Raw genomic sequence first — 62,002 nt, forward strand, 5'->3', positions numbered from 1 at the left:
GTGACGGGGCTGGAAGATTAAATGATGACGTAGCAATAGGAAAATAAAGATGGATGGATTTTTAGAGCATCCAAATAGTGGACTAGCCGACGCCCTAGCCGCCGGCGTGTGGCTAGGGCACTCGGTTAGTCCACTATTGCAAGCGGCTATAGGGAGGACGGAAATAAAACGCCCTAGAGGTCGAGCGTGGACGAGCTCGGCTAGCCGATTGTTCTCCGCCTATCGCGCGAGGAGTGATTAGCTAGCCGAATTTATTATATAGGGTTGCACATTGAATTTTTCTATAAAATACCCTATTATCCTATTATCTCGTTTTTCATTTTTCGACTCCAGCACGATATAATTGAAGAGTTATGGACATATAGGATTGCACATTGATATTGATATCGTTTGTATTTTATTTGAATGGTTGTTTATTTGATGTACTCCCTCCGTCCGCGAATAGGAGTCCTGTTTTTTCATTTTAGTCCGTCCGTAAATAGGTGTCTCGGTTCACTTTTACCATAAATGGTAATAAGATCTCACCTTCCACTAACTCATTTCACTCGCATTTCATTTAAAACATTAATATACAAGTGTGATCTTTATTCCACTAACATTTTTCCACCAATTTATTTTAATATTTCTTAAAACTCGTGTCGCGAAGGGGTGAGACTCTTAGTGGCTGAAGGAGGGAGTATTTATTTTGCCAAAATTGTATACAATGAAGTTTTTCGAATTAGTTAAAACTTACGTTTAAGGGCATTTTCGTCAACCCTGATCTGGGGGGCTCAGATTGCATCTCTCTCAGTTCTCATTTTCGCATTCAAAAGGGTGAGAGATGAAAGATACAGAAACCAGAGAGAGATAGAGAAACGCCTTTCTCTCTCAAAAATAAAAAATCAAATAAAAAAAAAACAGTATTTGCTATATTCGCGTATACATCTTTGTTGATACCGGATCCTGTTAAGCTATAGCGCCATGGCTACCGACACCTTCACCGACAGAAACGCCATTTTCCGCAAGCTCAGAGCCAAGTCCGATAATAAGGTTCATTTTCGTTTTCCTATGCAATTTTGCTTTGAGATCTGATTCGGATCTAATCACCTCTTTTTTATTTGTTTAGAGAGTTTGTTATTTGTCAATTTGAGCCATGATTTGGATATTTAAATTCGAATTTCAGATGTGTTTCGATTGCAACGCGAAGAATCCGACTTGGGCGTCGGTTACGTATGGGATCTTCCTCTGCATTGATTGTTCGGGGGTTCATCGAAGCCTTGGCGTGCACATCAGCTTCGTAAGGTAATTCCTATCTCCGGCTTAACTTATCGTGTTTCTGTTTCTCTCCCCGAGGCTTGCTTTTAGATTGCAGATTGAATCATATTTTGATTTTGATTTTGAAGTATCTTAAAGTAATTTGCAATTGATCGTCTGTTTTATTTCATCACACCGTAAATTCATTGATAGCCTTTTAATATGAAAAACTATTAGTATTTCCTAAGTTTTTGTTTGCGTCAAATCAATGCTATCAATTTATGAACCATTGATTCGAATTTGATTCTTTTATCATTTTTAAGAGTCCCTCCCTGAGATTGCATCAACCATTTCTATACTCTTCTTTGGGATGGGAAAGCTGATCGGAAGAGATGCAATAAATTGGATGGTATCATAATAATAATTCGGTATATATTTATTTATTGATGAAACTGAGTTCGTATATTTATTTGTTGTTTTTTCATGCAGTATAGCAATGCTCAATTCAAATTCACGTAAATGTATTCAATTTTCAAAATATGACCAACAGAATAACTTAGTGGGAAACTGGAAATGAAATCTGATTGAGGATGAGCTGAATGTCTTTGAATATCTTTCTTCCATTCTGATTTTGCTTGACTTAATGGATTCCAGTCTAAAAGATACATCAAGTTGCTAAATTTGAATTTTCTGTGGAATGGCCAAGTACTTGCAGACCCATCTTACAGGCGTATGTGTTTCTGTTTCATGGGTACTTCTATCACATTTGTTTCTGAGGGAGGAATGGCCTAGCAAAATTAAAAAGAACAGCATCATTTAGTGGCTAGGGTCATGGATATTTAGTTGAGGCAACTGATCTCTGTTTTATCTTGCTTTCTTTAGATTTTGTAGTTTCATGCAAATACTCGATTGCAGGTCAACAAATATGGATTCTTGGACACCTGAGCAGTTGAAGATGATGTTATTTGGCGGAAATAACCGTGCTCAAGTTTTTTTCAAGCAGCATGGATGGAGTGATGGAGGCAAGATTGAGGCCAAATATACCTCAAGAGCTGCTGAGTTATACAAGCAATTACTTGCTAAAGAAGTTGCAAAAAACAATGCAGAAGAGTCAGGCTTACCTTCCTCACCCGTTGCTTCCCAGTCATCCCAACCTTCTAATGGATTTTCTGATGTAAAAGTTGCTGAAGAGTCCAATGGAAATTCTTCAAATGACACATTGAAAGAAAGACAATCTCTAAAAAATGGAACACCAGAGTCTTCTTCTTCTTCACCCAGGGCCTCTCAAGCAGTTGCAACAATTTATGTCAAGAAGACTCTCGGTGCAAAGAAAGCTGGGAAGACTGGTGGACTAGGGGCGAAGAAACTTACTAGCAAGGTTTGCATGAGCCTTCTTTACTAAACTTCTTGCAATGTATCATTGAGGTGCTTCTATATTTAGGCAATTCTATTGTTTTCATAATGCAGCCTAGTGAAAGCCTTTACGATCAGAAGCCTGAAGAACCTCCTGTACAAGTTTCTTCTACCAAATCTGCAACCAGCAGCACTCCTGCAGTTGGTGCATCATTTACATCTCGATTTGAGTATACTGAAAATAGCCAACCTACTGAGCTGAGTTCTGGAGGCACTCGTATTATTAACCATGTATCAGCCCCAAAGTCATCCAATTTCTTTGCTGAATACGGCATGGACAACGGCTTCCCTAAGAAAAGTGGGTCAAATTCATTAAAAGTCCAAGTAAGAGAAATCTCATTCACCAACTTAAAAGTAGAATATAAACTTGCTAATTTTTTGTGGACACTGGGGCAACTGGTTAATCGTTTCCTACTATCACTTTTGGTATAATGGACATCGTCATTACTTTTGCTAGAAGAGATGTAGTAGCTACTCCATGTATAACTTGAGCATAATCCGTCTATTATCTCCCATCTTCAGGTTGAAGAGACCGACGAAGCGAGGAAGAAATTTTCTAATGCAAAATCTATATCATCTGCCCAGTACTTTGGTAATCAAACCAAGGCTAATGATTTAGAGGCATCAGCTACATTGGAGAAATTCTCAGTATGTCATATACCCTATATATATCTTACCGTTTCTGCTCCATTTATTTTGTCCAATCCGTAAAACATAGGGTGATATCAGATTCTTGTTCCAAAATTTTGTTTGTCCTACTTTCACAGCTCTATTTATTTTGTCTGATTTGTAAAACAGAGGGCATGGACCATCGTTCCAAATTTATCTCCATCCTACTTTCCTAGCCTTCTTAGATGCATAGTTTCAAATTTATTCTTATCTTTGATTCCATTATGTGCCAGGGGTCATCGTCAATTTCTAGTGCTGATCTGTTTGGTCAGGAGTCAGGCTCTCCTGTTGACGTTTCTGCGAGTGAGCTTATTAATAAGCTGTCTTTCCAGGTAACATTACTGATCTTGGGAGTGTGTTGCTCTACTCTGTCTTTGGCCTTGAATGATTGGTTGTTTGTGTTGTCATCAGGCACAACAAGATATCTCCTCTCTAAAGAATATTGCAGGAGAAACCGGGAAGAAGATAAGCTCCCTTGCATCATCGTTACTAACGGATCTGCAAGACAGGGTCCTCTGATAGAGTACAATGTATGTACATGAAAAATGAGTTAGTTCCATATAATGGAGTATCTAGTTAAAATGTAAAGAGAGCATAATTTTGAAAAGCTGGGTCATGCCCTTGCTAGCTTGAGATAGGTTGGCTTCGACAATGCTAAATGCTATGTTGGGTTAATGTGGTTAAATTACTTTATTTTTTAATCTTCGTTTTCGATACAACTATTGTTTGAACTAGTTTAAACAAGACATCCAATGTTTTGTTTTTCTCTTTTCCATGTTGGAGCCCCACACTGAACGACACTATACTTATGAAAAATCGTCCAAACTTTAAACACAAATATAAATGTTGAGTTCAATAAACATCAGTCATGAAAATATAATTAGTCTAAAATTTGAGACTAATTTTCAGTTGTTTTAGAACAAAAACCAGAGGAATTCAATATAATTGACTAGACTGAAACTAATTTGTTTGTTTTGTAAAATTAATTGACTCTTCCAAATGCAAATTTTTGTTATCGCTTCTTGTGTTTGTGATGATCCATAGGGGCAGGAGCGAAAATTAAGGGTGAACAAGAAAATGTCATTGCGCAATTGAGTGTATAACAATTACTCCTAGTACAATATAGATTATAGAATGCGAAATTGAGTGTATATTTATTATTGCTTTTTTAATGCAGTATAGCAATATCCAATTCAAAATCAAGTAATGTAATCTCGGCAACATCGAATATATCTAGGCGCAATTTCTCTTTTACCTTTACAATTAAAAATAAAATTTGTACAAAAGATTGTGCTAGTTAATAAAAGATACACTTTTTATAAACCAATAAACATCTCATATTGTCATTTTTGGATATCTATCGTCAAATGTTTTATTTCATTTTTGCTAGTTTTGATAAATGAGCCTACGAACTCACTCATCAATTTATATTTTTATTTTAAATTAATAGATACACTTTTTATAGCAGTAAAATGTAGTAGTATGAGATTTAAAAGTGAGATTTATTTATGGACAGAGAATATATTACTCCTACATCGAAGGAGAGAAACATGTAATTTAAGGGGAAAGTGAGGTGATTGAGAGAATGAAATATTGAGTATTGAGCAGTAGTAACATAAATCAGCAGATATAGAGGCGAGTCACGTGGAGTTTTATTTTCCCTCCACTTATTTTATTATTTGAAAAATCCAATAAACTTTCCATGATCAACACCCAATTCCCATGTCAAATACCACCTTGGCTCCTTCATTTTGTGGGATGCTTCAATCCAAAACTACATGCCCCAATGGCCGACGACGATTTATACGTGTACTACATGCCGGATGATGTGAACGATACTCGTGCCTTATCTTCGCATAAGCCACCAGACAAATCTGCACATGACTTGTCTAATCATGCTATCTTAGTAACATCTCTTAAAATCTTTTACTATAAAGTGGTTTTCTTAGTTTTTACTTACTAACTTTGGCTTTTCCTGTGTAGGGAGTTGGCCTGGAAAATTTAGGCAACACTTGCTTTATGAATTCAGTTTTGCAGTGTTCACACTGTTCCACTTCTTCAACCAATTTTCTCAACTCAATCTACCAATAACTGTAAGTCAGTTCAAGCTGATTTACTTTTTTTTTCTTGATTTTTGATTTGGATTCTTAGTAATGTGTACAGATAATAAGAAGCAGTTTTGTTTGCTAAATGCACTGCGGGATTTGATTTTTCAATGTCTTGTTTCGAATGCCACTGTCTCTCCTGTAGATCTTGTCAACAATTTAACTTGTATCCTCTGTAGCAGTTCTGATGTGTATCATTATTGTTGTTTCTTTCGAATGTTTGGTTTTGTTTTGTTTCTTTGACTATGTTAAACTAGATACATCATCGAACTTCAAAAGATCACAGCAGGAAGATGCTCATGAATTCTTTCAGTGCTTTTTGGATAGGCTCGGTTCATGTCATGAACGGGGCTATAGCATAGTGCAACGAGTATTTGGCGGTTGTCTTGTCAGCAATGTATGAGCTTTATTAGTATTAGATTCCTCATTCTTTAGTTATTGATGCATGATTAAGTTTCCTTTTATTTCACTATTCTGTATTTATAATTGCAGTTAATGTGTTGTAACTGTGGTCACTGCTCGGACACTTATGAACCATCAATCGACCTGAGTTTGGAGATCGATGATGCGGACAATTTGTTTAATGCTCTCTACTCTTTCACAAAGGTTGAAAGGATAGGAGATCCGCAGACTAAGTTTAAATGTCAAAAATGTAAAGAGCGAGTGTACGTTGAGAAGAAACTTTCCTTCGCCCGGCATCCTCAAGTAGCGCTACTTCATTTGAAGAGGTTCATAAATCATGGCAGTTTTGTTCAAAAGATCGATAAACATGTCGCATTTCCCTTAGATTTGGATTTGCAGCCTTTCACTCGCCGCGCCAATCATAATCATGTGAGTGAAGATCTTGAATATGTGCTCTATGCTGTTGTGGTGCACGTCGGATTAAGTCCTACATCTGGCCACTACTACTGCTATATACGCTTATCTGCTGGCATATGGTTTTGTTTTGATGATTCAAAGGTAAATGTATCACACCATTTGCTGCTGCTTCTACTTGTCTATATATATATAAATCGCATTTTCCCATTGCGTAGGTTGAGCTGGTCGATGAAGAATATGTGCTATCACAAGAGGCTTATCTCCTCTTCTATGCAAAAAAAAGCACTCCCTGGTTTTCAAGTTTCATTGAAACACAGAAAGAATTTTTATATTCAACTACGTGGCACACATCGCCTGTATCCGTGTTAGACAACTCAATGTCTCCCTATTCGGACAACAGGTTTAGCATAAGTTGGAATACGGGAAGAGGACGCATCAAAGATATTGGTGTGAGGAATGAAACTAAGGGGATAGTAAGCATAGCACCACACCAAAAACTGTCTCCAGTTAAATTTGAAAAGGCTAACTATAAGAAGGAGGTTAGTGTTCCCCAAAAGACTCCAATTGATATTGAAGCAATTTTGAGATCTCCAAGTCCTGAGATAGACATAAAAGACTCTCCTGGTATATAATTTTATCTTCTAGTATAAAAATTGATGGCAGATGCTGATATTTGGTCTGAGATGCAGGTTTCAGCTTTTTCCGCAGACATCTGAGGAATGCAGACCGTCTCTCATGCAAAAGACGATTGGAGGAGGATATGGATGCACATCCAGAAATGGTCGCATAAATTCAAGGAGAAACACGGAATAGGGTGAGTTTAGAAAAAATTCAATGGTAAAGACAACCACAGTGCCAATCCTATTTGGTATGTCCTATCAATAGAATTTTGACAAATATAAATACAATACATAATTCCAACACTCTAAATTATATGAAAAGCTTCTGCGCATTCCATATATAATGCATACACTATGATGTATTTCAATATTTAATCAATTTTCATGATTATTGTCAAGGTCATCTTAAACATAAATACAGAAAACGATCACGCCACTCATTTTAGATTTTAGGTGATTAGTACTTTTTTTTTCTCTTTATTTATATATAAAAAATTTAGATAAATAAAACATGTAATTATAATTGCAAGTTTATTAGCGTTAAATACTTATAAATTAAATTAATTATATGAATAATTATATAGTGTAGTTTTTGTTTAATATTTTCATTGTACATTGATTATATAAATATTATATATGGGTGCTATGTTAAATTATAAAAGTAGTTAAATAATAATAAGATGATCTAAAAACTAATACTAGTACTTTTTTTTCCTTTTTAATATAACAAAAATTCCATGAATAACATTTGAATTTAAAATTATAAAAAACTAAAATAAAAGTGATAGTGATTGCCCAATTGAAAAATTAATCTTAAAGTTAATTGATACCGGTTAATACATGAAATATCTACGTAGTTTCATAATAAAATAAAACAAATAATAGTTCTAATAAAAAGAAAGCTATCATTTTTTATGTTTGCGTATAAAATGGCTGACAACAATTGTGGTGATGATTAAATATTTAAATAAATAGAATAATGAATATCTCTTTCGTATACAATGGGAGAGTGATCAATTGCTAACTAATTAGCAATCTCAAACTAAGACTAAATCTTAGTCATTAAATTAGAAGATGTAGTGGTTGAAATAATACCATATGAATTATATTTTTAATTAAAAAAATTAGTAAATAAAATTAGAGGGTATAAATGTCATTCCCTCTCATTAAAATCATCTTAAAACTTTAAATTTATGTAACTCTCTCGATTTAAATTATTTTTCCGCAAAAAATATATCAAATTATAGATAATTTTATAAGGATTCCAACGAGATCTCAATTGCATATGTTCCGACGATGTTCGGATGATGAAATTTGATATTTTTTATTTTAGTTTTCGTAAATGTTGATAATCAGATTTTTATCAACAAATACATAAAAAAATCTCAATAAAACCATATAAAAATCTCAATAAATATGTGTTGATATTTTCTTGTACTAGTATTGATATTCTTATGTCATATTGTTGATATTTGTAATACACTATGTTGATATAAAAAAACAATCACGAAAATTATCATATAATAACATAATGACGATGTTACCCTTTTGTTGATATTTTGTCTACTATTTATTGAGATTCGTAAGAATTAATCTCATCCACTCATTTTAAAATCTAAGGGTGGAGATTTGGTCTTGATTTTGTATTAGGGTGCTATAAGCATTTGAATATGACCCGTATATAGTGTATTTATATACATCAAATATGAAGAAACTTTCCATATAATTTAATGTTTCCATTGTTTATATATCTAGTTGGAAGCATGGTTATATATAATTCCACTTGTCAAATAGGGCATACCAAATAAGATTGACACCTTGGAGTGGATGGTCCATTGAATTTTTTTATGAGTTCTACTCCCTCCGTCCGCCATTAGGAGTCTCATTCCTTGGCGGCACGAGTTTTAAGAAATGTTAAGAAAAGTGGGTGGAAAAAGGTTAGTGGAATAGGAGTCTCATTTGTATATATTAGTTTTAAATGAAATGTGAGTGGAATGAGTTAGGTGAAGGCAGTGGCGAAACCAGAAAATCAAATAAGCCGGTGCTAAAAATAAATTAAAATAATAATAATAATATTTTTATTTTATTTTATTTTATTTTTCAAATAATTAATAGTAGTACTCCCTCCGTCCGGCTTTAGGAGTCCCGGTTAAGTCGGACACATGTTTTAAAAAAGTGTTTAAGTATGTAATAAATAAATGTTGTAGTGAATATTGAGACCCATTTTTAATTGAGTGTGTAATAAATAAATGTTGTAGTGGATGTCGTTGAGACCCATTTTTAACACTTTTTTACTTACTTTGTAGGCATTTTTTTTATTAGTTTATCCCAACCAAGATTCCTAAAGTGGAACACCCGAAATTAATCAATCGGAACTCCTAAAATGAAAGGAGGGAGCATTATTTAAAATTACGATGATAGTTAGATTTAAAAAAAGAGATGTGTATGTGTTGAGCAATTAAGCAATTGTACTTCCATTTCTATCACTTTACCATCAACTAAATAATTAATCGTCCAAAAATAAATAATTGGACAAAAGTAATATGCAAATTATATTTCAATTTTCAATACTGAGATGAGTAATACGGAGTATTTGATAATGCCTTCCTCGTCACTCTTTTTTTTATTGTTCAAAAAATTATATGTTACAAATTTGGTTGAGATATTTGCAATATGCTTTTTTATTATGAATACTATATTTCATAACTTATTAGGTAAATTATTAAATCCAATACTTTTAATCCGAGTAAAAGTCATGAAGTGGAGTACTCCCTGCTAATTAATTTAGGGATATTGGCATGTAATATCACGAAACTTTCAAAAAGTTGGATTTTTCCCAGAAACTTTAAAATTGACAAATAATATCACGAACTTTACCCCCGGTTTGTTTTTTCGCACGAATGAAAAAAATCATGTTATTTTAATAGATTGAAGAACAATTTTATAGGGTGTGCTTCAAGAAAAACTATCTTCAAAGATTGAAAAACTAGAAGCTCTCAAAATTTTTGTCGAGAAAGTACGAAAACAAATTCGTATCATAATATTATTTGTGGGAATTTTTTCAATGGTGGGAATAAACAAACCAGGGGTAAAGTTCGTGATATTATTTGCCAATTTTAAAGTTCGTGGGAAAAACCCAACGTTTTGAAAATTTCGTGATATTACATGCCAATATCCCATTAATTTAATATTGTTACTCCTTAAAAAGATAAAATATCTAGCTTACAGTGTGTCATCTCTATTTCACCTCTTCCTTTCTTCTCCCCCATCTCTCCAAATATCATAGAACAAGAACAACAGTACGTGCACTCTCTTCAATTTCCGCCCCAAGCATTCAATAATTATACAGTGTCCGGCACCGGCAAGCCCCCGCTGGAGCGGGGGCTTGTCCTTTACTAGTTCCGCCGCTGGGTGAAGATGAGATGATGAGATCCTATTATCATTTATGATAAAAGTGAACCGGGACTCTTATTTGCGGACGGACTAAAATGGAAAAACGGAACTCCTATTCGCGGACGAAGAGAGTATTAGTAAGAAATATAAAAATAGCATGAAAATGTTAGTCAGAGTGGGTCTTATAATCCAAAATAAGGCTATCAAACCATACTTTTAGAGCAAAGCAATGTGATTTGTGAATATTTAAACATAAAATGATAAAAAAAAAATGGAACGGTTAAACTAATTTCTTTCAAAACTTTCACAAATAAAAAATCTCACATTGCAATTCCAAATTACTGTTTGATTTAACATGATAAAAAATAGCCAATTATATCATAATTTTGACAATTTTTTCAATTGTCCCATATCAAAAAATTTCATCATGTCACGTTGTTGAATTTATCAACGTAATGCTTACATATGTAAAAATTAACGACATAATTTACTAAATGTATTAGTGATGTCATTTAAATAGTCAAATATGATATTTTTCGTTTGCCAAAAAGCATCCATAATTTCCCCCAAATTATATACTATGGGACAATTAAGAAAAATGTCAAAGTTATGATATAATTGGCTACTTTTAAGAGTTGTGGAATGAACCAGAATTTGACCAAACTTAATGATTTGTTTGGCCATTTACCCAAGAGATAAAAACCTGCATGTTTTGCAAAATCAATTTTGAGACTTTTATACAAGGATGGATCAAAATCGAATCCAATGCCAGACAATGACAACTGCCACTGGATAAAAGTATTTATCATGTGGAAAGCAAAGATTAAAAAGTGCCTCACATTCAATCAGCATAGTACAAGAACAGTTCACTAGAACTTTAAGGCGATGCAAAATATCTATGGAATCCTATGAATATTTAGTAACTCCAATCCAAAACTTGATTGAGTGATTTGCACAAACTGAACCTTGTCTACCAAAGTAAACTATGAAGATCCAAGCTTCGAAATGAGCTTCATATTGAATCAGCATAAGGAGTTGCAAACTTAATTCCATTATAGTAGTAATATATGATAAGTTGTAAAAAAAATAGAAGGAAAAGATGAAATAAGTAGCAAAATATTTCAACATAATTGAGCTAAAACAAAGCAAGTTTTGACAAGAATTAGAGCAAAGACCGAAACTAAACGTATGCTACTAGTATTTAGAGCAAGAATCCGAAAGCCCTTTCAATTTCAAAACTTTTTAAAACTTGAAATCACCAAGCAACACCTCAACTAACTCCCCATTCTCCTGCTCATACCTCTCTCTCAATCGAGCACACAGATCTAATCTAACATTGCTTCATTAAATTGATTCATTTTAGTAATTTACATACATTTAGTTATACTTTTCATTCATCAAAATTTATGCATTATTATTCATTTTATAATTTAAGAAGAGTATATTGACTTTAATATATGAAGTATTTCATAATTAGCTACATTATTTAATATACATAATAACTTCAATCAAATACTTATATACTAATTTTAAAAATTTATTCTTATATTTGAAATATTTTTTGTGAAAATGTATTGTTAATCGATTTTTGAAATTATTTATAAAATCATACAACTGTTGGCGTTGAATTATAATAAATCGTATAGTAATATCTTTTTAATCATTAAAGTTTTAGTGCTTATTGTATAGTAATACAAAATTTTGGCCAGACAACTAGCCTAACCGATCAGATATTAAAACATTGCATCAAACAAATACAGGGCATGTTTGGTATTTAGGTTGAAATTATCTAAAGTTAAAAATCATGTTAAATTATCCATTTTTAAATTGAGAAAATTAGTCAATATATTGGTATATTATATGCAAATAACTTAATTTCTTGTTTGATATATTAATTTTTATTTACGTTTAAATTACGAATGGACAATACTAACAGAAAATCATTAACAACTAAATTAAGAGAGAAGGTGATTTAAAGGGCTCGTTTGACTGTGCAGATAGGATAGAGCAAGAAAATTATCTATAGATAGGATTTTCGTGATGAAATTAAGATAATGTGAAGATAGTCTTTTTAAAAATGTTGGTTGATACACAAAATAATTTTTTAAGATACAAATTGTAAGGACAAAATTAGCCTTATGTATTTTTTTTCTTTTATGGATATAAAATATATAATAATTAATTATGTTAACTACTATATTATTGGTTAATTAAGTAAAGTGGATTACTTACTTTTGATTAGTATAAATATTAAACCTTCGGTCCCATTAAAAATGAAACATTTTTCTTTTTGGATTGTTCCACTAAAAATGAAACATTTTCTAAAATTAAAACATCATCTCTATTATTTCTTTTCTCTTACTTTTTTAACTTCTCATTAACACACAAAATCAAATGTTTCATATTTAATGGGACATGTGCAGTATTATTCATTACAACAAAATCGTTTTAATTATTATTCATTATGTCGCATAATTAAAGCTTAACTATATTTAATCTTCTTCTTCTTCTTCTTCTTCTCCTCCTCCTCCTTCTTCTCCTCTAAATCCTAAGTATCCCAACCTAGATCATATTCAAAATATCATAGCAAGATTTGTAAGACAACACAAACTAGAGGATTTTGTCAAGAGAACACACAACCGAGAGGCTTCCCCCCAACCACGAGAAATCAAAGAGTTTGAAAGATAAAAAAAGAGATTGTGGCTAGGAAAACCATCATCTACGATGAAGAAAAATCTTCTACGGTCGGATGAATAAATCTTTCTACAGGTGGAGAAACCACAGTCAAACAGCGGCAAAGCTTCAGAATTATTCGGTTCTCGTCACTTGCCCCAAAGAGGCTCAAATCAGCACAATAGGTCGCAGGGCGGCGGACGTGGTTCGACAACAGCTCACAAAAGCAACACCACTACTACCCCTAAGAGAGAAGATGAAGTCATTGTGGTCTAGTTGGTAGAGCAAAGAGAGGCTGAGAGAAAGAGGGAATTACATAAGATTTTTAATGGTATAGTGTATTCTCAAATTTCTGGTTAGTCCACCGGACCTAGGCGGGCTTTTTACATTTTTTCGGGGTTAGAGATAGGAGTAACAAGACAACCAAATAATAGAACAACATGAATAAGAGAGATTATCAAGGCCTAACATGGCAATCAAATCAGTCCTAAATGATATGAAAAATAATTGAGGTAAGCTTACCAATTTTATTACTATTAAATTGAGCGTAACTAATTGAATTCAATTATTTGGCCATGTATGCTATACATTTTCATTTGGCAAGATATTATTATAGGAGTATACAAAATAAAATTGTCATGTGGTATATATAAACTAGGGAATTTTTTCTCCATCAAAAGCCACTTTGGATAAAAAAATAACTCCGGACTTGTACATAATTTACTTTATAAATCAAACAATATCTATTATTTGGATGAAGATATTAGCATACCAAACCATTGCTACCAAACTAACCCTAAGGGCGTGTTCACCTAATAAGATTTGGGCAATTCTTGGTCCATTTCTGAGAAATCTGGGTATTCATCTTCTACTTTTTAATTATTGGAAGCCTATGCTAAAATGGTCGGCCCACAATGTTCATGCGAATTGAACAAGAATTCAAATCTTTGAAGTTTGAAAGTTGCTTAGATTTATTTTTGCATTGATTTCAAGAATTGGTGTTGATTTTCCTCATTTGCCCTTATTTTCCACCCCATCATCTTCTCGCTCACATAGAATTAGTGTTAATTTTGTCATTCAACTTTTTTTATTAGGTAAAAGTTAGAAATTAGGACTACTATTTAGCCCATATTTGAGTTCAAAACATGTAAATTGAATTAAGTGGCAGAGAATTATACATATTTTATTCTAATTATAAATTCTTATTGTAAATAAATAATTTAATCAAAAAATACATAAATTTGTAATAAAGTACTTTCTTAACTACTCCATTATTTATGTATATTATATATCTATGCATACTGTGTTTGTCGTGTGTGCATGGAGTGTGCAGTATGATTGTATGAATATTGTGTGTATAGTTTCAAAGGTATTTGGATTTGAAATTTAATTAATTTGGTTATAAAATTTGAATAGTAGGAGTACTATCCAATTTGGCTATACTTTGTCTATTCATAGAATTATACATATTTCTTGAAAGAATTCAATTCTTAGAGTTTTTAGGGTGAACACGCCTCTATCTGAATCTCTTGGTCAAATATGTCGTCACAATTTCTATACAAGACTATCGGTGTGAACTGGTGAAACGATTGTCTTTATTCTCTGTCATTAAATCATTTTACACCTCCCTCATTTGACCATGTATTATTTATTGTTGAATTGATGTCATGTGTATTTTCTGTTTTTCTTTTCTTTTCGTAACTCATGCCCAACCTTTGTACTACGTGCTTCCTCCACTTGAAATTTTAAATATGGTGAAAGTTTTAATTCAAACAAATACTCACCTAAATATGGACTTTTATTTGATATAATTATCTATTTGAAAAACAAAAGTGGATATCGTTGTCGGCAGAAAATGAAAATTTTATAAATTTGTCAACCTATGCCTAATACTACCATATTTCTCTTTTCTAGAAAGTAAAGAGGAATAATGGAGCCAAAACCCACCCACCGACTGTATTGCATACAAACATAAACTTTGTAATGATGTTAAATCATTCACACAGCAGTGACGAGATCATTCGACTTATTAGTCGGAAATGAAACATTTATCAAGTACATCCATTACATACACCCCACGGGTCAAATTCTAATCTTTATAGCACTCTGATCCAAAATCAAAACCAAATCTTCATCCTTAGATTTTAAAATGAGTAGATGAGGTTAAATTTTACGAATTTCAATAAATAGTAGACAAAATATCAACAAAAAGGTAATATCGTCATTATTTTATCATATGATAATTTTCGTGAATGTTTTTTTATATCAACATAGTGTATCACAAATATCAACAATATGACATAAGAATATCAACACTAGTACTAGAAAATATCAACACATATTTATTGAGATTTTTACATAGTTTTATTGAGATTTTTTGATGTATTTGTTGATAAAAATCTGGTTATCAATATTTACAAAAACTAAAATAAAAAAATATCAAATTTCATCATCCGAACGTCGTCGGAACATATGCAATTGAGATCTCGTTGGAATCTTTATAAAATTATCTTTAATTTGATATATTTTTGGGAAAAAATAATTTAAATCGAGAGAGTTACGTAAATTTAAAGTTTTAAGATGATTTTAATGAGAAAGAATTGACATTAATACCCTCTAATTTTATTTATTAATTTTCTTAATTAAAAATATAATCTATGTGACATTATTTCAACCACTAGATCTTCTAATCTAATTGCTAAGATTTAGTCTTAGTTTGGAATTGCTAATTACTCCCTCAGTCCGGCAATAAGAGTCTCATTCACTAACGGCGCGGGTTTTAAGAAAAGGTTTGAGTGAGTAATAAATGGAGCGTGATAGTGGAATTTGGGACCCACTTAAAGTATTTGTTGATTACCAAGCTTATTCTTTTTATTTCTGGGACATATTTGAATTGTTTTTTTTTTTTTTAATTTTCAAATTTAATTATTTTTAGTTTTAGTTTTATTATTTCTAATTTAAATTTTTGAAAAACTGAAAATAAGATGGAAAAACACAGATTAATACAAAAAGCTGCCTTCCATTTCTCATATGTACTGAAACCTGTCCAGATTACAAGGAGGAATTACAAAAAATTTCAGATTCCCTCTTAAACATTTTAGAGGGAAATTTGAACTAAAATTTGGCCTAAATTTCAGAATTTGTAGCACCCCTATAAATACATTAATAAGGCTGCATTTAACACAACCTCCACCAACCTCCCAAAAAAACAAAAAACCCAAACATTTTACATTACCATTTCCCTCAGAAAAGCTTCATCATTGGGATGGAGGAGGGGTCAAGACAGAGTCTACACTTAAGCAGCAGTAGGAAGAACTTGGTGGTGCAATTCCTCCTTAAGCATAGCACTGATGGAGTGCTCATAAAAGGGGCAGTGACGGAGGCGGCAGAGGAGTTTGGCATCAACAGAAAGACTGTTTACAGGATATGGAAGGCAGCAAAAGAGCAGATGCAAAGGGGGGTGAGGAAGTGAATCGAGAATAGAGGATGAGTGAGAGAAAATTAATTGTTGAATTATGTTTGGGTATGCCATTTTTGTAATTTAAGTGAATGAGTAAGGGTATTTAATTTATCCAAATATGGAAAGGGCAACCAGGACTCCTATTCGCGGACGTCCGGAAATGGTAAAACGGGACTCTTATTGGCGGACTGAGGGAGTAGTTAGTAATTGATCACTCCCCAATACCATATAAGTAACACCTAGTCATTTAATTAAAACTTAATTATTCTATAAATTAGAGGTGCCCACGGTTCATGTACCGACGGTTCCGATTTTGGAAATTGTTGAACCAGAACTGAATCGCGAGGGTGTTTAATGGTTCCGGTTCCAAAACCGTCAGTTTCGGTTTCCATTCCGAACCGGCATTTTTTCGGTGATTTTTTACGTTTTTTCACGGTTCCAAACCGCCGGTTTTTTGCGGTTCCGGCTTGATTTCACGATTTACCGACTGTTTTTCGCGGTTTCGGCACGGTTTCAGTTCGAAATTTTTTGAACCTGAACTGAACCACGGTTCAAAAATCAACGGTCTCAGTTCGGGTAAATTCTCACGGTTTCGATTCGAAACCGTAACTGATGGTTACGGTTACGGTTTTAACCGCCGGTTCAATAAACCTTGGGTAGGTCTACTATAAATGGAAATGAGTTGGGACAACTTTCTATAAATGGAAATGTCCATATTATTTTGGGACGGATGAAAATAAAAAATACACATATTTTTATAGGGTAGTGATAAAATGTAAACTCATATACTTTTCAACAAAACGTCAATACAATGTTAACACAATGTAAATTTTTAAGATTTTAGTGTCAACACAATTTCAATACAGCATCAACCGTTGACACTGTGTTGACATTTTTTGTTGCTATTATTTTATCTACTTTTCAACACAACGTCAATACAATGTTAACACAATATAAACTTTTAAGATTTTAGTGTCAACACAATTTCAATATAGTATCAACCGTTGACATTGTGTTGACATTTTTTGTTGCTATTATTTTATCATCTGATGATATTTTTTAACGGTCTAGATCATAGTTTGAAGTTTGTACAATATTTAGAGTTTCGATTTAAGAAAAAATATGTTAAGTAAAAACAAATAACATATAAAATGAAAAAATAGAGAAATAAAAAAAAAACAAAGTAAAAATAGAATAAAATAAGTAAAAGTTAAATATATTAATTTTTACCAAAAAAATATAAAATTATTTCACTATTATTGAACGTACGAACAAAATTACTTTATTCTACATCTTCTTCTGTTAGCAATATTGCAATTCACTTTATGAGATTTGATGAAAAGAAACTTATACAGTACTATGACGCTGACACAGTGACACTGAAAAACTACCCCACGTGGTTGGGCATATGTCAAATTAGTACTCCCTTCATTCCAAGGAAGATGACCATTTTCTTAGACTGTACGAGATTTTAGGCAATTTATTTTGTGTGTTAAGTGAAGAGTGTGAATAAAGTAAAAATAAATAGATTTCTATTTTAAGTAATAAGTTATCTTGATTGAGACAAATAAAAAAAGAAAGTGAGTCAGTACTAAATGTCTACAATGAAAGCTAAATACTCTAAAATAGAGGAATTTGTATTTGGCAAAATTTTAATGTGTAATTAATTAAATAAGAGAGAGAACAAAATAAAATTAATTAAATAAGAGAGAAAAAAAAAGTAAAAATATTGTTAATGAATGGTGGAATTCATATTATTAACGGTGATTAAAAATATTCCATTTTAGATTTTGTATAATTGACATAAATGGTAAAATTAGTCTGTATTTATATTAATACCCCCATTGTTATAAACCCACACAAACACAGAGTGAGCAAACAAAACAATGGTCGGTCACGTGCTGGTCTTCCCTTACCCCGCCCAGGGTCACATGCTCCCTCTCCTAGATCTAACCGCCCACCTAGCCTCCCGCGGCCTCACCATCACCATCCTGGTTACCCCCAAAAACCTCCCTCTCCTCACCCCCCTCCTCTCCTCCCACCCTCACTCCATCTCCCCTCTCATCCTCCCCTTCCCCCCTCACCCCTCCATCCCCTCCGGCGTCGAGAACACCCTCGATCTCCCCGCCTCCTCCTTCCGCCACATGATGTGCGCCCTCTCCGCCCTCCGCGCCCCCCTCCTCCGCTGGTTCCACTCCCACCCCTCCCCTCCTTCCTCCCTCATCTTCGACATGTTCCTCGGCTGGTCCTCCCACCTCGCCTCCGCCCTCTCCATCCCCTCCTTCGCCTTCTTCCCCTCCGGCGCCTTCGCCATCTCCTTCCTCCACTCCCTCTGGCACCAAATGCCCCACGCCGATCCCGTGGGCTTTCCCCATATCCCCTATTCCCCTATTTACCCCTGGTGGCAGCTCTCCCCCGTTTTCCGCAGCTACGTCAAGGGAGACCCAGATTCGGAATTTATCAAGGATTCCTACTTGGCCAATTTCCTGGGCCAGGGCTTGATTTTCAATTCGTTTGAACAGATCGAGGGGGCCCACTTGGATTATTTGGCCCATAAAAAGTTTAACGTTTGGGCCGTTGGGCCTCTCTTGCCAACCGACCGCGTCACGGACCGGGGCGGGTCCAGCTCCGTCGTTGCCACCGAGGTCTGCTCCTGGCTCGCCACGTGTCAAGACGACAGCGTGGTGTATGTTTGTTTCGGTAGTCAGGCTGTGTTGACCAACGAGCAGATGTCAGAGTTGACCTCGGGTTTAGAGAAGAGCGGAGTCAGGTTCATTCTGTCGGTCAAGGGCGCCACGGTGGGGCACGGGGACGGGGCCGGGGCCTACGGCTCCGTCCCCGAGGGATTCGAGGCGCGGGTGGCAGGGAGGGGCCTCGTCATCAAGGGGTGGGCCCCGCAGGTGGTGATACTGGGGCATAGGGCTATTAGGGCGTTCCTGACGCACTGCGGATGGAACTCGACTCTCGAGAGTGTCGTGGCGGGAGTGCCCATGCTGGCGTGGCCGATGGGGGCTGATCAGTATTTGAACGCAACGTTGTTGGTGGAGCAGTTGGGGGTGGCGATCCGAGTGTGCGAGGGGCCGACGACCGTGCTCGGGTCGGACGAGCTGGTGCGGTTTTTAGGGGAAGTTGCGAGCGACGGGTGGTCGGAGAAGCGGGCTCGTGCCGTGGCGCTGAGCAAGGCTGCGAGGGATGCGATGAAGGTTGGTGGGAAGTCATACAAGAATTTGGATGATTTTGCTGGGTTATTAGCTAAAAATTAGTTGAGCCCTATCTAACAAATGTAGAGTGACATTGTTTCAAGTTTCAACAAAAAAAAAGGGGTGGAGCTCAATTTGTAGTATTTTCTTTTTGTGGTTACTGCTCTACTACTTGCTGCCTGTTTTCCGCTACCAAAACACAATAGTAGGCGTAATTCTCGGTTGATGCATTATTCCATCCAATGTCATAACAATAAATATAGTACAAATAATAGAAAATTAACAAACCAAGTTACGAATTAGAAGTGAAAAATAGAAAATAACTTGAACAATATAAATACTACACATTTAATTTTTTTTGCCAATTTTTTCTCAAATGTGCGGGATCAAATCTTTCAATTTGGACAAATTTCGAGGTTATTGAATATCTTGATTTAAATAAAATTGGGGTGATACGGTGCAAAATTTGGAATGTTTGGATAGGTAGGATATATCTGACTATTGTTAATAATTTTGGAAATTTTAATAATTTGGGAACCAATGGTGGTAATTTGAATTATGGATCAATGAAACCAAATTTACGAAAATAAGAATGAAAGAAAATTTAGTTTAACTGAATTGTGGGGTCGACATTATTAGTACTTCATCCGTTCCACTAAAGATAACACACTTTCTTTTTTGATTTGTTTTCACTAAGATGATTAATTACTAAAAATAAAACACATTTAATCTATTCTCATCTTTCTTACTTTTATTCTCTCTACTTCATACAAAATAAAGTTACATAAAATTCTTAAGAGGGAACATCTTTTTTGATCCACAAACTTTGCCAAAGTATCATTTTAGGTCCGTGAACTTTGAAAATATCATTTGAGGTCTGCCAACTATGAGTTAATATCAATTGAAGTACCTTTTTACTATTTTCAAGTTTTTCTGGACGAAAATACCCTCAATATCTTTAAGGGTATATATTTTTAATAAACTTATCATATACTCATATTTTTTTATAAATATCTTTACTATATATTTTTGATGAATTTTCTAAATATAATTTGACCTTTAATATTATCACTTAATTTTGTGACATGCAAGAAAAAATCTTTATTCAATTTTTTATTATTAAAAAAAATTCTTTATTCAATTTTAAAATTCTTTAATATAAAAAACGGAAGAAACAATTTTACTTACATGTCACAAAATTAAGGGATACTCCCTCCGTCCACGAAAAATAGGACACATAGTGAATGACACATGTTTTAATGTGGAATTGGTAAAATAAGAGAGAATGTGAAAAAGTAAGAGAAAAGTAGTGTTAGTAGAATGTGAGGTCCATATTATTAATAAGAGAGAAGGGAAAAAAAGCAAGAGAGAAGTTGCTGAAAACTTTCCTTTTTTAAACATGGTCTATTTTTTGTGGACAACCAAAAATAGCAAATGTTGTCTATTCTTCGTGGACGGACTGAGTAATATTGAAGGTCAAATTATATTTAGAAAATTCGTCAAAAAATATATTGTAAAGATATTTATAAAAAATATGAGTATATGATAAATTTATTAAAAATATGTAGCCTTTAAGGTATTGAGGGTATTTTCGTCCGAAAAAATTTGGAAATAGTAAAAAGTACTTCAAATGATATTAACCCATAGTTGATGGACCTCAAATGATATTTTCAAAGTTCACGGACCTAAAATGATACTTTGGCAAAGTTCGTGAACCAAAAAAGATGTTCCCTCAATTCTTAAATATAAAAAATTAAAAAAAAAGTTATTGAAATATTGATAGTAGATAATAACTCTCACGACATAAATTTTTTATTTAAATTTAGAAGTTCATAATTTTAATAGACTGATTAAAACGAAAATATTTGAAGAGAGAGAAGGTGAGTGTAAGTATTAAAGTAGTGAGATAAAGAAAGATGAATTTTTTAATAGGAGTGAGAAAAAGTGGTTGAGTGTATTAATTGGAGAGAGAAAGTTACCAAATAAGGAAATGTGTCATCTTAGTTGGGACAAACTAAAAAGGAAAATGTGTCATTTTAAGCGGGACGGAAGGAGTACCATATTGACATAGGCCGATTGACCCGTACTTTGCTAGGGCCAGTTGCCACGTCAAGATGGTGGTCATAAAATTTTTTCGATTTTATGCAATTAATTTAATATTGTTTGGTTTCTTAGTATGTCCTAAGCATTAAAAAATAGGAGTAATCAAGTTAACCAAACATGCAATCAGAATTTCTAATCAGTTAAAATTTTTAATTGGTCAAAACTTGCCATGGAAACCAAACACATCTTATATAAAAATATTTATGAATAAATTAAAAAATATATTTTATAATAAAATAAAATTAAAAACATATATTGTCTTTTCAATTTTTTTCTACGTCAGTCCGTAATGCCATGTGTTCTTAAATATCAATATTCCCTTTTATTATATTTTTGATTGAATTTTGATAATTTATTGTTGTCCAAATTTAAGTACATACATATGAACTCTAAATAATAGAGACATTAACTCTTGTATTTCTTTCCAGTTACATATTTAAAATAAAAAAAAAAGAAACAGGAGTGCCACATAAAATAAATTAGTGATGCATGGAGGAGCTAATAATCCGAAGAATTTGTGAAAGCTATTAATGCGCATTTTGCATTCTCTTCTCCCATTTTTCGGTACGGGAATCCTTTTCCTTCCCACGCTGTCACAATTTTTCACACCTCCACTTTATACTTTTTTTTTTAATTTTCTTTTTTTCCCCAACAGGGAATGCCACTTTTCTCCGTTTAAGTTTTAAGACCACTGTAAGTATCATGGAACTTTTTATAATTCATCGATAATTTTCTCTCTCCAATTAGTATCGAAGGTTGCTTTATTAGACATGCATCCGGAATGCTGCCCATATGTTGTAAACCGGTGATTCAATTCAAGCCTTTTAGTTCTTCTATATAGGCATCCTTCCTTAATCATGCAAATTATATACATCGTTAGATCAGTAATACATTTAATTCAATCACATTATTACTAATCGTGTTAAATTGTTGTTTTTTACAGAATTTGCATTCTTATATTGATGCCAATTTTATATGTGGCAATGCAGTTTTTAGGGAGAAATGGTTGGCCATTTGCTTTTGTGTATCTTACTGTTTCTAACAATAGAAGTTAAAGATGGCGCTAAGCTACCGGTTGTTGAAAAGCAAAAGAAATTCATGACTCTGAGTGGTAGGATGGCTCAATTCTCATATACTAGTTTTTAGTCGATTTCGGGTTTTGAAATGAGGCGAACGAAATGCAGGTGGTGAGCCGGAGGTTGTTGCACTAGGCGGATACTCGGGATTCTTCCCTAGTTCAACCCTGAGTGCTTATGACTTTTCTCTTGACATTAGCATGCCTGGAACAATCCAGTATTGCAATGTCCATTTCTCCAAGGACAACGTTGGCTACTGCGTTGCACAAATAAATCTTATGAACACAACAAATATTGAGGAATTTGACCTGAAAGGACTTAAGACGTACAAAATATACGGACAAGAAGTCCACGGATATTTTGGTCTGGACTACCCTGCCAATGTCTTATTTGAGAATGTCACAAGTAAGTCTACCACCAAACTTGCTAAAACATAGCTAGTTTTTTTTATCTTATCTTCTTGCTTCCTTTCCACAGCGCGCCAAAACATTTTCAGCAGGTCTGGTGTATACGACGGTGCTCCACTGGTTGCACCATTTCAACTGTTCGAAGACAGGAATAAGACACCGGCAAGAGTTTGGTTGCACATTGAGGTCCCTCTCTTCTCTTTGATTTCTCTGTTTGAGAGAATATGTTACTAACTAAATGTTGTTTGCAGAATGAAATGTTCTATAGTGACCACAAGATCAGTGCTGCATCATATCTCGAAACTGAATTGCCACGGTTGCCAGAGTTCCTTTCGTCTCCGGAGATAGGTTTCTTGAAGTCTATGGGAGCCAAGGCAGCCAAGTCTAAAACAAAGCTCATCTTGACATTCTTAGGACTAGATGACGTCGAGCCAACGACCAAAAAACCATATGGTTCCCTGATTAAAGATCTGGCCATGATCAAATCATTTGCATCAGGGATTGTTGTGCCAAAAGAATATATTTGGCCTGTTGACAAGAACAAGATGTTGCAGCCAGCAACAACCCTCGTGCAAGACGCTCATAAAGCAGGCCTTTCCGTGTACGCTTCTAGCTTTGCAAATGACAGATTATGGAGCTACAATTTCAGCTATGATCCTGTGCAAGAGTACCTAGAGTTCACTCAGAATCCTGAATTTTCTGTGGATGGTGTCTTGTCCGAGTTTCCTTCAACTGCTTCAGAAGCAATTGGTGAGACTATTTAACTCTTTTCTGCGTTTGCACTCATTTTCTCATATAATCTTCCTTTGCTCATCACAGCATGCATCAATCTGGATAAGAAGGCTCCCAGGGCAGTACCTAGTAAGAAGAAATATAGCTCGGATTCTTTCCTTTCATGAAGCTAATATGTATTAGTATGATGTATGTGTTCCTTTATACCACAGCGTTGATCATATCCCATAACGGTGCCAGTGGAGATTACCCCGGTTCGACTGATCTTGCCTACAATAAAGCAGTAGCGGATGGAGCTGATGTACTTGATTGCTCGGTTCAAATGTCTAAAGATGGAGTTGCCTTCTGCTCCGACAGAGCTGACCTTATGAAAACAACTACCGCAGCAGCTGTTTTCATTGACAGGTCTACGAACATTAAAGAGATTCAATCAGCAGATGGTGTTTTCTCCTTTGATCTAACGTGGAACGAAATTCAAACACTCAAGCGTAAGCAAGCGTATTGTTAAGGAGAGTGTTTGTTCTCCATCAACCTGTTTACAATGAGAATTTCCATATTTTTCAGCCACAATTGAGAGCTTCTTCCCCGAACTACCTAGAAATCCTGCAGTCAAGAACAACGGCAAGCTTATGACCCTCGCTGAGTTCTTGGAACTTGCCAAGGCAGCGACAGTAAAAGGCGTATTCATATCCATAAGGGTGAATTTTTTTAGCCTTACCCTCAAGAAAATCTTTTGCTTATCGCGTACATTTTTCTCACATATTTGTTCCCTCAGAATGCTGCATTTCTTGCTGGAAAGAAGAGTCTTGACATTGTGGGCACAGTCTCCTCAGCACTCAGCAACTCGAAGTTCGATAAGCAGACACTCCAAAAGGTTCTAGTCGAATCAGATGACACCTCGGTGCTGGATCATTTCAGAAACGTCCCAGCTTATGAAAGAGTGTTGTACATCAAGGACGCGATAGGTAGTGTAGCGGATCAAGCAGTGAAGGAGGTGAAGGAACACGCGGACGCAGTTCACTTGCGCAGAAATTCCATCATGGTAGCCGAAAACAGCTTCATTGCAAACTTCACCGAGACCATCCCAGCCTTCCATGCTGCTAACATCTCAGTGTATGTTGGGATTCTGAGGAACGAATATCAAAACTTGGCCCTCGATTATCTGTCTGATCCGTACGTTGAGCTCGCCACCATGACCGCGCTACAAGTTGATGGTTTCTTAACAGAGTATCCCTACACTGCAAGTCTGTTTTCCAGTAAGTAGTTGTTTATTCACTTCCCCTTTATGTTACTACTTACTAGTAGTGGAAACAACCAAAAATATGTGTTGTGGCAGGATCGACTTGTGTAAACGAAGGATCTGCATACGTTATAATGCCGGTCCAGCCAGGTATGATGTTCCCACAAGAAGCAGTGGCTGAACCACCTCAGCTCAGCCCCAAGGATGTGGTTGATCCACCACTGCCTGCGGTGGCAAAGACGGCCTCGCCGCCGGCTGCTGCTGTCTCCAATAAACAAACTTCTTCAGCTACTACTAATGCATTCAGAGTTAGTGCTCAGAGCCTATTTTTTGCTGCAGTGCTGATGCTTCAAGGTTAACAAAACACTCACAAATCTCAGATTGTTAAGTGAAATACTATTGATGATGGTCTTGAAACACAAAACAAATGTAATTATTAACATTCATGGTCTTAAACAAGAGAAAAGATGTGTACTTTATTCAACACTTCCTCTTGCCTTTAAATCTTTAAACTAACTTGCATTCCATACAATAGAATTGATTATTTGATTGAAATAATGTTTCCTTTCAAAATTTGTTTTGCAGCTTCTAAAAAGTGAAAATCACTGAAATTACAGCCGATAAATTATGTCGACAAAACTTGGGAAGAAATTGTATATGAATAATACTCCTACTAATTTGAACTTCAACAGTGAACTAAGTCCACACGATTTCGTTCCTCTGGCATTGCGTAACGTCCCATGCCGACTTGTTTATATTTTAACATAAAAAATACATAAAACTAAAATCCAGATTTAACTTATTCTTAAAAACTAGTTGCTCTCCGGAAAATGGTAGCGATCACTTACGGCAAACCTTAATCAAATTCCTAATACATACACACATACACACATACATGAGTGATGGACTCCACCATCATTTATTATGTATGTGTGTATCTATTAAAAGATGGATTAGGGTTTGCCGTAGGTGATCCTCTCCGATTTAAAAATTCTTAGTCCAAACAGTTGAACTTAATTTGATTAGTTAAAATACAGTTGTATAATTGTAACGCGCAACAATTGTAAAGCATGAATGTCCCGATAACGAATCCATTTCCGAACGTTTGACATAATATCGACTATAACTTGTTACTGAGTGCGGCTTCACTTGACAATATATATGGGGTTTGTTCAATTTGCAAGATTATAATATCCAGGGATTAAAAAGTACTTCCTCCGTTCCATAGTAGTAGAGTCATTTTGACATTTTGGTACATTCCATAGTAGTGGAGTCATTTCCCTAAAAGTCAACACATTTCTTCTCATTTACTTTTACTCTCTCTTTCTTTATTCTCTATTTATCTCTCTGCCTTTTTCATTTCCTACTTTATTCTTCCTTTGCTTAACCCACTTAACACATGTTTTCTTAATCTCTATACCGGAAAGAAATGCCTCCATTACTATGGAACGGAGGGAATAGTAGTAAGTAGTAGTATTATATTTGGTTCATAAGACTAGATGTCACAATTCAATATTGGATAATCAAGTGATAATTACTCATAATCACCTCCTGAACTAAAATAATTTTACAATCCAATCGTAGAATACATCTCGTGTAATTATTTTATCTAATAAACCGAACAGCCACATGGAATACACATGAAAAACATCTATTTTCTTTGTCTCACAGTAAATATTACACGGAGTACTTTTTTTTTTTAGTTTGTTTATTATTTTTTTTGAAAGAGTAAGTCATTTACTATTATCGATGGAATGAGTAATCGAGTATATTTTTATTTTTCGATATAAAATGAGGAAAAAAAGAAAAGAGCACGCTATATAAAAGGAGAAGAAAGAGGAAAATTTGGAGTATAAATAAGCGGGAGAGGTGAGTAGTAACCCTAAAATCTCATTAGTTTAAGTCCGAGGCTGCCGAATTTGCGCAGAGAGGTTGGGATTCTTAAGGGTGGTTGCCCCTTTCTGTGCTAATTATCAGCCGATGAAGTCCAATCGATCTATATTTCTAGAACAACCCTTTCCTTGATGATGATGATGATGATGATGTTGCTGGAATTCAAAACGAGGCTGTGATGATTCTTTAATATAAAAATCAGATTCCTAGCGAGCTCGTATCTTGGCGAGGCGGGATCGGTGTGTCTGTGAGATTCATTCTCAATTGGCCACTGGTTTTCGCAGCCATGCCGGGTTTTGCCCTTGTGTCTGATAAAAGGCGAATCTGAGTCTCAACATTTGCAAATTTTTCTCATTTCATTTTTTTTTTGTATATCTTCTATTGTTTTCTCTTATTTTGCTTTGTAAAACAGGAAGCAGAGCAAAGGATGGGTATGGATTCATTTGTTTAAACCACTTATTTTCCCTTTTCAAGATATAAATAATTTTAGAGCACTCCCAATGGAGTTCCCTAAAAACTCCCTTATTTCTCCCTAACTCCTGCCACATCAGCGCCACATCAGCACCAAAATTTATCCCCAGTTTTTAGCCAAGTGCTACATTGGTTTCTCCCTTATTTCTCCCTTATTTCTCCCTAACTCAACATTTCATTTTTACATCATTATTTTTTATATTATTTAATTTTCCCTACAAATGTATTTAATAAATAGACTAATAATGAACAATTCATCGTTGTATTAATCATTGGAAAATATAATACAACGAGAAAAAAAAAACTACAAATAAAAAACGCAAATAAACAAAGATTTAAAAAAAAAAAATCTAAGACGGAGGGGCCGGAGGGGCGTCGGGATCGAGCCCCAGCGTACTCTGCAGGTGTTGGATGCATTTCCAGAGGGCCGCCTTTTCTTCAGGGGTCCCGCCGCCGGTGAAGTACAGCGTGTACATCTGGGTCAGATTGGCGACATTGCTCGAATAAGTGGCTTTTTCTAAGTCGATGACGGATTCCGACGCGACTTCCGACGTTGCGCCCTTCCCCTTCCGCCTCCCCTTCGCCTTCTTCACTCCCTCCGGGCGCTCGTGCGGACCATCCCCACTCAAGTCGATGTGGGCCGCGCTCCCCTCGCTCTCCGAAACGCTAAGTCGCGAGCGCACCGATTTCCCGTGCAGCGCGTCGTGCATTCCCGTCCGGAATTTGGGGAGATCCTTCAGCTTATCGTAGATGTTCCAATACTTGAAGCCCTTCGTCGACAAGTACTGGCTACTATACATCCGGATGGCCTCATCTCGGACCATGTGCTCGTTCTGGCCACTCGTCATGTGAGTCATCAAGTTAGAATAAATACCGTTGAAGTGCCCGCAGTCCCTCATGAGGCGCTCCCAATGCCGACGGATCGCCTCGCTGCCATGGTCCTTCATTGAGGCAGTCTTGTGGCTCCTGTACTTCGCGGCAATCCGCTCCCAGAATATGATCTCAGTCTGGTAGTTGCTGCGCTCCGCGTCCTGTGACGTGTCCGCCCAGCAGTCGGCTATCAGCTCGGACTCTTGCAGAGTGTAAGTAGTCCTTACCCGCTTCGGCCTCTCATCGGAACCCGTATCAGTCGCAGCCGACGACGCCGGCGCCTTCCCCCTCCCGCTCCTAGAAGGCGGCTCGGTGGGCGTTTCTTCCACCTCGAAGTCCTCCGCGCTCAGTGTCGCGGCCTGAGATTCTTGGTCGCCTGGGGTTGATCCGGGGGTGTCGAACTGGGGCCGATACACATCGTCGGCTGGAAAGGGCATTCTGCCGGCAGAGTTGAAGTACGGAGAAAGTCTCCGCGCCGGAGGAGTCTGCAAAGGAGACGGACCCCCGTATGGAAGTTGGCCGGGAGGAGAACCCATCGCCAACAACGACTGCATCCACTGCTCGTTTGCTTCATCCGTGTTGGGAATTTGTGAACTCGACTCTTTCCCCTTACCCTTATCCTTACCCGATCGGGAACTTTTCTTCCAAAAGCTCATAATTTTGATGAAAATTGAAGATTGGGAGAAGAGATTGAAAATGGAGAGAATGAAGATTGTGGGTGATGAATGGAGGAAGTGGAGGAAATATTTATAGGGGTGGAATGTAAAATAGCCGTTGGGTTCAAAAAAAAAAAAAAAAAATTTTAATTATCGCCGATTATCGCCGAGCGTCGCCACAGTGGCCGGCGATCGCTCGGCGATAATCCGGCGTTAGAACGCCACTCGGCGAAGCAACGGCAACATTATCGCCGAATTATCGCCGACTTCGCCACAATGGCCGGCGATAATTCGGCGATAACCGGCGATTTATCGCCGAGAATTCGCCACCTCCATTGGGAATGCTCTTAGCTACGAAAATATGACCTAAATACATTAGTAGCAATGATTTCAAAGCTGAGTTTGAAACTTGAACTCAACAACACATCGGCACACCATTGCGGGGTTTCTGCTGGAACGAGCGTGCTCGCTGTTGGGAGCCCTTCCCTTGCTGATGGACCACACCCAGGCCTCATGGTGCGCTGTGGGCTGGGTGTGACAACGGGACGTCTTTTGTATCAATGTACATTTTTTTTGCAAGATATCGAAAAAAATTGGAAAAAATATTCCACTTCCCTAGAGGCTAGATATGGCCGTTTGATGGATTTATGGTACCTGACAAGACAAGGTTGCGTAACTGCACCACACCACATGGCACAAGCGGAAGGTGGTCTCCAAATGGACGCAAATGTTCCTTTCTATCCGAATGCACCCACATGATCAAGCAAGGGATTGGGAGGCTGATATGTGTATTGGGTGTGTGGAAAGCCAGTCAACAAGAACCCAAGTCATGTACCAATTTGTTGTCGGATTGTTCGGACTGTGGGGCTCCCAGGAACCATCTCCTATAGTTGCACCAAATTGCATGGGCAACATCACCTTGAATAAATAGGTTGTTGCAGCATCGACACTTCGAGGCCAAAGAAATATTCTTCCATTGTCTCCGAAGAAACACTGAAATTGTTGGTGTAAGGCCTTCATATTTGTTTACAGATATGCATTCAGGGTTGTTTATCTCGGATCAGCTCCACAGCTGAGGAAGTAGAGAAGTTTCCATGCCCCGTGAGCTCCCATTGCGCCACATCAAACAGCACTGTCGGAACAACTTCAATGATACTTAGGGATCCCGTGCTCGGACTGTATACACATATAACAATGCTTTCTAAATCATGTACAAGTATATATATAAGGGCAAAACCCTTGTGCAGACTAACCAAAATCCTCATTATGAAATAATAATGATAATACACTGTATATGGTGGTGTGTTAAAAAGATAAATAATGTTGAAAACTGTTACAGCCCATCTGATCTCTACATATATACAAAGTAATCTCGAGTGCTACAAAAACTACAACAGTTTATGGCCGCCGCAATTTAAATCATAGAATGCAAGATGCCTCAAATATCCGACAACATAATATATAGGGTTCTTCAACCACAAAACGACAGTATCCTTCACTACTAATTGCTGGTCCACCTTCTCTTTCGTGCTGGTCGCTCCGATTTGATCTCTGACTCGGCCCGTATCTCAGCTTGGCTCCGAGGCCCACTCTCCATCTCCTTCGCTGCAACTGCGTCTTTATCAATAGGCATGGGAAGCTTGAAACGCTCGCTTCGTTTCTTCAACTTGGCAACAGTATCCAAGTGTTTGTCCTCAACAGTCCCTGCTTTATTCATTTCTGGACCATCTTCTTTGTTCTCCACAGCAGGCGGATGTGGTTTGTCTTCTATCTTTCCGGGAGGGTCTTCAGGAGTCACACTACTGTTGTGTGTGTCTCGATCTCTTTTCTTCAAAGAAGATGCAGTGGGGGTTATGCCAAAATCCCTCTCCTTATGGCTAGTCCACCGTTCCAATTTGGATCGACCCCTCTTTGAGTCAGGTTGTTCTTCGTCGGTTGAAGCCTCTTCTTTCTGCTTTCGAGATGATTGGTGATTTGCAGGACCATGACCACTTTGCTGCTCAGTTCTGCCTCTCAAGTTTGCCTGCACGCATGAACCAATTGCAAAAACAGTAGTGCTATGTCAGACACGTTGGTACATATATATCGATTCCAATATTGGTAATAAGCCTTGCCACTGCCGACCATAACAATCAAAACCAGGCCATCGCTAGCTGATTTTTATTAGTTAGCATGAATCAAGTACAGATTATGAGTTTCCTACTTAACAATAGTAAAGGACGATGCTGAGTAAAGACCAGCAACGAGTCTGGGTTCATGAATCCTTATTAGATGGGATATCAGAAGAAAGCAAGAAAGGAAAGGATGGTGTCATAAGCATACAATGCGATATCTAATATCTAGGAGGATGGTAAACTGTTCTCTAACTGAGATTCCGAAAAGAATTCTTCTTCCAGAAAATATATCAACTTGATAGTAGCACATTCAGAACTTTTTTTATGGCCTCGGCAAGGGTGGATAGACACTCTACTCTAGCCTTTATTTAAGAAAGTTGATCTATTCCCTGAGAAAGGGTGATCTTTACACAATTTACAGAGGTTTTTAGTAATTAACACAGATGTTGTCAAACAATCAATTGTAGCATACAGAACTGGGTTTCGGGTTTCTCTAAATCATAGAAAGTTACATATGTACAAACAAAATAACAAAGTTTTGCAAATGGACACCAGCAATAGTAAACCAAGTCACTAATCACGAAACATTTTTGCTCTCCTTTTCCACCAGTCATCATGATCAGAGGAAAACAGCCAACATAAAATCTTGGTGTAAATTGACTTATGATCATATGATATTTCAATGAATTTTGACGTGGTTGGCTCAAAGAAACACATACCTTCTCATTTAGCCGGCCGCCATCTGCATCCTGATTCCTCTTCGAAGGTATGAAGGAGCTTTGATCTCCACTCTCTGATTCTCTACTCTTTCGACCAGCTTCTTTCCTTTTGTATTCATGTGCCCTAGAAGTATCAGAACCATAGGCAGCACGATCATCCCGATTGCTAGTCTTGTCGTACCTTGTTCTTTTCTCATCAACGCTTAGTTGATTTCCACGAGCATAAACATCGTCGTGGCTCCTACGCTGTGAAAAACTCTCATTTTCAATTCGATCCCTCTGCTTGAGTTGATCACTATGCCGACCTACATTCTTAGGATGGTAATCTCTGCTGGATAGTTTATAGTCATCATTCCCTCTTGAATGACTTGGCCATGTTTTATCTTCAGCAGCCCTCCCACTCCTTGTCACTGGCCGTGTTTCTTCTCTTTCTCTCTTCGACAAAAGGTCATCTTGCTTAGTTCTATGCCAATCATCACGCTCTCTTGGCCTTTCACTTCTCTCCCTTTGAGACGGTACCCCTTCTTTTTGACGAGCAAAATGCACCTCATCATCCTTTGATCTACCTTGCTCATCTCTTTTGAGCAGATCAGAGCCATCATCTCTCTCTCTTTTCCTCCGCGTACTACTACTCCTGTGATTTTGAGAAATATCATCTTTTTCAGCATTCGTCTGTCTGACATGTGACTCTTCTTTTCTTCTGGTGCTATGAAGGTCATGGTCATCTACTCTTTCACTCCGACCTTTAAGATGATCATCCCTATCTCTTTCTCTAGATCCTATGGAATCCAATTCATGATTAGTTCCCCTCCAACTGCCATTATCCAGCCGATTTCTTGGTAGGTGATGTTCGTCTTTCTCAGTCGTATCTTTTTCTCTAAGCTTATCGCGATCTCTGGAGCTGATTTCACGACCATGGTCCCTCTTTCTCTGGTCTTCAAGTCTTGTTCTTCTGCCACGATGATCCTCATCTCTCCGATTCCAGGTTCCTTCGGATATATCACTACCCTTCCTCCAGTCAGCACTGTCAGCTTTTGCATGCCGATGAAGTGATGAGTTAGCATCCCCACCACTTCTACGTGAAAAAGAATCTTCTCTCCCTTTACCCACCATGTTCTGCTTTCCAGCTTCGTCTCTATCATAGTGATCTTTCCTATGAGCATAGTCCTCGTCTCCTACTTCTCTCCTGATGTTACCTGGTCGAAGAGGGTGCCTATCCTGAAGGGCATCATCGTCAACATCATCTGAACTATGAAGATGTTCACTGCTTCCTGATCTTATTTTGCTGTCATTACTCCTTGCAGCCTTTGAGTCTTTCCCATCATCATACTCATGTGGTTGTCCTACGGGTAAACTTAGCTTTTGTTTCTTTGTGGAATTTAAAATACCTTCTTCACGTTTACCCCTCTCCGATGCATCTGAAGCCATTTCCTGTCCCTCCATATTAAAGCTTTTATCATCCACCACTGAAGCATCATTATCCCTGAAATCATTATAATTTATGGATTAAGTAAAAGACAACTGGTGCAAGTCATTTGATTTAGAATCAGGCATTGGCATCGTACATGCACTTTCTCAGGCTCATTCTTTTTGGATAAACTATAGTCTACAATCCGGGAGCATACTTTAACTTTTTTGCGATGGTCAATCTGGCTGGTCTAACTATTTGTTTTTTTGTAAATGAAACCCAGATAAGTAGCCACAATAAGTCTTATTGTATGCAAAACAGTTTTTCAGTATCCTCCTAAAATAAAGCAAACAGTGAATACTAGTGCTAACAATTTCAGGAACTCTTCATACTAAATCAATTGCAGGCAAGCTTAATACAAGAACCATAATCAGCCAGAGTTATGAGAAGCAACACAAATTACAAACCTATCTGAAATTGGTTATAGAAATATTTATGTACCTCTCCTCTCGCAGGACGATATTTTCCCGATCAGAATGCGAATTTTCTGAAGGAAGATGTGAAACATCCTCTTTTGCAATACCATCATTATTGACAGTGTTCTTCGGATGTGGTCTTCTTGATGCAAATTCTCTTTTATTATCAGTACATGCAGGTGAATAGCTATCCATATGGTCTGCATCATCCTGTTGAAGACTATCAGCTTCATCACCTCCACGAACATGATCCTTTCTTGCAGTATCACCACTATCCAGCTGCTCTGATGTATCATCACCATCCATGGGACTCTGGCAGGCGATCTGTTTTACAGGAGCTCAATCAGTTCTGTGGCACTGTTGACTTATGGTGTTGCACAGACACAGTAGTAGCAAGATAATTGGCAGCTATGTGTAGAGGATAACAACTGCTCACCTCAATAATAGTATCAATATCATGCATTCTTGGGCGCCTTGTATCAATTGATGGAAGACGATCACCAGAACCAGTTTCTACTGGAATAGGTCTGCCAACAGGCTGATTAAGAAAAAAAGCTAATGAGATGTGTATCTGTAGTTGGATTTAATGATGATATACCACAAAGTGTAAGGACCCAAACCAATTAAACAAAATGGTAGTTTGAGAACACAATAAATAAAAGGAACCAATAGAATCACCGAGTAAATATAAGGATCCAATTACAGAAATAACAAGAAAGATCAAGGTTCTATTGCTAGTATAAACTACTCCCTCCGTCCCACTCTAAGTGGAGCATTTCTAATTCGGCATGAGATTTTATGTAGTGTTGTTTTGTGAGTAAAGTAGAGAGAATAAAGTAAGAGAGGGAAAAAGTAGAGAGAGTGGTGTTTACATATTTAGAAATGTGTCATTTAGAGTGGGACATCCCAAAAAGGAAAATGTGTAACTTAGAGTGAGCATAAAGCAAAAACCACATACAAGAGAAGGCCGTTCACGTGCAGCTGCTCTTGCTAAGTCAGTCGGACCATCATCAACCTTTCCATGACTTGCTTTTAGAGATGATGTATTATCTTGGATACCAACTGCAGCTGCAAGCTCTGGCGGAAGATCTGGATCATAATCCTAGATTTTGAACACCGAACAGGACTTGTTACAGATACACTCAAGAACATATAACATCACAGAATCCACAACATTATTTTGAACTATAGCCAAAATCTTACTACACACACCTGTATCAGACAAAAAAACTACTTCAAAATGAAAAAATTACACCATTACCTGTTCTGCCCTTCCACTTTCATAAACACGAATTTTGCTTTGCATAGTCATCTCAAGCCTTAGTTGTTCCTACAGATATCAAATTCACTTTAGCTGCAACTATCTTAAAATAACCAACAAACTTGAGAAGCTAATTACCAGTTGTTTGCAGTACTCTCTCCAACTATCCTCATTCAAACCAAAGTTGAAAAAGTCAGACACATCTACACCAGGAAGTTTCCATGGCTTTTCTTCAAAACTATCAATATCAACTTCGAAAATTGTCCTGAGAATATGAAGATATCCAGGAGGCATCATTATTACATATCCAGCATGAATCAACAGGAGATTGGTACTAATACTATCCATCTAAAGAGGACCTAATAAAGCATTCAGTTCCCTGTTACTATTTAAGATTAGGTTGAATTTCACCAAAGGCATTTTCGCACTTAGTGCGTCTTCTATGTTACACACCTTGCAACAGCCAAGGACTGCACCTTTTACAGCTATGATAGAATTGTCGCTTTCAAATTATGTAACTAAAATTAGGATTATCACATTATCTTCCATGTTTTCCCTTATCCCTGATCCGATATTATTGCATGATCAGCATTCAGTAATACTCCCTCCACGCCCTAAAATTAGGGACTTTGGTGACGGCACGGGTTTTATGCAAAATTGGTAAAGTATGAGAGAGAATGTGAAAAGTAGTTGAAGTAATGTTTGTGAATAGTGGGACCCACTCATTGATAGTGTAATGTGTGGTGAAAATGTTTCTAAAATAGAAAGTGGACTAATGTTGTGAGACAGACTGCAAAAGAAGAAATTTTTTGGGGACAGAGGGAGTATATTTATAGACTGGATATCTAATAGCGCTATTGACAGAAAGCTTCCAAGACTATAATCTTACTTGTGTGAAGGAAGAGTGAAATCCAATCCACTTCCATAACCACGACCTGCTGAATTAACTCCCCAAGCTGGAGGATGGAACCCTTTCTGAGGCAAGGTCCCTTTCATTCCTGCAGGTCTCCAATCACCTCTTCCACGTCCCGCTGGAGGCCCCATGTTGATGGGTGGACGAACGTGACCTGGGATTCCTCCAGGAGCTGCTGGAGGTAATGGTGCTGCACCAGGTCTCACATACTAAGCAGTTCCCATAGAGAGAAAGACATGTAAAATGGTTAATGGTTAATAATCCAACATTCCAGTAATGACAAGAATTACAATAGGAAGAGCAACAGAAATATTGATATAAAAAAACACAATTTAATAAATGCATGTCCAAATCATTCATGTTACTATGCCAACATCAACATGTAAGGCAGTATTTCCTAAGTAAACTAGGCAATCATATTGCATACACCTAGGAGCGAGCTAATTTAATTTACTAAGTGAATTTCTATATGAGCAGAGAATAATTGCTAGAATTGTTTTCCATTGTAGAACCTCTAACAAGCTTTGAGTTACAAGGTTCATTGATATGTTATTATATAAATATAAATTATATACTCCTTCTTCTCATGCTACTTGAGGCATTTCTTCCGGGCACGAGATTTAAGAAATTGATGTTTAAAGGTTAAGTGGAGAGAGAATAAATTATGAAAGAGAATAAAGTAGGTGAGAGAAGGAGAGAATCAAGTTTTTGCAAAAAAAAAAAAAAAGAAATGGAGCAAGTAGTTGGGACGGGCCAAAATCGAATATGGAGCAAGTAGCATGGGACGAAGGGAGCATATAGATAGAAAGATAGTTAGATATAGATATTTAAATTGATATACATTCACCAAGCTGAGATTTGAATTCGTTGAAGCAAAGATGAGGATGAACAAGATGCCACAGTAGCTTGCTTGTCTACCACAGAAGCTCGACAGCAATCAAAAAGAAAATCCAATTTGAGGTGCAAATGTGCAATCTCTTAATAGATAAATAACTACGCTATCATGAAATAACTACTTCTTTACTCAACCTTTTGCACATCACATAGTTAAACAGCTTGAACTTGAGATAAAGTACAGTTTTGTGCAAAGACATGGACCCAGCATGCTCTAGTAGCCAGATGTTATAATATTATTATTCAATAAGTATGAAGGAGTTGGGTATTGTGTCGGTCGAAACAGACTGCCTTTTTTCTTTTCTATCGCATGCTTTGTTGGATTCATGAGTAAAAGAGGCATAATCTTATGGGTCACAGTCCCGACTTTGTGTTGGCCTCTTTGGATAGAACAGAAAATGAGAATTTCCAGTATTCTCAGGACAGGTGCATAGAAGAAATGAAGTGTGAGATAGGGTAAATCTATGGTTGCATAGGATTCTAGACCATAGAGACTTCAAGGGTTTCTTTGTATCTAATACTAACAGACTCTGGAATAGTACCATTTTAATTCAATACTGATCTAACTTATGATTCATCATCCATTCATACTAAATTCCTTGTTAATTAATAAAGGCTAATTTGTTTCTTATGCAAATAAGACAGAAAATAAAGAATGCTTGCAATTGAGTTGTGTATATCTTTATTGGTTAAGAAGACAGGTTCTGGAAGAGCAAGCACCATCGTGCATGAAATGCCAAAATAGACTGGCTAGTTATCCTTAACGCAACCCTGTATATATATATATATATATATAGGTATATAAACATCACGTCCCTGCATTTTGCATGGTAACACTTTTTTTCAGTTCATCTTACAAGTCTATTTGGAAGGAGAAATGCGCTTATCTACTGATAGATTTGCCCAGAAAGAGAAGTGTCCAAGAGGTATTGTCCTCCATTAACATCTCCATCAATATGTGGATGCAGTCGAAAAGAGCAACCAAATAATATAGTCTCAACAACTGACATGTGTATGTCTCAATTAACAGCAGAAATCAGAGTCCCAACAGCATAATAAATGAGATAAAATTCAAAAAAAGAAAAAGATATATGAAGAAAATATGTAACTTTATTAATAAGCGAAAGTTTAAGATCAGTGTTGTTTAGTATCCCATCACTATGAGACAAGAGCTCATCCACAATATTGCTGATCATCTTCAGCATCACTAATATGTATAGATTCACTACAAAAGCACTACGGTTCCAACTAGAATGCAAATTACATTGTATGCGCTCATCAAACAAGATGCTGACCTTGAACTGTGAAGAGAATGGGTGATGGTATGCATGATTGCTGTACGCAACCTTTGGCTGTGCAGCTGCGGGAGCAGCCACACCTCCTCCTCCACTTGCCTTTGTGGCGTCTCCTAAATCCTTCTCCCTGTCGGCTCCAGATCCTCCTTCCTCACCGCCCCACTCTTGCTCGTCCACAGTCCTCGGCGCCTGGTGATGAGGGTCCCCATTATCCGCGACAATCACCAAAGGCTCTCCATCTTCATCATCCTCGTCAATCACTCCCGGCATCCTTTCCATCCCCATTGGCCCGTGGTGGGTGTCGTTGAGCACTATCTGCAGATCATCATCACTCTCTTCACTGTCCCACTCATCCTCAATATTCGTAGCCCCGGGATTCTGCAACCCTCCCGAAAGCCCTGGGATCATCTGCTGCGAACCGATTTCACCAGCATCATTCAACAAATTCATACTATTTCCCTCTTCAACTGCAGTAGCATACATCTTCACGTCATTGTTCGTTAAGTTAGGATCATTCTCCATCAAATCCCCGTCCTTATCCTCCCTTTCTTCCACAATTATATCAATATCATCATCATCATCATCCGAAACCTTGCCACGCCCCTTCTCCAAAACCCTAGCCTCAAACCCCGAACTATCACCCCCCTTTTCAACTAATCCATCAATCCTTTGGCACGAATCCGAATTCAAACCAATTTTCCTAGGTTGAAGAATGGTTTTTTCCAAATTCAAGGCGTCCGAATTCCTAGAGGGATTCAAATTAGGATTGAGCTTCGCCGTGGTCGAATCCGAAGCTCCGTAGAGAATCTCCTCATCGTCGCTGTCGATGTGGGGATCGATCGGGGGCGGCGCCTTCCCTGCGGCAGATTGTTGGAGGGGGCGGAGGACATCTGTGTAGAGATCTCCGAACTCGTCGTCGTCCTCCATGAACGCGCGCGCTTAGGTCACAAGGAGAAATACAAGGGTTTTGGGCAAATGGTTAAGCTAAAGGGAAAAGCCAAAGGGGGAACTTTGATTTTTATTTAGGCGTTGCGTTCACAAAAATCATCCCAATAAAACAAACCAAACTTATTCTATAATGTGATCTTCTCAAATTCATAATCTTACCACTGTCTTCTTTACTTATTACTATTAATATTTTTCAAATTAAAAGGTCATTAATATTTCAATTTAAAAGATAATTATTGTAAAAAAGTTATAATATCACATAGGTCTCTTTGCTTATTAATAACAAACAAATAACTAGCCAAAATGTACATATACCTATACGCAATGTTTTAAAAATCGGTCCGGCAAGCAAACCGATGAAGCTATTAGTTCGCGGTTCAACTGGTCTAATCGGTCCAACCACTGATTGGACTGTTTTACTCTAGCATATATAATATAAATATATCAAATTTATTAGTATTTAATAAGAGGTGTGATCAATTGCTAACTTATTTAAGTTGTTAACTTGCTAACTCATCAATGCGGTGTATTAAAAATGTCAACACGATGATATTAAAATGTCAACACATAATTTTGTTGAACTTCAATATAATGTGTCGATATTATGTGTTGACATTTTGATGTCACTGTGTTGACATTTTCAATACACTGTATTAATGAATTAGCAGAGTTAGCAACTTAAATAGTTAGCAATATAACGCACCCCTATATAATAAAATGTAGTTTTGATCAAATGCATATATATTTTTATATAATTTAGTGAAAATAAAATATTATTAAACTTAATTGAGGATAAGTGTAATTGAATTTTAGAGAAATATAAATATAAATATAAATATATACCTAATATTAAAACTTATGTTTAATTATTTATATATATGACAATATTGAAATTTAGTGTAATATATTACTATTAAAGTTTATTAAATAACAAATTTAATTAACATATTTTATTTAAAATTAATTATAATGAATTAATCACTTTATAAAAATAATAATTAATCATAGAATAAATGAAAATTTATTCATTGATTATAAGAATAATTAAAGTTATTGTTATCCCACAACCAATTGAAGTGGGGTAGTGCCGTAGTGGTAATGGAGTTGGACTTACATATATAAGGTCTATGGTTCCAATCCCATTGGATATATATTTTTAAAAAAAACTGAAAATTTCAAAAAACCAGTTCAACCGGTCCCGATTTCCGGTCGAACCGGCCGGTTCATCCAGTTTAAAAATGCTCAACCTCTCGGCGATTTTAAGTGGTGAACCGGACCGGACTGAGTACCGATCCGGTCCGATTTTTAAAACACTGCCTATACGGGTGCATTTAGAATGATAACTAAACCCTAAATGATACCTCATATTTAGGGTGATAACATTTTATGGATGAAATATAGTACTATATCAGTTTTGCTAAAATATCATTTTATACAAGTAGAATATTATTGATATTATTTTTATACATACAGAATATTATTTTATATTGATATCATCTTTATAAGACATACATATAATTGTTTATGCTTTTGGAAAACATCATCAAATAAAGTTTAGATCCTCACTATCTACAAACTATTTTCTTTAAGTTTAAGCAAAAATTGGCGATTGACATCTTATTGTACGAGTTATAAAAGAAAAAAAGTGAAAAACATTGTAAATTTGTAGAACTAATATAAAGTCAAAATATTAGTACAATGTCCACAAAACAATCACGGAATCATTTTTATCAGTACATTATTTTTCTAATTCACAAACCTAATTTAAAACTATTTTTTGCTAAACTGGAATTCCTCATGCACGTGTTGTGCACACTCCTGCGTGGATCTGACAATAGGTGGCACGCATGCGTGCAATTTTCACCGACTTTCGACTGCGCCTGTAGTCTATGTTACACAATGAGTAGTAGAATAATACAATGTGCATATTAATGGCGATAGATATTATAAAAGTATGAAAGATTAAACATAAATATTGTGATAGATATGAAAACATTGTTTAGGGATATAAACTATAACTAATCCAAAATAAAATACAAGTAAAGACTGGTCGGAACATCATCATTTTGGCCTAGGATGTTGGCTATGCCAAGGTAACATGTGTATGGGAAGTTTCACGGCTTCCTTCCAAGAGCATGGAGCAACTTCTTCTATCTACATATAATTAGGGCAACAATATTGATCAAATAGTTTTTGCTCTTGAGTTGCATGCATGCTAAAGTTTTTCTTCATCTAGGGAAGACCAAATTAATAAAATCTTTAAAAAAATTGCATTGCACTTACATTGCAAACCAATTCTTATTTGTCAAAAAATTATTTGAAATCTATTATATGGATGCATTGAAATGTGGAGCATTTGTTGCTGAAATTGTGAGAGTATTTCATTGAATGAAGCTTTTAAAGAGTGTATTGGACAACTCAATTTTTTCAATAAGCGTTTGGTTTGTTTTCTCCATTCATACTTAAGGTGTTTTTATTTTGCAAACATGTTCAGTATAATTGGTAGCTTAAGAAGTTCCATATTTTAGATCCTACGACAAGAAGCCAAATTTAGCTAATACAATGTCAAAAATTGTCTCATCACATTGGAAAACAAAACAGAATGTTGCTTATCATTAGATTTTAGTCGGTTTACATAGTTTCTAGCATATGGTATTTTGACTGTTTTGTCAGTTTACATAGTTTCTTGTTCTCACGTGCCCTCTTAGTTAGGGGTGAGCAAAATAACCGAAAACCGAATATCCGAACCGAACCAAACCGAAAATTTGAAATTCGGTTCGGTTTTTTCGGTTTTTCGGTTCGGTTCGGTTTTAAAATTTTAAAAATTTCGGTTTTTCGGTTCGGTTCGGTTCGGAGGAAAGAAAAAACCGAAAAACCAAAAAACCGAATTTTATTTTAATATATATATATATATATATATATATAGTACTATATATACTTAAAATACTCTAACCCTAATTTCTCTCCTTTAGCTTTCCGCCTCCCTCTCCAGAATCCTCTCCAAAATCTGAAATCCAGATTCTCCTTCTCTTCTCCACCTTTTCTCCCATCTCTTCTCCACCCCGTCACCTCGCCTCCATCTCTTCTCCACCCCATCGCCTCCATTCTCCAGTCGTGCTCCAGAGTCTAGCCCGTCGCCTCCAGTCTCCACGTCGGCGCCCCTCCACCCACGTCTTCAACTTCACGCCCTCGCCGGTAACATCCGCCATCCGACCATCCACGCAGGCGACGCGACTCCAGATCTGGCATCTATCCCTAGATGCTAAATCTCTCCGGCTCTAGCTTAGTTTAGCATAGCAGAATGCTATGTAAATGAAATATATTATGGAAATTTAAGAATTTTGTTATCGAAAATTATGCAAGATTTTGTTGATTAGTTTACTGTTTATGTTTATGTGTACTTATTTTGTTGAAATTTTGGAAAATATTGTTGATTAGATTAGTTATTAATGAAAGTTAATTTTTTTTATTTCAGATTTTGGTTGTTCTTGGTAGATGATAATCAGTTTTTTTTTTTATTCTTTTTGGATTTAGCTTTTTTTAGGATTTTAAAAATCTTATAGAATTTTGATTTTTCGGTTTTGACGATTTTTGTAGTTCGGTTTTCGGTTTTTCGGATTTCGGTTTTTCGGTTAATCGGTTTCGGTTCGGTTTTAGTTTTCAATGAAATTCGGTTTTTCGGTTCGGTTCGGTTTTGGCAAAAAACCGAACCGAAACCCGAATGCACACCCCTACTCTTAGTACTTTAGTTCATAACTTTCTTTGTTTGCAAGCTGCAGGAGCTCGTAGGGGAGGCAAGGCTGTTGGGTGGGTGGGAGCTGCTGCAGGTAGCTTGAGTTACTCATTTGGGAAAATTTTTGGTCTCCTAAGAATAAAGGAGGGTTGGTCTTTTACCCACAAGCAAGTTCTCATTTATCTCTTGTTCTCTAGCTAATTTAAAATTCTCCTTGTCTCATTTGCAAGTGGACAGATCTGGGCTGCCGTGCTGTTTCTGGGTTCGGCCTGCTCCCCTCGGCCAGACGGACTGCTCGAAGACGGGCCGTGCTTTCAGCCAGAGAGAGAGGCCTGAAGTGCCATCAAGATTTCTCTTTTCTCTTCTTTGTTTTCTTTATTTGAAGCCTTTGATCCATGTATTATTTTTTTTGAAGTTAGTTGATCATTTATTGTATATGAAATGCTATTCGAATTTCTTTATACTTGGGAAAAGACTTCTTGTCTTTCCTCTTTCATTTACATATTATTGACGTCGTTGTGTTCGCTAAATTCTTACTTTAGCTTTTATTTCATTGCGAACCAACAACTATAAGCATCGAAAGGAATAACGAGCTCTATTTAGAACACGAATCGAGAGTGCGAAAATTCGCTAGTTCGACATTTAAACATAAGGGAAAAGGGTAATAAAAGAAGCGGGTATTACATTCTACCCTCCTTAACGAAAATTTCGTCCCGAAATTTTCTTATGTCACTCAAAAAGCTCTGGGTACTTTTCCTTCATCTTATCTTCCAATTCTCACGTAGCTTCCTTGTGACCATGATGCTTCCATAGAACTTTCACCGTTACAACAGATTTATTCCTCAACTCCTTGACCTTCCGGTCCAAGATTGTCTCTAGCTTCTCTTCATAGCTTAAGTCTAGCTCCAAAACCATTTCCTCTTGGTGGACTATGTGTTTCGGGTCGAACACATATTTCCTCAATTGTGACACATGAAAAGCATTGTGCACATTCCCGAAACTCGGCGGGAGTGCCAATCTGTACGCCATAAGACCGACTTCTTCTAGAATTTCATAGGGTCCGATGAAACGCGGTCTTAGCTCGCCCTTGACGCCGAATCTTGTAATTCCTTTAGATGGGGATACCTTCAGAAAAACTTTGTCTCCCGCCCTGAATTGCAAATCGGTTCGGCGAATATCTGCGTAAGACTTTTGCCTATCTTGAGCTTCCTTGATTCTTTCACGGATCTGTCGGGCAATTGCTATCATCTCCTCTATAGAATCCGGTCCAAGCATCTTTCTCTCACCAACTTCATCCCAGTAAAGCGGTGATCTACATTTCTTTCCATACAGTGTTTCATACGAGGCCATGTTTATAGTTGTCTGGTAACTGTTGTTGTAAGCAAACTCTATAAGCGGTAGCACTGGCTCCCAGTTTCCTCCACGATCGAGCACTACGGCTCTCAGCATATCTTCCAAAGTCAGGATCGTTCTTTCAGACTGCCCATCAGTCTGTGGATCGTTCTCAACCACCATCTTAGCATCAAATTAATGTAGTAGTGATGTTGGACATTAAATCATCATGCATGAAACACGAATGTTAATAATTGTCTAAATTAGTGTTGGGTCGATACGGTATATTGTATCAAAAATTTTGTATCGTCATCGTATCGAAAATATTGATATGAAAGAATTTTATATTGTTACCGTATCGAAAGTTTTGGTGTATCAAATTTTGGTATATCAAAATTTTGGTATGGATAATATCTATACCGTTACCGTATCGAAATTTCGATATATCGTACAGAAGTTCGGTACGATATACCGAAATTTATACCATTTTGAATACCTGTATACCGAAAAATATAATTTCAAAACTGAAAATTAAAAGCAAAATAAATATAATTCCAACACAATGGAATAAACATTGTTCACATCCCCATACGTGTTATTATTATAAATGGTATGCATCGATAACTCAATACGTATTGATTTTCGATATATTTCGGTATACCTATAATATCGATATATATCGTATATTCGATAAAAAATGGCATACCGCGGTATAATAAAATTCATATCGTTATCATATAGAAAACTTATGATACGGTATTGTATCGTACCGAAAATTCGATATTTTCGATATTTTTTGATACGATACAATCGATATATCATTTTTTCGGTATATTTACCCAGCCCTAATTAGAAATAGAGAGGGGGGGGGGGGGGGGGGGAGGGTTTGAGGGAGGGCTATTAAATTCAAGAACATAAATTTGAAGAGATAGATACACAATCACACCCTTTTTCCCCTGTTTATTTATCATAATGAGATAGCTATTTTGTGCTTGCTTTGATCGGACCGACTATTTAATACGGGCCACACTTATATTTTATCTAGGCTACCAAACACCCATTTAAAGCCGATAACTTAACTATCTTATCTTATGCACCCTTACCAAACACCCCCTAAAGTTTTTCTTCATCTAGGGAAGATCAAATTAACAAAATCTTTAAAAAAATTGTACTTACATTGTAAACCAATTTTTATTTGTCAAAAAATAATATGAAATCTATTTGAAGTTTGATTTGTAGGGTAAATTTATTTCAATTCCCAAAGATATGGATGCATTCAACTGTGGAGCATTTGTTGCTGAAATTGTAAGAGTACTTTATTGAATGAGAGGCTTTTAAAGGGTGTATTGGACAACTTCAATTTTTCAATAAGCGTTTGGTTTTGTTTTTTTCATTCGTACTTAAGGATAAGGTGTTTTTTTTTTTTTTTGCAAACATGTTTAGTAGAATTGGTAGCTTAAGAAGTTCCATATTTTAGGTCCTGCGACAAGAAGTCAAATTTAGCTAATACAATGTCAATAATTGTCTCACCACATTGGAAAACAAAACAACAATGCTTATCATTAGATTTTAGTCAGTTTACATAGTTTCTAGCATATGCTATTTTGACTGTTTTAGTCAGTTTACATAGTTTCTAGCATATGGTATTTTGTCTTTAAAGTGACTAAATATGTGCATCACATAAAGCTGCAACCAACTAAGTTTTGGTGAATGTTGAGATGATTGGTCAAGTTCTTGTGAAGTTGCCGAGAGATCTCTCAAAAACGTATTGTGTGTCTGTGTTCATCCACTATATTGTTTGCATTGGGGTTATTGTAAACCATGCACAAGTGGAAGTTTGCATATACAAATAAATCATATACGAATATATTTAAATAATTATAATATTAATTAAATTCACATGCTAAGCAGATAATTTCACGTTAAAAACAAATAATTCTTGCATAAAGAAAAAAAAATCATAAATCATGAATTTTACGGTTTAGAAGTTACCAAACTAATTTTCCAAAGAATCGAAGATTGCTTGCGACTTTTGCACGCTATTATAGGAAAAAAACGTGAGAAATTAGAAAGGTTTCCAAACCTTTCATTTCCTTAAGACCTTTGGCCTTTTATATGGTGTAACCTTCAAATACATTATGGCATGCCTTAATGCCAAGACCTTTGAGGTGGTCTCCCATTTCCTATAAATAGGTGGAGCTTTGGGAGATCAGAACACACAATCAAATCATTCTCTCTTCTCTCTATAAATAGGTGGAGCTTTAGGAGCATTGCATTGCTCGGTTTTTGCCTCCAATTCAAGTTCGTCGGTGCCTACGAGTTTGAGGTGCTTCAACTCAGTAGGAGGAAAGTCGTTTCATCTTTGGGGACGTTGCACCAATCCGTAAGCACTAGCCGGGGCATATCTCGTCTTGCGGAGAGAGGGATACCTCGACTCGACTTGAAGAAGACTATAGTTTGCATCTTTTTCTTTTATTGTATTTTTTTTGTTTTATTTACCTTCTAGTTTTTGGTTCTTTTGTAATAGCAAGCGTTTGCCCGTGTAAAGGCTATACTATTTCCAACAATCGCAAGATGAGATAGTGTACTCTTGTCATCATCATGCCGACCGAAGCTGGAGGGAACAGAAACAACATCTTTGGATCATCTTCTGCTGCATCTGGCTCCTCAACGATGGCACCTGTTTCGACCTCAAGGGTCATGGCTCAAGCTGACAAGCCCGAAAATTTTAAGGGCTTGGATTTCAAACGTTGGCAACAAAAGATGTTGTTTTACCTAACTATGTTGGGTGTTGTTAACTTCCTCAAGGAGGATGCTCCAACTGTACCTGAGGAGGAGACGGACTTTAATGTCCGGGCTGCCTATGATGGTTGGCATCAAGGAGATTTCTTGTGCAAGAACTATATCTTGAACGGCTTGGGGGATAGTCTCTATTCCATCTTTGCCGGGGCTAAGACCTCCAAAGCTTTGTGGGAGGCTCTTGACAAGAAGTATCACGTCGAGGACGTCGGTACAAAGAAATTTGTAGTCGCAAAATTTTCGGACTACATGATGGTGGACTCTCGCTCAGTGGTAGAGCAAGCTGAAGAATTGCAAATCATTATCCATGATGTCCACGCTGAAGGGATGGCCTTGCCATACCAGTTTGTTGTTGCTTCAATGATCGAGAAGCTTCCTCTGTGCTAGACGGATTTCAAGAACTACCTAAAGTACAAGAGAAAGGAGATGAAGCCAGAAGACTTGATTGTCCGTCTTCGTGTAGAAGAGGATAATAGGCGGTACCATCAGAAGACAGGAGGGCCTGAACATGCCAAGGCAAATATGATGGAGAAGGGAGGATCTTCCAAGCATCCCCGCCCAAGGGAAAATGACAAGGGCAAAGGGAAGGTAGCTGCTGCCTGAAAGTTTGAAGGCAATTGCTTCAACTGTGATAAGTCGGGCCATATGGCGAAGGACTAACGAAAGCCTAAAAGGATGAAATTCAAGAAGAGTGACCACATGGTCGAGAGAGACTTCAACGATGATGACTTGGCTGCTGTGGTTTCTGAAGTGAACCACGTTGACAATCCGAAGGCTTGGTTTGTTGATACCGGAGCTACTGTGCATGTGTGCTCTGATCGTGGCCAATTTTCGACCTATAAGCAAGTCGAAGGGAAGAAGCTCCACATGGGAAACCAAGACTCGTCTGAAGTCGTTGGCATGGGAGAAGTGAAGCTCTTAATGACATCTGGTCGTGAGCTGAAGCTGAAGGAATTGCTGCATGTCCCAGACATCCGTAAAAATCTTGTTTTTGGTAGTCTACTTGTTAGTCATGGCTTTAAGCTAGTGTTTGATTCTGACAAGTTATATTTTGTCTAAGTTTGGTACTTTCCTTGGAAAAGGTTTTCTTTCCAATGGCTTGTTCAAACTTAATGTAATGGCCATTGGTGGCAGTGTACCGAATCAAGTGAAAGATAATAAGAATGCTTCTTCGTCTTACTTGCTTGAGTGTGCCGATTTATGGCATTGTAGATTAGGACATGTGAATCTAAATGCTATAAAAAGATTAGTAAATCTTGATTTACTAAAAATTAATGAGTTTAATTCACAAAAGAAATGTGAAGTTTGTGTTGAAGCAAAAATGACCAAGCTGCCGTTCCGCTCAGTAGAACAGAGCACAATGCCTCTAGAATTGATCCATACAGATATATGTGATTTAAAATTTGTGCAAACTAAAGGTGGTAAAAAGTATTTCATCACATTCATCGATGATTGCACAAGGTATTGCTAAATTTACTTATTAAGAAGTAAAGATGAGGCAATTGAAACGTTTAAAGACTTCAAAAATGAAGCCGAAAATCAATTTAATTGTCGAATTAAGTGAGTTCGAAGTGGTAGAGGGGGTGAATATGTTGCGCCGTTGGCAGAATTATGTCATGCAAGTGGTATAATTCACCAAACAACAGCTCCATATTCTCCTCAGTCGAATGGTGTTGCTGAACGCAAAAATCGAACACTGAAAGAGATGATGAATGCTCTGTTGATTAATTCAGGATTACCCCAGAACATGTGGGGGGAAGCTCTGCTAACCGCGAATTACATCTTGAACAAGATTCCACTCAAAAATAGGGATGTGACTCTTTATGAATTGTGGAAGGGAAAGAAACCTTCATATACATACCTCAAAGTGTGGGGATGTTTAGCAAAGGTACAAGTGTCGCCTCCAAAACAAGTTGCAATTGGCCCCAAAACAGTCGATTGTATCTTTATTGGATATGCATTGAACAGTAGCACGTGTCGCTTCTTAGTTCATAAGTCAGCTATACCTGATGTAGCTGAAGGAACAATAATTGAGTCAATGTTGTATTCTTTGAGAATGTGTTTCCTTGCAAGAAGCAAGATGATCGTTCTAGTTGAAGAATTGTGGATGAAACCACTAGTTCTAATTCTCCAAAAGGGATGAGGTCAAGTCCTGAGGATGTAGAACCAAGACGTGATAAAAGAGTTAGAGTTGCTAAAACTTTTGGTCCAGACTTCATAACTTTTATGTTGGATGGTGAACCAAAGTCACTATCAGAAGCATTGTCTGGCCCAGACGCGGTGTGGTGGCTAGAAGCTATCAACAGTGAAATGGAATCCATCATGCTAAATAACACATGGGTGTTAGTAGACTTGTCGGAAGGTTGTAAGGCCTTAGGATGCAAGTGGATTCTGAAAAAGAAATATAAACCCGATGGTACTGTGGATAAGTACAAAGCCCGCCTAGTAGTCAAAGGTTTTAAACAGAAAGAAGGGCATGACTTCTTGGATACTTACTCACCTGTTATGTGAATAGCTTCCATTCAGGTACTTCTTGCGATTGCCGCGTTGCACAATCTTGAGATTCACCAAATTGATGTGAAAACTGCATTCCTGAATGGTGATTTGGAAGAAAAGATATACATGGAGCAACCTGAAGGGTTTGTTGTGCCCGGGCAAGAGCGCAAGGTATGCAAATTGGTAAAGTCTCTTTATGGGTTAAAGCAAGCGCCGTTGCAATGGCACTTGAAGTTTGACAATGTGATGTTGACAAATGGATTCACTATCAACAAGTGTGATAAGTGTGTTCACATGAAGAACACAAATAACGAATTTGTTATTGTGTGTCTTTATGTTGATGATATGTTGATAATGGGAAGCAATAGTGCCATTATTAACGAGACTAAAAACATGTTGAAAAGAAATTTCGATATGAAAGATATGGGTCTAGCTGATGTGATTCTCGGAATCAAAATATTGAGGACCAATGAAGGAATTGCCTTAACACAATCTCATTATGTTGAGAAAATGCTTAAGAAATTCAACTTGTTTGATTGTAAGCCAGCAAAGACTCCTTTGGAGCTCAATGTCCATCTAAGCAAGAATAAGGGTGAGCTTGTTGCTCAAGAAGAGTATGCAAAGGTTATAGGAAGTCTGTTGTATATCACGAACTGTTCTAGACCAGATGTTGCTTGTATGGTGAACAAGTTGAGCCGATTCACGAGTAATCCAAGCAAGGAACATTGGAAAGCTCTGTGCGGGGTTTTGAGATACTTGAAGTATACTATTGACTTTGGATTGCACTACACAAGATATCCCCAAGTACTTGAAGGGTACTGTGATGCAAATTGGATCTCTGATTCAAAAGACTCATTTTCGACAAGTGGGTATGTGTTCACTGTGGGGGGTGGTGCTGTTTTGTGGAAGTCAGCGAAATAGACGTGTATTGCTCGTTCCACCATGGAATCCGAGTTTATCGCATTAGATAAAGCAGGGGAAGAAGCCGAGTGGCTCAGAAATTTCCTAGAATGTATTCCATGTTGGAAGAAGCCAGTACCCACAGTAGTGAATACACTGTGATAGCAAAGCAGCTATAGGTAGAGCACTCAATGGCTTCTATAATGGTAAGTCTGATACGCTCGGATTTTGCACTATTTTAAGGCCATTATTTGGTCCGTTTTTTTATGTCAAAGTCACTTTACACGTTCATTATTTGCATATTTTGTCTATTTTGGTATTTTGACGTGTTTTGTGAGAAACGTGCATAATTGAGCCAAAAAAGGAAGCCAAAACGCAAAGTCTGGAAATCTGGAGTCAGACAGCGACCGGCGATCACTGCGGATGTGTGCGGCGACCGCCGGCGCCCGGCGGGCAGATCAATGCAGCGGTCCGCCTTGGAAAAATACGCTTGGAAGAGAAGTCTCGTCCGGCGACCGCCGGAAGTCGTGCGGCGGTCCGCCGCCGAGGGAACAAACTCTCTGGAGTCCAACGCGGTGACCGCCGGCCAAGGTGCGGTGGCCCGCCAGAGAAAGGCGGCGAATCCGAGAACCCCTAGATTTGCTCCAAGATTTTCCATATTTTGGAGATCTTTTCCTTCTACAACAAGGATTGGCTTTCCCCTATGAATAAGACCTCAAGCTTCATCAAAAGAGAGAGCTTCCACTTGCAAAGTAATCATAGAGATTAATAGCTAGAGTACTTCATTTGTGCAAGGAGTTGGAGAAGGATTTCAAGAATATCAAGAACGACAAGGATTCAACCTACGGGTTTTATTTGCTTTAGTTTTATGTTCAAATTGTCTTCCCTTCAATCTATGTGTTTAGCTTTCTTCTTCATGTGTAACTAAACTCATAGGATTCTAGGGATGTGTTAGTAACGACTTTGGTTATACAATTCCTTTTTCTATTTAATATCCGTTTTGTTTTTACTTTGTTTCTTCTCTAAGTAGTTCTGATGCTGCATGATTGAGTGACACAATCGTGTATGATTTATAGCTTGCTTCATAACTGTGACAGAGTTCTAGCGAGTTAGGTTCACTTAGTAGACGCTACAATTAGCTTCCCTTAAAACGAAACTGTTAATTGAGAGTGGGGACTTTTCAAGGGTCTTAGGAGCTTTTTGGAGTTACGTGCTAGGATTGACAACCCTAATTTTGTAATCAACGTTGTATCGCATGAGCATAAGCTAGGTGACTCATCCTATCAAAGTAATAACTGTGCTAGGGTATTGTAGTTTGGAATTTGTATAACCATAACTGTGAACGCACATCCCTGGGATTCCCTTATCTCTATCGATTATCTCCGTGTTTTATTTGCATTTAGTTGTTATATGCTTTTTATTGTTTTTAGTTTTCAAAGTTTTTCAAAAGAGTAAAGGCCAAATGTGGTCCCTAACATATGGCCATTTTATCAATTTGGTCCTAAACATTATCTTTTTGATTATTTGGTCCCTCACAAATAAACTCGGATCCGAATCGGTCCTCACTTAGTAGAACCGTAAAAAAATAGACGATGACCGCAATTTGACTATATTAAATTACTAATGGTAATTAATTATACCTAATTATAATTCTTTTCCTATTAGCCAAATTGGAAAAAAGATAGTATCAGTTGAAAAATGAAATGAATAATTTGTAATTTAATAGGAATAAAGAATTATAATTAGGTATAATTAATTACCATTAGTAATTTAATATAGTCAAATTGCAATCACCAGCTATTTTTTGACGGTTCTGTTAAGTGAGGACCGATTCGCGTCCAAGTTTATTTGTGAGGGACCAAATAATCAAAATGATAATGTTAAGGACCAAATTGATAAAACGGTCATATGTTAGGAACCACATTTGACCTTTACTCTTTTCAAAACCTACTTGTTTTTCCAAATAGTAATTGAGTGTTAGTAGAGGATAGACATTTTGTGTTTGCCTTCCCCGTGTTCGATATCCGGTACTGACCTTTAGCTATACTATTCCTACTCTGTATACTTGCAGGAATTTATAGTGCTAAAAAATAGTGCATCAAGTTTTTGGCGCCGTTGCCGGGGAAGACAATTCACTTTGGAGTGATATCTTCAAAAGGATAATTTTGCTACTTTGGATTTTAATCGCTTTAATTTTATTTTAATTTTAATTTTAATTTTAATTTTAATTTTAATTTTGTTATGGCCTACAGGGATGGAGGATCCATATGGCTATGAGTAGCAGTGGGGATTTAGCGATGAGTACTATAACTCCGACCATGGGGGATTATACTACGACCCAAACTGCTCTGAATTCTCCTACGATGCACAAGATTACTGTTCTGATAATTCTTCTGAAATATGCGCTGGTATGGAGGATCAACCCCGCTCCAATTGGGAGAATCTGCTGGAAATCTACATCGCAGAAGTTTTCGAACATAGAAAGGTGACGAACCAGCGGTTGGAAAATCTAGAAAGAAACACAAACACCTTGGAAAGAGGGTTGACAACCCTTGTTACTCCAGTCGAGATGCTGGAATTTAACCTTGGGATCCTAGCCACAACCATGGGAAGCAGGCACACACCAGGTACGCTTCCTAGCCTGCCAGAGGTAAACCCGAAAGGAAAGTGCCACGCCGTGCAGCTGCGTAGCGGAACTACATATCAACCTCCGGAGGCAGGAGACCTAGGCAGGGGAAGAAGGGAGGCAGAGAAGTCGCTTGGCAACATGTCTGCCGAAGAAGTGCGGCGGTCCGCCGCACCCCAACACGGCGACCCACCGTCTACACCCTAGTAGATCGAGATAGACTCTGGACCGATCACTGATGGAAGCCCGGCGGCCGCCAAACCCCATCGCGGCGGTCCGCCGGCTGGGATGCAGCAACCAGACAGACCCCCACATGGCAGTGTTACCGTCCCGTATCCTCAACGATTGAAGAGCAAGAAACTTGACGCTCAGTTTGCCAAATTCTTGGAAGCAATGAGCAAAGTTCACATCAACATTCCACTGGTAGAGGCCCTGCAACAAATGCCCAATTACGCTAAATTTTTGAAAGATGTGGTGGCAAGGAAAAGGAAGTGGGGGAAGTACAAGACAATAGGCTTAACAGAGAATTGCAGTGCTATCGTCCAAAAGGGATTACCCACTAAACACAAAGATCCAGAGAATTTTACTTTATCTTGTGTTTTGGGGAATGATGTGAAAGGTAGATCGTTATGTGATCTAGGATCTAGTATTAACTTGATGCATTTATCTTTTTACAGGAAACTTGACGTTGATAGCATCCGCCCCACCTCAATCACGTTGCAAATGGCAGACTAGAGCACAACAACACCAATGGGGATAGTAGAAGATGTTTTGGTAAGGATTGGAGAATTTATTATTCCAGCTGATTTTGTTGTGCTTGACATGCAGGAGGACAAGAAGGTTCCCTTAATACTTGGAAGACCGTTTTTAGCTACTGGGGGAGCCATGATAAATGTGCAGAAAGAAGAGCTTACATTGAAGTTACACGATGAAAGCATTACATTCAACATCTACGACGCCCTAAAATTTCATGGAAAGGAGGGGGCAGAAGGCTACCAGAATGCAGTGTCATCCAAGTCGTCACCGATTGTGTGGGAGAAGTGGAAGTCACTTATCACCAAATGCAGGACCCTTTTGAAACTTGTCTACAAAATTCCTTCACTCCTAATACTGACTTATCTTCTTGTTATGCTAACGTGTGTGCCATCATTGTAGAATTGGAAGTGTTACCGGAAAGAATCCCTAAAAAAGGGAACGCATTCTTGCCATTACGCACTCCCGAAGAAGAGGCAGAAAGGAAGAAAATAGTAGGAAAGCCACGGGGACCGCCCAAGGTAGAGCTAAAACCTCTCCCCGAACATCTCAGCTACGCATTCCTAGGACCGAAAAACACTTACCTGGTTGTTGTGTCCGCTGCATTGAGTGAGAAAGAGTGTGAGAAGCTCTTGTGTGTTTTGAACAAGTATAGGTCTGCCATAGGATGGTCTATTAGTGATTTGAAAGGAATTAGCCCAACCACATGCATGCATAGAAATTTACTTGAGGAAGGGCATAAACCTCGTGTGCAAAATCAACGTAGACTTAAGCCTATCATGCAAGATGTGGTTAGAAACGAGGTGATAAAGTTACTAGATGCAGGGAATATCTATGCAATATCTGATAGTGAATGGGTAAGTCCTACGCAAGTAGTAGCTAAAAAAGGGGGGATGACGGTAGTGCCTGGCCAGGATGGAGAGATGATAGCCCCTAGGGTAGCTACAGGTTGGAGATGCATTGATTATAGGATGTTAAATGCAGCCACTGGGAAGGATTATTTCCCTTTGCCTTTTATTGATCAAATGCTTGATAGACTAGGGGGATATGATTACTACTGTTTTCTTGATGGCTATTCTGGGTATAATCAAATTGCAATTGCTCCCGAAGACCAACATAAGTCTGCTTTCACATGTCCTTATGGTATTTATGCTTATAGGAAGGTGTCTTTTGGTTTATGTAATGCTCCTGCCACCTTTCAGAGATGTATGATGGCCATATTTCATGATTTGATTGAAAAAGTGATGGAAGTTTTTATGGATGATTTTTCTGTGTTTGGTAAATCTTACGATCATTGTCTTGACAATCTAGCTAAGGTTTTGCAGAGATGCGTAGAAACTAACCTTGTTCTCAATTGGGAAAAATGTCACTTTATGGTGAAAGAAGGTATAGTTCTAGGGCATAAAGTGTCTTCTGCAGGGATAGAAGTCGACAGGGCAAAGATTGTAGCCATTGAGAAACTCCCACCTCCATCCAACGAAAAAGGAGTAAGAAGCTTTCTAGGACATGCAGGCTTCTACCGGAGATTTATCAAGGATTTTTCTAAGATCTTTAAACCTCTTTGTAAACTGCTTGAAAAGGATGTGAAATTTGATTTTACTTCCGATTGCTTGCAGGCTTTTGAGACCTTGAAGAAAGCTCTAGTAAGCGCTCTTGTCCTCATCACACCTGATTGGAGTCAACCATTTGAGATCATGTGCGGCGCAAGTGATATTGCAGTTGGCTCAGCTTTGGGGCAAAAGAGGGACAAGATATTTAGAGTCCTTTATTATGCTAGTAGAACTTTAGATTCTGCTCAAGCTAATTTTACGACTACTGAAAGGGAAATGCTCGCTATTGTTTATTCTTTTGATAAATTTAGGGCCTATCTCGTTGGACCTAAGACTATTGTTTATACTGACCATGCAGCTATTAGGCATTTGTTTGCAAAGAAGGATGCGAAGCCCAGACTTATCTGATGGATCTTGCTACTCCAAGAGTTTGATGTGGAAATAAGGGACAGGAAGGGGTGTGAGAATGTGGTAGCAGACCACTTGTCAAGGTTGGAGCACCCGGTGGAAGGAGAAGATTTATCTCAAGAAATCAATGAGGACTTCCCAGATGAGCATCTGTTCTTCACTCAAGCCACTTTCCCATGGTACGCCGATATTGTAAATTATTTGGCGGCAAAGGTACATTCTCCAGATCTTACTCCTTATTAGAAAAAGAAATTTTATAGAGATGTACGATCTTACTTTTGGGATGAGCCCTACTTGTTCAAAAGATGTGCAGATACTATACTTAGGAGATGTGTCCCTCAAGAGGATTGGGTGGCTATAGTTGAAAAGTGTCATTCGTCTCCAACTGGAGGCCACTTTGGTGTGCAAAGAACTGCGATTAAAGTCTTGCAGAGTAGATTCTATTGGCCTACCATTTTTCGCGACTCTGCTAACTTTGTTCTCCAATGTAATGAATGCCAACGGACGGGGGGAATTTCTAAGAAGAAGGAGATGCCTATGAATACCATCATTGAGGTAGAATTGTTTGATGTGTGGGCGATAGATTTTATGGGACCATTCCCAAAATCAGGAGAGTACCAATATATCTTACTTGCGGTAGAATATGTTTCTAGATGGGTGGAAGCAATTTCAACCATAACTAACGATTCTAAAGTTGTCATTGCTTTTGTTAGAAAAAACGTATTTTGCAGATTTGGTACGCCCCGCGCTCTTATTAGTGATGGAGGATCTCACTTCAACAATAGAAGGTTGGACAGCGTGTTGGACAAATACGGAGTCAAGCATAGAGTTACTTCGCCTATCATCATCAGGCGAATGGGCAAACTGAGTTAGCAAACAGGGAAATCAAGTCGGTTTTTCAAAAGACGGTGAGCGTGAACCGTAAGGATTGGGCACTTCGGTTAGATGACGCATTATGGGCATATCGTACCGCTTACAAGGGCCCCATAGGTATGTCCCCTTATCAACTTGTGTTTGGTAAGTCTTGTCATTTGCCTCTTGAGATGGAATACAGGTCATATTGGGCAATCAAGAAGTTGAACCACGACTTTCGCAAGGCCGGTGAAGAAAGGCGTCTTTTTCTTAATGAGATGGACGAATTTCGGATGAAGTCTTACGACAGTTCATCCACTTATAAGGAACGAATGAAGGCTTACCATGACCGGATGATTAGCCCAAGAGAGCTCCCGCTGGGGGGATGTAGTTTTGTTGCACAATTCGATACTTTCTCTATTCCCCGGCAAATTGAAGTCTAAATAGACCGGCCCTTACATGATCAAGAAGATATATGATAGTGGAACAATGGAATTGCTAGCTCCAAATGGACAATTGTTTCAAGCTAATGGCCACCGTGTGAAGAAGTATTACAGTTCAGACAAAATAGTGGAAGAGGAGGTTGATCTAGAGGAACCACCCAAGGGGTAAAAGGGGGTAACGTCAAGCTCATGACTTTAAAAGAGCGCTTGTTGGGAGGCAACTCAACCTTGTTTTTGACAATTTTTGCTTTAATTTTAAGTATTTTTGGTTTTGGTTTAATTTTTGTGCATTGAAAATTTTTCGCAGGTTCAGACCTCTTAGTGGCGACCGCCGCATATGCTGCGGTGGTCCGCCACCTGCTCGATGGAACGATCTGTTGTTGCACGGCGACCGCCGGCCATGCCGCGGCGGGCTGCCACCTGGGCGCAATTTCCAGCGCGATTTTTCAAAATTTTTCAATTTTCGCCCAGTCAAGCCTCGACGCGAAAATTTTCAAGGTACGTTTTTTTTAATTCACTCACGTCCCTACCGACTCTACAAACTTATTTTACACTTTGTTATAAATAAGTTTGGGGGGATGAAGTGGTGGACCGTGAGTTTAGGTTTTTGTTTTAAAGTTTTTGTTTTTGTTTTTCAAAACCCCGTAGGAGAATTTTGTGTTAAAAAAATGTTTTCTTGAATCCATGTCGTGAACTTAACATGAAGAACTTAGAAACACTCATGCTTAGGGACACACTTTAGATCGAGTTGCCAACGATATTACATTCCATCTATGTTTAAGTGTGGCTTAATGTCTTGATTTGATGGTTTGGTGAAAAGGTGCATAAATTAGTGAATTGCTTGTTCGCCTTGAATCATGCTCTATACCTTGTGAGGATTTGAGCCTAAATTTCATTCTTGTGTGATTTATCTGCATTCATGTATTTGTTTCTAGAACTTGCTCCTAGTCTTGCCTAAGTCTACATAGTGTTTAAGTTGATTTAGGAGGATGATTGGCCATCTTTTCTAGCCTACTTCTATCCAAAAGTTTTGACCCTATCAAATTTTAAATTTTTTTCCTTTGGAGCCAATTTTGAGCCTTTAAGCCTATTCTTTGGAAGCCAACATAATGGGGACAATTCCTTGGGTTAGTTAGTTTTTACTATCTTATTTTGTAAAGGAATTGGAGAGATAAGGTGAAAGTATAAAAAGTAGTGTGTTTAATGTAAAGAAAGTACAAGTTGTGAAATTGAGAAAAATTCTAAATATGTGCTTGATCTTAGAAAAGAAAGGAAATGATGTGTAAGAAAGAAAGAGAAAATGAAAAAAAAATGTGAAAGGTTCTGAAAAGAAAAAAAAAATAAAAGGTTTGGAAAGTGAGTTAAAGGAGAAAATAAAGTGTTAGAAGTGTCTTGGATTTTAGAAAAGTGGAGTCATTTTAACTCTACTTGGGATATTTTAATTTTAGTCACTTTTTAGCGAAATATTCTTCACCTACCAAAAAGCCTACATTACAACCAAAGATAAAGACCTTTCGGACTTTTGATGCTTAATCACATCTAGTAGAGGAGGGATTAGACTTTGAGCAAGCCTACGGTAAACTTTGCATGATGCATGATTTGAGTGCTTATATACACATTAGCTTCATACACTTCGAGGGTGAGAGAACACTTCCCATCTTTGGAAGTTTGCCACATGTGAGGGCTTGAATTCAAGGTGTTCCACAAGTTAGTAATGAAAGTGCACTAATAAGCCTTGCTTGATTTGATTGCGTTAATACATGCTTAATCTGTTCTTTCAACTTCTGAGGCAATTATGACGTCTAGTCCTTGTGCAATCCGTGCGCCTATTCTTGTGTCTTTATTGTTTTGTTCGAGGACAAACAAAAATGTAAGTTTGGGGGAATTGATACACATCCATTATTTGGTCTGTTTTTTATGTCAAAGTCACTCTACACGTCCATTATTTGCATATTTTGTCTATTTTAGTATTTTGACGTGTTTTGTGAGAAACGTGCATAATTGAGCCAAAAAAGGGAGCCAAAACGCAAAGTCTGGAAATCTGGAGTCAGACGGCGACCGGCGACCGCCGCAGATGTGTGCGGCGACCGGCGGGCAGATCAATGCAGCGGTCCGCCTCGGAAAAATACGCTTGGAAGAGAAGTCTCGTCCGGTGACTGCCGGAAGTCGTGCGGCGGTCTGCCGCCGAGGGAACAAACTCTCTGGAGTCCAACGTGGCGACCGCCGGAGAAAGGCGGCGAATCCGAGAAGCCCTAGATTTGCTCCAAGATTTACTTCTACAACAAGGATTGACTTTCCCCTATAAATAAGACCTCAAGCTTCATCAAAAGAGAGAGCTTCTACTTGCAAAATAATTCATAGAGATCAAGAGCTAGAGTACTTCATTTGTGCAAGGAGTTGGAGAAGGATTTCAAGAACATCAAGAACGACAAGGATTCAATCTATGGGTTTTATTTGCTTTAGTTTTATGTTCAAATTGTCTTCCCTTCAATCTATGTGTTTAGCTTATTTCTTCATGTATAACTAAACTCATAGGATTCTAGGGATGTGTTAGTAACGACTTTGGTTATACAATTCCTTTTTCTATTTAATATCCGTTTTGTTTTTACTTTGTTTCTTCCCTAAGTAGTTCTGATGCTGCATGATTGAGTGACACAATCGTGTATGATTTAATATAGCTTGCTTCATAACTGTGACAGAGTTCTAGCGAGTTAGGTTCACTTAGTAGACGCTACAGTTAGCTTCCCTTAAAACGACACTGTTAATTGAGAGTGGGGACTTTTCAAGGGTCTTAGGAGCTTTTTGGAGTTACGTGCTAGGATTGACAACCCTAATTTTGTAATCAACGTTTGTATCGCATGAGCATAAGCTAGGTGACTCGTCCTATCAAAGTAATAATTGTACTAGGGTATTGTAGTTTGGAACTTGTATAACCATAACTGTGAACCCACATCCCTGGGATTCCCTTATCTCTATCGATTATCTCCGTGTTTTATTTGCATTTAGTTGTTATATGTTTTTTTTATTGTTTTTAGTTTTCAAAAGTTTTTCAAAACCTACCTGTTTTTCGAGATAGTAATTGAGTCTTAGTAGAGGATAGACACTTTGTGTTTGCCTTCCTCGTGTTCGATATCTGGTACTGATCTTTAGCTATACTATTCCAACTCTGTAAGGCAGTTGATCACAAGTGGTGTTATCGCATTTGACTATGTTAAGTCAGTGGATAACATAGCGGATCCATTAACAAAAGGTTTAAACCGTGATCAAATGTATAAACTGCTAAAAGGAATGGGACTGAAAACCACATCTTAAAAGATGAGTGTAGCGGTAACCCAACCATACGATTGGAGATCCCATGGGATTGGTTCAATGGGAAACAAAGCTATACAAATCTAGTTGTAGCACTCAGAAGATTTTAATCTTCGCCCATTCTTTAGAAAGCATTGAGTGTTATAACATGCACGTGGTAAGAGGCTAAGTCTTTCGACTTTTAATGATTCTTGAAATCTCAGGGAGATGAAGTATAGCAGGATACTCATGAAAGAATCACCTATGTAAGTGAGAAGTGGGGCTGCTTCGTGTGTGTGAGTCACTTATGAATTCCAAAGAGGTGTTCCATGGCCGAAACGGACACAAACAAGAGAATTGATGGAGTTGAGACAATATTGTGTTGATGCTATTGACTAGGCATACACCAAGGAGGCGAAGGGGTTGTCAGGGGAAGCGCTCACATAAATCGATTACATAATAATCATGATCAATTTAGCAGATTATTTAGACAAATTCTATTCGCGCAATTATCACATGTATCATGCTCATAACTCAAATAAATCATGCTTTAAATTAAGTCACATATTGGGTCCAGACAGGGATCTATGGAAGGTTTTGGATATGGGCTCCTCCAATTAGCTTTTTACTAATTAAATTAAACCCAATTTAATATAAGCTTATAATTGGAATATTATGAACAACCACTACAGAAGTAATATTGCACTCCCCATCCAAATCCGAAATTATAAGTACTCCTGGTTTCCATTGCTTGATATTTATTTCTCGCGCTTAAGATGGAAACATCCATTAATTAATTATTGTCTGCTATGCACTTAATTAATTAATATCTTATTAATTCCAAGAGTGGACTCAGCAAGAAATTCTTATTTATTATTCATAAAGTAATTAAACTCCAACTAGCTAGGTTCTGAATAATAAAACCTTATTTCAAGCTCCTCTTGAGGATCTTATCAAACGAGACTCACCTCGCGCACGATTTAACATAATAGCAATCCTAGCACCGCTAGATATTAATCACCACTACCCAATATACCAGGCTTATTGGGTTGCGAAAAACCTGCATCATTTGGTAAGTCAAAGTAGTGCATAATCAATACCGTATGCTCAATGCTAACGTACATTGATTAAGAAACAATAATTTACAAGATCTTGTCTTTCAGTAGATAGCATAAATACATGTATCGCTGTTAGATCCAATTCAGTGCTATACCACACCAACGTCATCTTATTTCAGTAAGGTTTAGCAAATAATCGGACTGGCATTGCAACCTTTCACGATAAGTAGTCTAAGCCTATCTGGGTTGTGAAATTCTTCTTTTTCTTTGTTCAGAACTGACCGTGTTATCTTAAAGTGAACGATGCCCACAACCGGTCTACTAAAGCAAAGACTTAGACTTTGTTATGTTACTTATACATTTAAACATATAATAAACATCCATTAAATGTAAAACATAACAACATTATGACAAAAATAATCTGTTTATTTCTTTGGAAAATAAAATAAGAGTTTTAACAGTATTCAATCACTCGAAAGGTGATTTCTAGTATATAAACTCTAGCCGGAGGAATAGTTCAAGGCATCGCGTCCACTAGCCCGCCGGTATGTCCGATAGTGTTGACTATGGAAGGTTCAAAACCACAAGTTACCTCTCCAAAGACAGTATCGTTTCTCGAGAACTGAGCAAAGAGTCTGCATACATGCATTTGTATCTGGTGTTGGTTTGAGCTTGAAGCGCTTTAACCAATGTGGGGGATTGT

At 37.4% G+C, this 62,002-nt stretch overlaps 4 protein-coding genes, 1 long non-coding RNA gene and 1 pseudogene across 6 annotated transcripts; 5 read left to right on the plus strand and 1 right to left on the minus strand.

The window, feature by feature from the left end:
- The first annotated feature begins 801 nt into the window (after positions 1-801).
- On the plus strand, positions 802-4,016 carry LOC125190804 (putative ADP-ribosylation factor GTPase-activating protein AGD8). Its single transcript, XM_048088207.2, has 7 exons — positions 802-1,029; positions 1,163-1,281; positions 2,149-2,611; positions 2,701-2,970; positions 3,169-3,294; positions 3,549-3,647; positions 3,727-4,016. Exons 1-7 carry the CDS (start codon positions 961-963, stop codon positions 3,832-3,834), a joined length of 1,254 nt encoding a protein of 417 aa, XP_047944164.1. The 5' UTR covers positions 802-960; the 3' UTR covers positions 3,835-4,016.
- Positions 4,017-5,101: 1,085 nt separating this feature from the next.
- Positions 5,102-7,029, plus strand: LOC125189580 (ubiquitin carboxyl-terminal hydrolase 20-like). The gene is made up of 8 exons (XM_089059174.1): positions 5,102-5,221; positions 5,299-5,362; positions 5,479-5,586; positions 5,678-5,817; positions 5,913-6,380; positions 6,455-6,531; positions 6,640-6,863; positions 6,929-7,029. Exons 1-8 carry the CDS (start codon positions 5,102-5,104, stop codon positions 7,027-7,029), a joined length of 1,302 nt encoding a protein of 433 aa, XP_088915300.1.
- An 11,194-nt stretch (positions 7,030-18,223) lies between these two features.
- On the plus strand, positions 18,224-19,745 carry LOC125187211 (UDP-glycosyltransferase 89B2 pseudogene; annotated as a pseudogene).
- A 2,526-nt stretch (positions 19,746-22,271) lies between these two features.
- LOC125186099 (glycerophosphodiester phosphodiesterase GDPDL6-like) lies at positions 22,272-25,627 on the plus strand. The gene is made up of 10 exons (XM_048082416.2): positions 22,272-22,381; positions 22,678-22,799; positions 22,873-23,169; positions 23,242-23,357; positions 23,423-23,921; positions 23,991-24,032; positions 24,116-24,391; positions 24,468-24,601; positions 24,679-25,159; positions 25,240-25,627. Exons 2-10 carry the CDS (start codon positions 22,691-22,693, stop codon positions 25,500-25,502), a joined length of 2,217 nt encoding a protein of 738 aa, XP_047938373.1. The 5' UTR covers positions 22,272-22,381; positions 22,678-22,690; the 3' UTR covers positions 25,503-25,627.
- Positions 25,628-30,254: 4,627 nt separating this feature from the next.
- Positions 30,255-39,126, minus strand: LOC125187319 (FIP1[V]-like protein). The gene is made up of 9 exons (XM_048083885.2): positions 38,114-39,126; positions 35,901-36,133; positions 35,150-35,276; positions 35,012-35,080; positions 34,709-34,852; positions 34,187-34,288; positions 33,776-34,074; positions 31,867-33,349; positions 30,255-31,056 (listed from the first exon to the last, which is right to left on the minus strand). The coding sequence occupies exons 1-9, from the start codon at positions 39,038-39,040 to the stop codon at positions 30,535-30,537; spliced, it is 3,906 nt and encodes a 1,301-aa protein (XP_047939842.1). The 5' UTR covers positions 39,041-39,126; the 3' UTR covers positions 30,255-30,534.
- A 2,908-nt stretch (positions 39,127-42,034) lies between these two features.
- On the plus strand, positions 42,035-43,278 carry LOC148926569 (uncharacterized). 2 transcript variants are annotated; one of them, XR_016130217.1, is made up of 2 exons: positions 42,035-42,942; positions 43,025-43,278. It is a non-coding gene; the product is annotated as an uncharacterized LOC148926569 (long non-coding RNA). The 2 variants fall into 2 exon arrangements; XR_016130218.1 differs by having other exon boundaries at positions 42,035-42,888.
- The last annotated feature ends 18,724 nt before the right edge of the window (positions 43,279-62,002 follow it).

The sequence above is a fragment of the Salvia hispanica genome, chromosome 5, assembly GCF_029641045.1.
Source record: "Salvia hispanica isolate PSC_SH4W2 chromosome 5, Shi_PSC_v1, whole genome shotgun sequence".
Lineage (NCBI taxonomy): Eukaryota > Viridiplantae > Streptophyta > Magnoliopsida > Lamiales > Lamiaceae > Salvia > Salvia hispanica.

Excerpts from the sequence above, each read along its gene's own strand:
- LOC125190804 (XM_048088207.2), top strand. The coding sequence starts at position 961 with ATGGCTACCGACACCTTCACCGACAGAAACGCCATTTTCCGCAAGCTC. Across the intron at positions 2,612-2,700 it reads CGAAGAAACTTACTAGCAAG|CCTAGTGAAAGCCTTTACGA; the intron begins GTTTGCATGAGC and ends TTCATAATGCAG. Across the intron at positions 3,648-3,726 it reads TTAATAAGCTGTCTTTCCAG|GCACAACAAGATATCTCCTC; the intron begins GTAACATTACTG and ends TGTTGTCATCAG.
- LOC125189580 (XM_089059174.1), top strand. The coding sequence starts at position 5,102 with ATGGCCGACGACGATTTATACGTGTACTACATGCCGGATGATGTGAAC. Across the intron at positions 5,818-5,912 it reads GCGGTTGTCTTGTCAGCAAT|TTAATGTGTTGTAACTGTGG; the intron begins GTATGAGCTTTA and ends TTATAATTGCAG. Across the intron at positions 6,532-6,639 it reads GCAAAAAAAAGCACTCCCTG|GTTTAGCATAAGTTGGAATA; the intron begins GTTTTCAAGTTT and ends TTCGGACAACAG.
- LOC125186099 (XM_048082416.2), top strand. The coding sequence starts at position 22,691 with ATGGTTGGCCATTTGCTTTTGTGTATCTTACTGTTTCTAACAATAGAA. Across the intron at positions 22,800-22,872 it reads GAAATTCATGACTCTGAGTG|GTGGTGAGCCGGAGGTTGTT; the intron begins GTAGGATGGCTC and ends AACGAAATGCAG. Across the intron at positions 24,033-24,115 it reads GGCTCCCAGGGCAGTACCTA|CGTTGATCATATCCCATAAC; the intron begins GTAAGAAGAAAT and ends TTTATACCACAG.
- LOC125187319 (XM_048083885.2), bottom strand. The coding sequence starts at position 39,040 with ATGGAGGACGACGACGAGTTCGGAGATCTCTACACAGATGTCCTCCGC. Across the intron at positions 34,853-35,011 it reads AAAGTGGAAGGGCAGAACAG|GATTATGATCCAGATCTTCC; the intron begins GTAATGGTGTAA and ends TTCAAAATCTAG. Across the intron at positions 31,057-31,866 it reads GCGGCCGGCTAAATGAGAAG|GCAAACTTGAGAGGCAGAAC; the intron begins GTATGTGTTTCT and ends TCATGCGTGCAG.